Raw genomic sequence first — 72,089 nt, 5'->3', positions numbered from 1 at the left:
CTCACGTGATTTCAGCTGGGTACGTGTATTACTGGGGTGCGTGGGAAGTTTCACACGCGATTGGCCCTGTGCGAGCAGGGTACGTGTATTACTGGGGTGCGCGGGAAGTTTAACACGCGATTGGCCCTGTGTGAGCGGGATACGTGTATTACTGGGATGCGCGGGAAGTTTCACACGCGATTTCAGCTGGGTATGTGTAATACTGGGGTGCGCGGGAAGTTTCACACGCGATTTCAGCTGGGTACGTGTATTACTGGGGTGCGCGGGAAGTTTCACACGCGATTTCAGCTGGGTACGTGTATCACTGGGGTGCGCAGGAAGTTTCACACACAATTTCAGCTGGGTACGTGTATTACTGGGGTGCGCGGGAAGTTTCACAAGCGATTGGCCCTGTGCGAGCGGGGTACGTGTATTACTGGGGTGCGTGGGAAGTTTCGTGCGATTGGCCCTGTGCGAGTGGGGTACGGTATTACTGGGGTGCGTGGGAAGTTTCACACGCGATTTCAGCTGGGTACGTGTATTACTGGGGTGCGCAGGAAGTTTCACACGCGATTTCAGCTGGGGACCTGTATTACTGGGGTGCGCGGGAAGTTTCACACGCGATTTCAGCTGGGTACGTGTATTACTGGGGTGTGCGGGAAGTTTCACACGCGATTGGCCCTGTGCGAGCGGGGTACGTGTATTACTGGGGTGCGCGGGAAGTTTCACACGCGATTTCAGCTGGGTATGTGTATTACTGGGGTGCGCGGGAAGTTTCACACGCGATTGGCCCTGTGCGAGCGAGGTACGTGTGTTACTGGGGTGCGCGGGAAGTTTCACATGCAATTTCAGCTGGGTACGTGTATTACTGGGGTGCGCAGGAAGTTTCACATGCGATTGGCCCTGTGCGAGCGGGGTACGTGTATTACTGGGGTGTGCGGGAAGTTTCACACACGATTTCAGCTGGGTACGTGTATTACTGGGGTGCGCAGGAAGTTTCACACGCGATTGGCCCTGTGCGAGCGGGGTATGTGTATTACTGGGGTGAGCAGGAAGTTCCACACGTGATTGGCCCTGTGCGAGCGGGGTACGTGTATTACTGGGGAGCGCAGGAAGTTTCACACGCGATTTCAGCTGGGTACGTGTATTACTGGGGTGCGCGGGAAGTTTCACACGCGATTGGCCCTGTGCGAGCGGGGTACGTGTATTACTGGGGTGAGCAGGAAGTTCCACACGCGATTGGCCCTGTGCGAGTGGGGTACGTGTATTACTGGGGTGCACAGGAAGTTTCGCACGTGATTTCAGCTGGGTACGTGTATTACTGGGGTGCCGGGGAGTCCCACACGTGACTTGGCAGTGTGGGTCCTCCCAGGTGTTCCCTGTACACCCTCCACGGCCCCTGCAGGCAGCCCACACCACAGGGGACTACCCTGCATCCCTGGTCATGTCCCGCAGGCAGTCCACCCAACATGGCCATGCCCCCCAGCAAAGGCACATGTCTGCTTGCACTATTGAACCCCAACTCATGTCCCCTTGCACCCCCACCCCCCAGCATTGTGAGGCACCTGCCAGCAGGCCCCCACTCATGTCCCACTCATGTCCCCCTGCATCCCCACCGCCCAGCATTGCGAGGCACCTGCCAGCAGGCCCCCACTCATGTCCCCCTGCACCCCCACCCCCAAGCATTGCGAGGCACCTGCCAGCAGGCCCCCACTCATGTCCCACTCATGTCCCCCTGCACCCCCACCTCCGAGCATTACGAGGCACCTTCCAGCAGGCCCCCACTCATGTCCCACTCATGTCCCCCTGCACCCCCACCCCCCAGCATTGCGAGGCTCCTGCCAGCAGGCCCCCACTCATGTCCCCCTGCACCTCCACCCCCCAGCATTGCGAGGCACCTGCCAGCAGGCCCCCACTCATGTCCCAATCAAGTCCCCCTGCACCCCCACCCCCCAGCATTGTGAGGCACCTGCCAGCAGGCCCCCACTCATGTCCCAATCAAGTCCCCCTGCACTCCCACCACCCAGCATTGCGAGGCACCTGCCAGCAGGCCCCCACTCATGACCCACTCATGTCCCCCTGCACCCCCACCCCCTAGCATTGAGAGGCACCTGCCAGCAGGCCCCCACTGATGTCCCACTGATGTCCCCCTGCACCCCCACCCCCCAGCATTGCGAGGCACCTGCCAGCAGGCCCCCACTCATGTCCCACTCATGTCCCCCTGCACCCCCACCCCCCAGCATTGCGAGGCACCTGCCAGCAGGCACCCACTCACGTCCCACTCATGTCCCCCTGCACCCCCACCCCCAGCATTGCGAGGCACCTGTCAGCAGGCCCCCACTCATGTCCCCCTGCACCCCCACCCCCCAGCATTGCGAGGCACCTGCCAGCAGGCCCCCACTCATGTCCCAATCATGTCCCCCTGCATTCCCACCCCCCAGCATTGCGAGGCACCTGCCAGCAGGCCCCCACTCATGTCCCACTCATGTCCCCCTGCACCCCCACCCCCAAGCATTGCAAGGCACCTGCCAGCAGACCCCCACTCATGTCCCACTCATGTCCCCCTGCACCACCACCCCCAGCATTGTGGGGCACCTGCCAGCAGGCCCTGACACATGTCCCCCAGCCAACACGTCATCACAATCTAGATCCCTGGCCCTTATGGGCAGCCTCCACATGCTAAACACCCACCCAAGTATTGCATCCACCCACTCAGAATTGCCAATTACATGATACAACCCCAATGGCAAGTATGTAAATGAGCACATGTCCCTCACATGCACACAATGGGTGTAAGTGAATGTCAAAAACCATATCATGACATGCATGAAACCAATGATATGATACTACACATTGAAGTTTGATGAAAAAAATGTATTAAAAGCAACATAAATGGGATTAAAAATAAACGAACGACAATGGGAATTAAAAACAAAAAAGCAGCATGTCTGTAAAATAATGAAAAACCACAAATCATAATCCAAAGGAAAGGTGTCCAAAGTCACAGTTCAAAAAAGCACATTGAAGGGAAAAACAAAACCAAAAACCATTGCTCCATGGGTAAATCAAAAAAATAAATCATAATCCAACAGTCAACTATATACAGATAAACATTCCAGGGTCCATGATCCCAACTGAAGAAATGAAACCTATCTAAAAATACTACGTAATAAAAAAACTATATACAAAAATGTTGGCCATTGTCCAAAAGGTCCAAAATCAAGAAAAAAGCAAAGGAAACCTAACACTAACTACATAACTATTTACAAGGGCAGCAGGCTAGTCCAACGGCTCACTGGAGGTTGTCATGGGCCAGGGCATCATCGAACTTCTGTTCAATGGCTTGGAGGCGGGCATGTTCCCTGGCCCTGAGGTCTCGCAGGGATAAAGCAGTGTCTAGCTCCAACTCCCTGCGAAGACCCTCGAGGCACTCAGCCCGCCTCAGCTCCCTCCGCATGGAGTTCTCCGCCCTGACCATTGTGAGCCGTTCCTCCTCTGCCTGCTGCTGCTCCGCACCTATCTGCTGGCCCAACCGCTGCCACACGGAAGCCACTCCCATTCCTGGGTTCTCCTGCCCTCCGGCCGATGCCTGCACCCCTGATGTTGATGGCCCCGAGCCATGATGCCTCCCACGTCGAGCCTGCCGCTGCCTACGATGCAACTGCCTGTGCCAGCACGACGGCATCCAGGCTGATGGAATCCACCGACGCCGTCGTGCACGTGCCCTGCCCGATGATGCCGTCACATCCTCCATCTGCTGGGATCCAGTTGCTGGTGTGTCCACCCCTGCTGGACCTCCGACTCCCGACTGTGGCAGGGATGGGATCCCCACCTAGTTGGCTGCATTGGTCGGGGCAGGTCCACAGGGGGCCCTGGTGGCATCTGGGCCACAACACGGCATGGAGAACGACTGGCGCATAGCCTCCACAGAGGAGGAGAGGGTCGCCAAAGTGCCCGACACATGTACGAGACCCCCAACTATGACCGCTCCCAACTGGGCCACGTTGGCACGGTGCTCTTCGTGATGACATGCGTGCTCCCACCGGGAAGCACGCACCTCATCACGAATGACACCCGTGTGCAACGCAACACCAATCAGGACCTTCTCCATAGGGCCAGGGGGCATCCCTGCTGGTGCATGGTGGTGCAGTCACAGTGTCAGGGACAGTGACATGCACAGGCACCTCCACGGCGACCTGTGCTGCCTCCTGCCCCTGCCCCTGAACTGCACCACTTGCACCAGCAGGGATGCCCCCACCAGGCCCCATGTGCGGCTCAGTAGCGGCCTCCTCCTCCTCTGTGGAAACCACCAACCTGGATGGCTCCACACCATCTTCCGCCGTTGCAAACCCCTGTGTGGGCTCACCCACCCCTTCCGCTGCAGCTGTGGGGGCATCCCCGCCACTTTGCTCCACAGCGCCGTCTCCGCCCTCTTCTTCAATTTGCGCTGTGTAGAGGGAGACATAGAACACAAGCATCAGGGTACTGTACAATGGTCCCCTAGACAGGAAGCAATAGCAGATGAGTGGCACTGTCAAAGATCACTTCCATCATGTCCCTCCACAACACATGGGTCAGTGCAGGCAAAACACATGCAGTAACAGGCATGGCACATGCTATGGACATAAGAAAACATGTCCAAGGGACTCTTGAAACATACAATGTTGTTTTTGAACTCACTTGCATCATGGGTCATGCCTATCACATTCATACACTTCACCGTACTTTCATCGATCTGGACTCGTACACCCCAGACACAGTGGATGCAAGGATAGCTAGGCTGCATCAGTGGATCTGAACATTCACACAGACATGAGTCATGCATCCATGGCATTCACAAGTCACAGCCACGCAGGTCAGACACACAGACATGGAAACCATACATGTACATGGCATCATCACCCATCCCTCACCCCCACCCATGTCCAGGAACAGAGACTGGCATGCTCTCTCATGTGTCCATTCCGCATAGGGCTCCCCTTGTAGCATTTAAACACATACACCAACCGTGTGCTTCACACATTACTGGTCTCACATGCATGACCATGATGTCCCTGCACACACACATGCGTACATGGCCTATGTCACACATACAGGCAAGTATCAGACAACCAGCACACTGCAACATGCCCTGTCTCACACAGCAATGCCTGGCCACTTAACGCTCGACTCCAGACGGGTCTGCCTCTCAAGGACCTGGACGTGGAGCGCTGGGGATATGCGTTCCAGGACCCTCATATGATCTTCCGACAAGTGGCCCCGGTGCCCCTTAGCATCCGCTGCCTTCAAGAGGCGCCAGGCCTTGTTGAGGGTCCTGGACCTGAAGTCCTCCCAGTGCTTCTTGACATGATGTAATAGTCGGACTGCCACCCCCTCCGGGTTGATGGCAGTTACGATGTCTGTCCAGATCCTGTCCCGTCCATCCTTGTCGGCGCGTGATGATCCGAAGAGGGCATCATAATGCCTCAGGACATGCTCCACCAGGACACCATCTTCCTTCTGACTGAAGCAGATGGCCCTGTGCCCCTCTGGCTGGGGGTCGCCAGTGGTCTCGGATGGTGTTTGCCCCGACATGGCGACCCCCGAGGCAGACGTGGGTGGGCAACTGGGTCCTGGGGCTGGGCTGTGGAGCGATGGTATCCCAGTCGGGAGTCTTCTGTTCCAGCAGGGGTGGACACAGCAACTGGAACCCTGCAGATGGCTGATGTGCAGGCACCAAATGGCAGGGCACGGTGGCAGCAGGCAGGCAGGCAGCAGCAGATGGCTCGTGGGAGGCTGCTCGGGGCTCTGGGGGGCAGTAATTCGGCATTTTGGGCAGGAGCGTGGTCTTCCGTGTGCGTGGCCAGCTTGATACGGAGTGATTTGGCACGTGAAAATTCTGCACGTCAGTGTGTAATTCGAGGAAAGGCCCTTAGCGCGTAAGCGCGTCGCACGCATACGCAATTTCATTGGACAGAAGGCCCTTCAAGCGCAAGTGCCTCTGTGACGTGACATGCGCAGGCATGCATGGGCGTTTCAGCGTGCGTGAAAAACTGCACGTCCACGTGGGAATGCATGTAATCCGAGGAAAGGGCCCATGCGCGTAAGTGATGTGACGCGCGCGGGTGTGTCCCTCAGCACGGGTTAAAGGTGAGCGGGGCAGCAGTTCGCTGTACGTGCCTTTCGTGGAGACCGACGTATGTTGCTGCTTCCTGTTTTTTCACGCGCCATCACACCTTCACAGCTATCAAGGACGTATCTCTACTTTTGGCGGGGGTATTGGCTATGCGTGTTTTTCTGCATCGCGCTAGTCAGACGGTGAGTCGCACACGCTATTTTTCCCACTGCGGGTGGCCCTGTGTATCACACCCATTTTCGAGGTCATAGTAGCCTGCGTGTCCCACGCGTACGCGTTATTCGTGTTACTGGGTGCCACCGCGTACTGCGGGAGGTTGATTCCACGCACTTAGGCTGCAGGGTTGCGTGCACGGTTTTACTGCAGTTTTGGGGTGCCTGAGCATTTCGTGACCCGTCACTACATCACCGGGGTCACATACAGCCTTGCAGGTGCAGGGGTCTGTTAACATCTTGCTTCCCACCCCCTTCACCCCAATTGCCCAGGTCAATTGTGGTGTACACCTCCCATCGGCACTACTCCATCTGTGCCGGCACTACTACATCTGTGCCATGGTTGGGAGGACACCAAAGGTGAGGGGCGCCTCCGCTGGGCGTACTCCTCATGGCGGGCGTGGTTGGGGACGTGTCCGTGGTGGCCAGGGAGTTGGGGGACTCCAGGGTGTCCAGGGCGGCCACAGAGGGGGAAGAGGCAGGGGTGCGCCACTTGAGCACAATGTTGTGCCATGTGTCGGTGCAGTCATGCCACCACCCCCTGTGGTTCCGGGGGATGCAGCTTCTGCATCTGGCACTGGTGCCCGTGTGACCCGGCAGTCCGTTCCATCGACTGCCACAGGCCCAAGGGTAGTGGTAGCTGCAGGTGCAGCTGTGGACACTGCCACCCAGGCTCAGAGTCTGCCAGCGCAGGCTGCGTTGGCACTTGAGGAGCCCTTGGTAGATTTCCAACAGGCCAGCAGGGAAACCATAGGGGCAGGCAGTGCTGCTCAGACCAAGACACATGTCCCTTGGGCAGTTATGTCATCTGCTGCCCCGAACAGCCGGGTGTTGTCAAGTGCAGGGGCAGATGCACCCAACAACACCCCGGTTGTGAGTCTGCCAACCAGGACCGTTGCCGTCAATGACCCTGCCACAGCGGATGTTGCTGCGCAGGGTCCATTAGAGGAAACCCAGATGCCACTGACGCAAGTCAGGCCTTTGGTCATCTCTCCACCTGCCACACCCTTGGCTCAATCCACCGAACCCACTGGCCATACTGGTCAGGGCGGCATTAGCCAGCCAGGGTCTGCGCCATAGTCCAAGAGGAGGAAGGTTGCACCTGCAGCATTGGCTGGGACCCCACACACAGCCACGACCTCCCGCACGTCGAGGAAGAAGCCTTTCTGCAAGCAGGAGCTGGACTTCCTCGTGAACTACGTACGGGGCCACAGCCGTGACATGCTAGTGGGTGCCAATAGTCAGACTACGGCTGCCCACTGTGACACCCACTGGAAGCATGTTGCGGAACATGTCAGTTCATTCGGCCATGAGGTGCGCATGGCGCAAGAGTGCAAAAAGTGTTGGAATGACATCAAACGCAGCACTAAGACTAAGCGTGCCTCTAATTACAACTTGACTCTGGTGACTGGCGGTGGGCCTGCACCAGAGGAGGAAGAGCTCACTCCGCATGAGGCACTCGTTGCGGAGTTCATACCACCTGAATTGGTCGAAGGAGTGGGAGAGATGCTGGACTTTGATGCCCAGTCCAGTGAGTGTTGATGCGTGTTTGTTGAGGACGTGTGTGTTTCACTTGTGGGATGTGTTGTGCATGATTGCCACTACACGTGACGTGTACATGGTTCTGATGTGTAAGTAATGCAATGCTTATGTGATGCATGTCTGCTCTGCTGGATGGTGGACATGTGGAGCAGATGGGGACTGTCCGCATCACCACTATTGTACTCTACTGACATGCTGGTTACAAGTATGCCACTCCGGTCCATGTTCCAGCTCACTGGCCCTTCTGCATGCGGCGTGGGGTGACCTTCCTCTCAGCCCAGGCACAATGTCATTGCATGACTGACATGCATGTCTCCTCTGCCTGCATGCGGGGACTCCATGTAGGCATGCTCACTTGCCCCTCCTCCGCCACTCTGCACCCCAGTTCCACCTTTGCACTGGTCTGCTTCAATCTTGCCAATGTGTACTTTCCTGTTCATGCGTCCTGTGTAGATGCTAACTTCCAGCGTACAATCTGCCAGACATATGCCGTGTGGTACAGCCTTAGTACTTGATGCAGTGTATCTCACTTGTACTGTGCATAGGTCAGATGTCCCGCAGGGACATGAGTGCCCATTCATGCTCCATGTGCATTGCACGCATGCCCCTATGTGTCCTTGACTGGATGATCACTGTAATACAAGTCCTGGGTGACAACCATTGCATGGCATCTCATCAGCCTTCCCATGTCAACTGTGGGTCAGTACTGCGTTGCACACATGTTTAGGGTCTGACAATCTGTGTGGCTCACAGGCCTCAGCCTGTTTAATGGCCAATGACTCTGTCCAACTGTTGTAGTGTCTTCTTCACACGTGGGCTGCCTCCAGAGTTTTCATCATGTGTCCTGCTTACTGTCCCATCATCATTTGCAGTGTTGTCACTTGAATCACATTAAGCTGTTGATGCCAGTCAACACTGCCTGTCAATACACAGGTCAATGGTCAGCCTTTTGATACCATGCTAGGCATCCCTGCTTTTGTACTTGTGTGGAGGGGTGCTTGGCTTCTAGGTATGCTACACATTGAATGCACAATGCATGTGATGCCTGAATTTGACTTTGCACTGCCTTCACATTTCCTGACACACACCATTGAGTCCTTGTACATGTAGGTAGTGAGTGGCGTACACATTTTCTGCACTGCATAGACCCACTTCCATGGAAACTGCCACCTTTCAACAGGTCTGATCACAGAAGCAATTCAAAGTTGACCCAGCATGCATGCGAGGTTATATGTTGTGTGTCACATGTCTGCCTGATGTGTTTGTTGTTGGTGTGTGTGTGTGTTGTGTGCTTCTGACATGTGTAGTGACCTTTTTTCTCTCTATTTTTCAGGTGATGACGCAATGGAGGCGGAGGATGGTGTTGTCATGCCAGACACAGGGTTGTTACCACTACATCAACCCGGCACAAGTGGGGGTGGTGGGGTGGTAGGCCATGAAAACCCCCAAGTGCTACAGTCCATCAAGTCTCTGGCTGCCTATGAGTCCAGCCTTGAAGACGACTTTGACGTCCATGTCGAGTTGGATGAGCATCAAGTCCATGTGTCAGAGGTGAGTGATTCTGATGTGGACACTCCTCTGTCCGCGACACCTGCACTGAGGGATCAGACAGTCTTGGTTCCTCCTCCCGTGGTGGATCGGGACGCAGGGTCACCCTCCACACCAGTCACTGATGTGCCTGGGACATCACGTCGACGGGGGCATGTAGTCGTGCAGCCGCGGGTGGTGCCAACACAGCGAGGACACCCGGTCCTTGGGTCCCGCAGGGGTCAAGCCCAGCAACGCTGTCGCCGCACGCAACCGCAGTATACGGAGTGGGAGCAAGACATGACTGCCAATTCAGAATGGCAGGGGGCAGCAATGGAGAACATCGCTGAGAGCATGGAGCGTGTGGCCAGATCTGTGCTCCCCCCTGCTAGGCAGGTGCTTCTCCAGCAGCAGGCGGCACAGTCCACGGCCCGCTCGCTCAGGCTGGGCATGGCGGCCTCAGACAGGGCACGCCAGGCTGAAATGTCGTCTCTGCATAAAGCAATTGCTGCTCACGCAGAGGCGCACATGGATGCCCTGAGGGAGGAGTATGCTTCCCTCAAATCCACTCTGGGTGTCCTTATGATGTCCCAGAGGCAACGGGCAGAGGAGATGTTTGCACAGCTTGAGCGTACCATCTCGGCTGAGCTACAGGCTTGCCGGGAGGTGCAGCGGTTGTCCAGCCAGGCCTTGCAGGAGGAACTTTGTGTTACACATGCTACCTTGCAAGAGGAAGCACGTGTATCACGTGAGGTTCTGCATGCAGACCTACGTCACATCGCCACACAGAACCAGGCTCACCCGTCTGGCAGACTTGCTGCCGACGAGGGGCAAGCTGCGGCTAGGCGTGGCCAGGCTACTGTGCCACGTCCTCCTTTCCAGGATGAGCCAGACTCGGACGACCATCTATCTCCCATATAGGTCAGGCTGTGCAGGCGATGAGCCCAAGGAGGTTTTTTTTTTTGGCTCAGCATCATCGCATGTGGGTGTTGAGCAGCACCCTGTACCTCCCCCCTCCTGGGTGCCTCCCCTCCCCCCGGGTCGTATGTGGCCATTTTTGATTGGGCTTTGGACTGTCATATCTGTGGCATGTCTGGTGCTGTGTAACTTGTGTTGACACCCCAAGTGGGGATGATTGCAGTGTTATTGTCCACTGTTCAGCTTTTGCTAGATGGGGTGTTTCATGATTAATGTACACGTGCTTGTTGCAATTCATGCCGTAGATAGTGTGTTCCACACTTTGGATGTGAAAGACGGACTGATGGTGTGATTTCTGATGTAAGTCTCTCACATGGTCCAGTAATGAGATGCCTGAAGAGACACACACAGATGACTTTAAAGCATTAATCATGTGTTTCATGCCCTTTCTGCAGGGGGATGTGCCTCCAGACCACCTTTGCCAGCAGACATGGCCCATTGGATGTCTGAATTCTGGACACGTTTGTTGATGCCCACATACACATGTGTGCACAAGCAGAGGCACAGGGATTGCAGACCTACATCCTAGAACTGCTGACGTGTTCCAAGGAACTCCAGGCAAGGTGAGCAGCACAGGGGGGCCACAACACAGCAAAGCTTGCACTAGGCGAGTTGCACATTCAGGCTTAGTAACAGCACTGAGGGTGAGCTTGGACGAATATTGGTGTTGAAGCACACAATACAGCTCAGATGTGTTGGTGGACTGATGGCTGTTGATTGTAAGGTTGTCTGGGGCACCTGCAGCGGCAGTGGCACATACCCTCCGGTACAACAAGGTCCATTGAGGCACTTGTATCAACCATGTAGCCTTCCGAGACATGGAAAGGGGCTGCTCACAGGGACATACAGCAAGGGACATACTCGGGTGCAGTGCATTTCATTTCCATGTACATTTTGAAACATGCACTGCCTACTTTGTTTTGGTCATGGTGCAACACGACTTGTTCTGAAGTCATGCCTTGCTATATGGGTCTGTCTGCTTACCCAGGGAACATTGCATGTTGTGTGAATTGTGACACATTGGTGTTCCATTTGCCACGCACCCACCGGCGGCTGACTTACTGCATTGACTGTGTATGACCCATCACAGGGGTAATGTTACATATGGGTACGAAGCATCTACACCAGATTGTCTGTTTGTAGAGTAGTTTGTTGCTATGGGGCATATTTGGTGGTGTGTTTTTGTGTTATGGGCACAGACAGATTATTAACTGTGGCTCTCTTTGCAGCATTGACGTGCTCCTGTAACCGGACCTGAGAGTGCGCAGGCAGGAGGCCAGCACTCAAAACCAGAGCTAAGTGTCTTGTTGTTTTTCTTTCAAACTGCTCCGCATAGGCTTGCTGGGGGGTGCACTAATGCATGGATGAATGTGTAATTCTATTTGGTATGTTTGTATTCCCCTAATTACCCGGAGTCCTATCCAATTTTAAACCCTGTACCCTCTACCCGGTGTTCCTGCTTCCCGTACCTATCCAAGCAACGTTCCCTAACCTTCTTTCCCCGCTGGGGTTGCGGATGCCTGTGTAAGCCCCAAACTTGCAGACGCCAAAACCCTAGAGGGGGCGGTTGGTTCGTGCCACTCCTAAGCCTGGACAATGATGTCCAAGTTTGTTCGGATTGTGTATGTGTTCATGCAGGTAGTACATTTTCATGCATTCCCTACTTTCATGTGTCATTCCTCCTCCCCTCTCCTGCCACTCATTCCAGTTATCCAGTGTGCCAACACCTGTCCCGACTGCATATCCCTGACCCTCCTTCCCCACCAGGGTCTCAGAGGCCTGTGTGAGTTTGACCTTGCAGGCACCCGGGCCACGGTGGGGGTGGTTGTTTCGTGCCACTCCTGCGCCTGTACACGGAACCTGTGACAGTACACATCCGTTCATGGTGCTCAATTCTATGTTATGTACCACACATGGTTCACATCCTGTTGTGACATTGTTTTACTGTGCTACCTTGGTTGTTACATCATTGTGGTAGCACTTGGCCTTTGTGAGGTACTGCTACGTCAAGTCATCTACTGGAGGGTGTTCTGGTTCATTTTTCTGGCTTGGATTTTGTGATTTTGCAAATGAGGGTGGACTCTGAGGGTGCAGGCATCTTTTTACACACAAGGTGGGAGATGGTGACGAATGGTAAAGGTGATCCTGTGGCCAGGTAGAATTGAGGGTTGAAGGCTCCATGACCCAGGTGCAATTGTTCAGTGGGTCATGGTCATTTGTGAGGGAGGGGGGGTGTTTTGTTGTTGATAGTTGCCTTGCCCTGCAGTCTGATGGGAACCCTGACATTGTAATTGTGGTATCCTATGTACATGTTGTGTTCTGCTGATCAATGCCTGCTCATGTGTTGTGTTTACCTTTCAGGTGTGAGGGGATAGTTGTGGTTTGACATGCTGGGGTGTACACATGAGAATGTTCACATGTGATGTGTAGAGGACACTGATGGTCACTTGATTGCACATGCATATGTTGAGTGCATGTCCTCACTGACCCACACACTTGCACTATGATGCACTACATGTACAACCACCCTTGGCTATCCACGTGTACGCTCTGTTTGCCTTCTGGTGCCCGCTGTGTCCCTGTAGCACATGTTCTGTGAGCAATTATGGATCCTGTACATGCCTAATTTGCGTTTTGATGTGGTTTGTCGCTTAGATGTGATGCTCAGGGTGTGCATCACACACAATAGCTGTTCACTGTGCTGTGCCCTGAGCAGTGTGTTGCAGGAGTAGGACACAGCACAGAGAAGCTGCAGTGTTGATTTTGCAATGCACAATGTGCATGTAGACAGGCATTCATTGTTATGTTACGTCTACAACTTTAGTAATGCATTTGGGAATGACTTATTTTGGGTGGGAGGTTGTTGGTCAGTCATTTCATCTGATTCCATGTCAGGCATCATTGTCTGATGCCACTGTACACTTTTGACATGGCAATATGTACCTTATTGGTACTGTTTTGGTGTATGGCTATTGCTTGCCATGTCATGTTGTGGTTTGGGAGGGTTTGAGTGACATAACAGTGATGGTCATGGCCGGTTTTGCAGGTGTGTGTGATTCACACCTTGCATGTCAGGGTCATCCGCTTCTCAAAGCAACTAGCTGGGGGTAGATCTCTCTCCGCGGCAGGGGCCTCCCTCTGGAACAGCCTTCCTGCCTCACTGGAACTTGAGGAGAACCATCTCCGGTTCCAGAAGCACCTCAAGACCTTCCTCTGTGCTTCTGCTTTCTTTCTCCATCTCCCTTGCTAAATTCTTCACTGGAACTGCACTGGATCTGCAACTGGGCCACTCTCACCGACCTCGGTCCCTGGCCCAGCCATTCTCCACTTGCACTGCCTCCCTGGCAACCCCTGCACTGCGGGACTGTCTCTCTATACCTACAGCCCCCCCTTCACAGCACTTGTCTGCACTTACCTTTGCAGTTGCCACCAGCTGGCCTATTTATTTGTTTTTTATTCTACTTACCCTGTACTGCACTCCCCCCCCTCCCCTTCCCCTTGCACTTTTCCCTTCCCCCTACCCCTGCACTTGCGCAATCTAAATGACACCTGGCCTAGTAGTATCGTTGTCTGTCTTCCCTTGTCCCCCCCTCCCTGCCTCGTCGCACCTTGAAACACTTGTGTATAGGCACGTTACAAATGCCATATCATGTCATGTCATATGTCATATGTGTGCCTTTTGGTCACACAGGATAGCTTGTGTTTAAGTAGCTAGGGATGCAGACAATGTGGCACTTCCATGGCAACTATCTCAGGGTGGTAGGGTTGTGACAGTTGACTGTCTCTTTGTCATCATCGATTGTCACCTGGTATGTGCCAGGCCTGTGTGCACTCCACAGGGGTGGGAGTTTAGGTGAAAAATGTGGCCACAAGCTGGGTCCGGGCTTCCTCGCCATGTGCCATGTCCCCTCCCATGGGCAGCGCCTGTGCCTGTGGTTGGGGATGTGGGGGCACCACCATGTCCACCAGTACGCCCTGCCGTGTTGCAACATTGTGCAGGACACGTGCTGCCACAACGATCCTGCACACTACTGGGGGTGCATAGAATAGCTGCCCGCCAGAGCGGTCAAGGGAGCGGAAACGTGACTTGAGCACTCCGAATGTGCGATCCACTATGGCCCTGGTTGCAATATGGGCGGCGTTGTATCTTACCTGGGGTGGGGTGGTGGGGTTCCGGATTGGCGTCATCATGTGGTTGCTCAGAGGGTAGGCACTGTCCCCTGGGGAGGTGTAAATGGTTGTGATTATTGGGGTTTGTGTATTTGTGTGTGTGTGTGTGACATGCATGCATGTGCAAGGGCATTTGTACTCACCTAGGAGCCAGGTGTCGCCATGCTGCCCAGCTTCCAGGGCCCGGCTCAGGGCGGACATTCTGTATATGAAACTGTCATGGGTGGAGCCAGGGTAGTTTGCATAGACAGAGGTGATGATTCCCTTTGCATCGCATACCACCTGTACATTGATGGCATGCCAGTGCTTGCGGTTTCGGTAGATGTGCTCAGTGGCCCTAGGTGGACGTAGGGCCACATGGGTGCAATCTATGGCACCGAGCACTTTGGGGAGGTGTGCCACCCTGCAAAAATCCAGGACAACGGCCTGCCTTTCTGCGGGTGTTCTGGGCATGTATATGTGCCTGCGAACTGAGGGGCGCGCTGTCATGATTGCCATTACCTGGTGTAGGCAGCATGACTGCGTGGCCTGTGAGACCCCCCCCACTATGGCAGTAGTCCGCTGAAATGACCCAGTTGCCAAGAAATGCAGGACATTGAGCACCTTCTCCAAGAGGCTCAATGCTTGGGAGCAAAGGGTGGGGGATGTAAGGTCATCTTCCCACTCCCTGACCAGGTCTAGGATATGGGGTGGAAACCTATACCTGCCATAGACCTGGTCGTCAGGCATCCCAAAGTGGCTTGTCCATGGTGCGAAAATGCGTGCCCTGGCTATTCTCCTCCTCCTGCGGTGTCCCACGATCAGTGCTGCGACAAATTGGGCATTCATCGTAGCTGTATATACGTGTTTGTTGTTTGCGCGCACTTTTATACTGTGCGTGGGGACGCTTCCGCCTGCCTTCGTGTGGCGGACGCGTTGACGCCTGTGTGCGTCTTTTGTCGTGAGCGGGTTTCCCGTATTAGGATCCATGAATACGGGTTGTTTCCGTGCGTGTGGGCATTCCGTGTAGTTCCCTGCAGTACTTCCCCAGTTACGCCTTCTTTTTCACGCATTATTCCCCATTCCGCGTGTTACGCCCACTGTTCCGCCCACTTTGGTTGTGTGCGCCGCGCTACGTGCGCTTTTGCTGTGCACGTAGCACACGCCATGTGTGCCCGCGTGCGCCATGGCAGGATTTGGCTCACGGACAGCGGGAAACAAGAGCAGCGCCTTCCTTGAATCGCACGCGTGCGCATGTGCTGGGTTTCTCACGATTGCGCCACCTTGCGCCTGCTTGCGCTGGGATTTTTAGCGCACGTTTGCTCCATGAATCGACCCCTTAATAATCATTGCATCATTGTGAAATAAAATCCTTAGAGGATTACACAAACTCCATTATAATCATGTGAGTGTAAGTGTGATAGTATGTTTGTTTAGAGTATGTTATAATTAAGGACATGTTTAAAGTAGTTAGATACCTGTTGGTGTATTCTAACTATATTAGACTTTAGAAGAAGATTTGCAGTAACAAGAACTGTGATGTCGTATTTCAAGTGCAATGCTATGAAGGGTATTTTTGAAGTAGTTAGAAAGATACCTGTTTGCATATTCTAACTATCTTGACTTTTTAAAAGTACTATTGTAGTATTATGGATGTAGTCAGATACCTGTTGGTATATATAAATATGGTTTGAAAGAATATTAAGAAGGCATTTGTTAGATTTGCTGATAACCTATTTGGAGTACCTGAGGTGTCGTTACATTCAAACCAACCTTCTTTGTTTGACATATGCATTATTTTGGCCTGAAGTTGTTGTAGCACCAGTGTGGTAGATTATGGCCACTGTTGTGAAGGTTTTCTTGCCGAGAGATACTTGGCTGTGTGTGAAGCTAGTAAGAGTACAGTTGTTTTTGGTATCATCTGCATTGTACCTCAGAAGCATTAGTATGACATATTTGCTATGTGAGTTTATTTGCATGCGGAAACTATTTTCTGAATTGAAAAAAGGGGCATAGCATGCCATGATTTGCATTCTGCAGAAGCTGGTGAAATGGAATGATTCACAATTTGGTATAGATACATATACAAATCCTTCATTAAGAATGTGCTGTTCTGAAACATGGTAGCAGAGAGTGCATGCATGTTTCCACATGTATGAAATCTGGAAGGTTTCATTTATAGGGATGTTTTTGGTTTCCAGTACTTGTAGTAAGCACGCTAGGAATTCTTATGGATCTTCCTGTGTGTTTATGGTACATTTTGCCATTCCTGCACAGTAGTCCAAGTCTTCCCTTATACCTGAGAGTCCAGTAGGACTCAATGGGAATGGGGACCATGGAAACACCGGCACCATCTTGTTTCCACGTCGGCCTGCAGGCGGGCAGTGTTAAACCTGCTAGGTCAGACCTCGAGATCACCCAGTATGGAAACAACGGTGGCGGCGGGTTTAACGCCACCGTTATTTCCCTACCGGAAGACTCATAATGAGGCACACTGTAAGTGTTGTCCGGATTGTTTGTGGCATTTCCATGAAGGATGATCATTTACAAATACAACTGGCTTGAGCTGTTTAAGTAAATGTTGTGAGCAATTGGTGGCAATTGGAACAGAAGATTGATTGATTGGAGTGAATTATTCCGATTTTTGGAATCAGAAGTTTTCTATGTAAATAATTAAAATGCACTGAGAAAGTTTATGTGAAAAAGATGTACAGTGCAGATGACAACATTTGTAATTAGTTCTAGGAAATAAAAATCAGAAAATCAAAAAATAAAATCAAAACTGAAAAAGGTGACTCTTTTTAGACCCACCATTGTACAATACATTGTTTCTATTAAGTGTAAACCTCTCCAACCCCTTGAATTGAACAATCTGTCCACGGACACCAGAATAGTCCACAAATGGCATGTGCCACATCTGGTTCTTTTGAGGATGCCTGGCATCGAAAGGGGACTTTTGGAGACCATGGACAGTTGTGGATGTCTGCGGACATCGAGGAATCAGCCAATCAGGTTTCCTGGGTGTGGTGTGCAGGAAGACTGGGTAGTAAGAGTTGTATTTGTTGTGTGCAGTGAAGATGGCGATTGCTATGTCTTTGAGGAAGCAGACTGTCTGGATTGTGGGAGACTAGTGGAACCATTGTATGAAGGTGTATTCTGAGCACTGTGGATTGTCTGACAATCTTGGATTTGATGAATTTCAAGTGTCATGGTATGGAGTTCAAGAAATGAAGTCAGCGGAATTCCTCCCATTATGTGAGAATATGGTTAACTTGAAGCATCCGGACATCATTGTAGTGCACTGTGGAGGCAACAGTTTGGGCTATTTACTGAAATTGCATTACAATTTGCAATGAAGGATACATTTGGAAGGTTGATGGAACTGTTTCAATATTGAAAACATTTTTTTTCACTGACAGCTGAGAGACACATGTGGATGCATTCCAATGTATTGAAAAAGGAAGGCACAATGTGAATAAAGTTATATGTGCTTTGTTGTTGGATGTTCGGGTGACATCTGTCCATTATGAAAATATTAAATTTGATATTGTCAACATTTTGCGAAGAGATGAAGTGCACTGAACAATCAGATTTTTCTTGAACATTTTCAAAATGCATTGAAGCAGTTTTTGGATTCAAGTATTCTTTAGTAGTTGAAGTAAAGAAAAATGAAAAACAGAAACAAAATTAGAAGCACTTTTTGTGAAAGTTTGAAAAGATTATAACATTCAGTAGAATAATTGTTAGTTGAGTACATAAAACCAAATAATTCAAAACAATATAAAAAAGCTAAAAAGAGAAAAAAAGGTTTCTTTTAAGAGCCACCATTTTTTAACGAAAAACGATTAAAATGGTTTTGATTGATTCTCCCACGCAACGAGTGGATTTTTAATTCTCCCACTCCCAAGCAGGAACGCATGGGCCTTTGGTCTCACTGCACATTTTAAAACACTAGCAGACCATGGCCAGTCGGTATGGCCTTTGGCCATGCCCGCTCTATATTTGAAAACTCTTGCAACACATCACTGAAAGACATACATCAATCACAGAATGATTTTGACCTGTTTTGACATTGATATTTTATTTATACAAGATGGCTAGCATTGAGAACTTCACATTTTAGTACAATGCCAGACCACTCACCATGGCCTTCGGCCATGGTCTGGGCGCACAGCCTCTGTTTGTGCCCACTCCATATTTTAAAACACTTGCAACCCATTGTTCAGAGACATTCATCAAATACAGAAGGATGTTGACCTGTTTTGACAGTGGTATTGTTATGTCTAAAAGAATTCAGGTTTGAGAACTGTGCATTTTAAAACACTACCATTCCATTAGCCACAGCCTTCATCCGTGCCCACTGTATACTTTACAACACTACCAGAAAACTAGCCATGGCCGTTAGAATACTACCAGACCACTAGCCATGGAATTCGGCCATGCCCACTGTTCATTTTAAAACTCTACTAGACCACTAGTCATGGCTTTTTTGATTTTGATTTGATTTTGAAAGATTTGTTACGTGCACCAGGCAGAAAACTGCATTCGGGCGCAGATGTTAACTAGTATTGTATAATTTAGCTGTGATGACTTATACTCGCCCTGCGTAGTTAAATTCATTTAAATAGGAAGGTTTTTAGTTCTTTTCCGTACCTTGCTAATGTAGTACATGAGTGTATACCAATGGGAAGCTTTTCCACAACTTAGAACCAAACACAGAGAACCTCCTATCTCCTTTAGAGGTGTGTTTTGTCCAGGGGGCGCATACCAAGAGTTTATCTCCTGATCGGAGGTCTCTGGTTGGGTAATACTTGTGGATTCTCGTATTTAGGTAGCTGGGTGCAAGTTTATGATAGCACTTGTACACAAGACACGCCACCTTAAATGTAATACGATCCTCCACCATCAGCCAGTGGAATGCTTTCCGGGATGTGGAGACGTGATCTCTTTTACCCAGGTGGGCAGTTAGCCTAACTGCAGCATTCTGGGCCTTTTGTACTCTCGAAATTTGTTTCACAGGGATCCCTGTCATAAGACTGTTACAATAGTCGAGATGGACATTTACCAAAGCTCCCACAACCACTGGATGATCTTGAAGAGTTAAAAAAGGGAGTACGTTCCTAAGCAGGTGCAAGGAGTAATACACTGCTTTTACTTTTGCCCCTACCTGAGCTTCACTGGCCAGATTTTCTTGCGAGATGCACCCGAGATTTTTCACTCTCCTTGAAGACAAGATGTTTACACCTAGAAGCTGAGGAATTATGTTAGTTCCTTCCACTATGTTTTTATTATCTGATCTGAATAGAATTACTTCTGTTTTGGCTGCATTAAGCTGTAACTGGTTGCAGGCCATCAATTTTTTGAAGTCTTGCATACACTGGTCTATCCCTTGAAATGCTTCTGGCAGATTATCTGTCTCGACATAAATCTGTGTAATCGTCAGCATATGAATGGAAACGTAGGTCGTGTTTCATCAAGACATCAAACAGTGGTCGAATGTATAGTTTAAAAATCACAGGTGAGAGCGCTGAACCTTGGGGGACGCCACATCTCAGTTGTATTAACTCTGAGAGGAATGCTCCCAATGTCACCTGCTGAGTTCTTTCCTGTAGAAAGGAGCCAAACCAATCCACCACTACTTTAGCTGCTCTGCCTATGCACCAATTTGTTGAAGTATGATCTTATGGTTGATTGTGTCAAATGCCGCCAACAGGTCGAGCATCAGCAATATTGTATTGCTTCCTCTGTCTGCGGCTTCCAATAAATCATCCTGGACTGCCAATAGGGCAGTCTCTGTCCCATGGTTGGGCGAAACCCTGATTGATGTTCATCTAGGATATCTCTACTATCAACAAACTGCTGGAATTGATTGCAAACAAGTTTTTCCAGGATTTTAGTGGGCAGCATGGGTTAGCCACAGGGCGGTAGTTTTTAAGTACCGTAGGGTCCAGATTGTTTTTTTTTAGTAGGGGTTTTACCAACGCTCCCTTAAGTGAGCGTGGGATATAGCCCTCTGTTAGGGGTGGGACATAGCCCTCTGTTAGGGATTTATTCACAAAGTTTGAATAAACCATTTTACCACTTTATTCACAAAGGTTGAATGGCCAGTGGGCATCGCCGGTACATAGCATGCATTGAGCACTCACCATTTCTTTGGGCAAAGCACAGTGAGATTCAATTATTTGCCAAGGATTACACACTTTGGTTAACAAGCGTGCTACCAGCCCCTTGTTTTATGGCTTGTCTCTTGGTGACTGCTGTGACCACACAACCCCAACTAATCACATTTAAACAAAACTGAAAATGGAAAGAAATGATCAGCTGCAAGTATAACATATGGCCAGGTACTCTTGCTCCACAGCAAAAATCAAAAGCTGGCATTCATCAATTTGCGCACAGAAAGTGAACATATATCGTAAAGTGAAATATACAAATGTAGTTCAATTGACTTTCCCCTTTGAAGACAACTTAGCTTTAGAAAAGTAATGAACACCGGAAAAATAACCTGAGAGACAAAATGTTCCAATAAATATGCTGGCAAAGTATAAAAGGTGATCACCTTTTAAACCCAGCAATCTGTAGTGAAATATTCCCAGGAAAAAAAGAATTCCAATATGACACAACTGCTTGTGGTCTTGTGAGTAAGCATCTGCAATGGGCTCATGACAACATGAGTACAATCCTGGTAGCCAAATACTTGAGCAAGCTTGCCAACCTCAAATCAACCAAGGGGTAGTGTAAGCCCTATGTAAGAAACATTATGCTTTCCACCCACATTTGTCCTGTAGTTGTGCCCAGAAAAGCAGCCACAATTGGGAAAATAACTGCACCAGTGTCAGGAAGTCAACCTCTCTTTCCAGATCCTTTCAAATACGAATGACTTGCATCATTTCCCCACCACACCGCCGTGTCTGGCTTTCAACAATTCTCTGATTCATAAAGATAACTTTAAAGGTACACATTACATAGTGTCACTCAAATATATGAATCCTTATAGAACTATGTTAGGCAAACAAGTCTACAATTGTGGCATTATTCCCCCCATCTTGACTAGGAGACTACAAATACCATACTGCAATTTAACAAACGGAAAAAGAATTGTCTCTCAGATCTCTTTGAGAGCACTGGGAACATATGAGACCTTACAACAGTATTGGGGCATATTAAGCTAGATTTGTATTTCTCCATGTACTTGCAACTCCTTACCCAGAGGTACCTTCTCTTTTCATGTGGACCTCATGGCAGCTTGAACTTTAGTGTGCAATAAAATAATGTGGATGCTGTATGTTTTATTAGTGTGATTTGAGATATTTAAAACTAAGAAAACACAAGGCATCTGGGACTGTGGACTGTCTCACATCCATGCAGAGACCAGGGTGGTCCCTACTTCGCTTCAAAGCAAGGAAGGGCCAGACCCTCAGACTATGTTGTTCTAAATGGTCTTGTAACTTGTGCTCATTTATTAGGCAACATGGCCTGAGTGGGCTGGTCGCTTCCTTGCTTTGAAGTTAAGCAGGATAGGACCCGGTAACTGCATGGATGGCCAGTGATTTTTCACCCGATTTCACTGTAGCTGAAATTATATCAATTTCTTAAAAAACAAAAATCTATAGCCGAGGGTACATAACTACATATACCCTAGGCTATCTGTAGTCATAGCAGTGAATATAAGAAAAATGGCAGAAAAAAATGCTCCTTGCCTCCCAGGCCCGCACCATGTGCCCCACCCTTAGTTCCTGACCAACACACCATCATGACTTCCCCTGACGCCTCCCTTTCCCCCACAACACACCCTGTTTCCGTGACAGAGTTTGCTTTGAGATGTCGGCTATTTGCGGCTATTCTGCCTAATAGCCGAGGTTACAGAAAAGCTTTGTGTTGCAAACTCAGTCCCTAGACTTTGGTGACTTCTCACCCCCTCACTCCCCAGCTCAAGCCAAATGGTATTTGCATGCTTTTTAACCTGCGAAAACCTTTTTTCTGTGTTTGATTTTCCCATACCCTTGGCTTTAGCTGCAGCTATCTCTTGCATCAAGAAAAATAAAAGATGGCTGTTGTTTTATTCATAAACACCCAGTTTTTCTGCAATTTGGGCAGATATAGCTATCTATTTTGGGGAATGGACAACCCCTCTTCCATCAAATATTTATAAGACGACTGGACACAATCACCCCAAACCACAGATGGATCGTGAGTCACACTTCATGCACAAGTTGTTTTGGACCTGGCCCAAATCCGTCCAGCATTTTGGTCTGTGTGGCAGAGCAAACATTGACCTTTTTTGTCTCCAAAAATGCAATTGCTAAATACTTTTGAGATGTGGGATGGATTAGGCTGAAATAGTGAAGTTTGTTAGGGATCCGTAGGCCCCTCCAGGTAGGCAAAATTTTGTAAAGATTCATAAAAGGTTATTGAAAATGCCCAAAATAATGCTGGATGGATTTGGACCGAAAGTCCGAAACAACTTGGGAATGAAGCGTTTAAAAGAGCCCTTTCTGTGGTTTGAGGTTATTCCGTGCAGTAGTTTTGAAATATTTGATGGAGACGGTGCTGCCCCCTTCTCCAAAACAGATAACTCTCTCAGGTAAATTGCCAAAACCGGGGGTTTTTAGAAAAGAACAGCCGCAATCTTTGTTTTTTGCTGGATGTGAGAGATAGCCGAAGATACAGCGGAGGTTATTGGAAAATGAAACGCAGGAAAAAGGCATTTGCAGGTCAGACATCATGCAAGGTCATTGTCTGGCGGTGGGGACAGTGGCTAGAGGGCACCAAGTGAAATGTGTGAGCTGGAGGGGATCTAGGGACTGGGTTTGCAACACAAAGCTTTTCTGTAACCTCAACTATTTCCTTGAATAGCCGACATCTCAAAGTAAACTGCGTCACAGAAACAACGTGTGTTGTGGAGGCAAAGGGAGAGGGCAGGGGAGTTGATGAGACCATCTGTGGAGTGAAGGGAGCTGACAAAGATGATCGGGGCACTTGGTGAGGGTTTGGGGGGCAAGAACACATTTTCTTCTGAACATTTTCCTGATATTTGCAGGTTTGAAAACTACAGATAACCATGGGTATCTGTAGTCCATACATAAAATGACTACAGATAGCCAAGGTTATCTCTAGTTCTGTACCGTGGCTATAGCAACAAAAGTGTTTAAAAAAATAGATATCTCTATAGCTACACTGACGTTGTGGGGGAAAATTCTAGGCAGGGCCAGTGACACAACAGGCATCAGGGACTCCCATCCTTGCAATTACCTAGGCTGACCCTGCCTAGCTTCAAAGCACGGTAGCAGCTGCCACCCTCAGGCCATGTTGCCTAATAAATTAGCACACGTTAAAAGACCACTTCGAGCAACATAGCCTAAGTCAACAGGCCCCTTCTTCACTTTACAAATAATCAGGGTTGATACTCGTTACTGCATGGAAGGAAAACACACAGCATTCACATTCATATTTCTTTAAACAGGCTAATGTAAGTCGTTGAATGTATTGCATTTAGAGACCGCTGTTATGCCTTTTGCTGAATTGCATTCTTGTACTTGTAGTCTCCCAGTCAAGATGGAGGGAATAACGCCACAATTGCACACTTTTTGCCCAACATAGATATGGGGGTGAGTAGGGGAAATGATGAGAGGGCAAGTAAGGCATGAGTATTTGCCCACAACGTGGCAAGAGGGTTTGTAATCCTGGAGACTGGTGCAATTATTCTCCCCTGATTGTGGCTGCTTTTCAGGGCACAAGTAAAGGACACATGTGGGTGAAGAGCATAACTCTTTTTCAGATGACATAGCAAACCCTTTGATTATTTTGAGGTTAACAGCCTTGCTGAAGTATTTGGCTAACAGGACTTTACTCATGTTGTCATGTGCCCAGTGCAGACCACAAGCACTTTTTCGTATTGGGATTTTGTTTACCAGGGAATATTTCACAGCAGATAGATTAGTTTAATAGTGAGCACCTTTTATACTTTGCCAGCATTTCTATTGGAATATTTCCTCTCTGATGCTGTTTTCTCTTGCACACTTTCTTGTAAGGGGAAGATGAAATTAACTACATTTCTATAGTTTACTTTAATATATATGTTCACTTACTGTGGATATATTCATGGGTGCCAGCTTGTGATGTTCGCTATGGGGGCAAATATACCTGGGCATATGTTATCCTTGTAGCCGGTAATTTTTTTCCCTTTTCCTTGCTGCTTAAATGTGGTTAATCAGGGTTGTACGATGCATCACAACAGTCAGCAAGAGACCGGCAATACAACAAGGGGATTGTAGCACTCTGCTTAACTTAAGTGTGTGACCCATGGCAAAACATTTAATCTCACTGCACATTGGCTAAAAACATAGTGAGTTGTCAAAACCTGCAAGCTTTTATACATAACAATACCACTGTTAAAACAGGTAAAATCAGTCTGTGATTGATGAACATCTTTGAGCAATTTGTTTTCAGTGTTTGAAAATATAAAATGGACATGCCCATCATGGTTTGGTAGTGTTTGGCACTGCACTTGGACCAAGCCCATGTCTAGTGGTCTGGTAGTGTTCTAAAAATCTATGGAATAATAAAACCATTGAAATTTAAGGAAACAACTTTATTTGCAGGGACAATGGTGACATCAAAGATGCCATCACTGATTAAATCACTGGTGACATCACTGATGACATCATATAAGACATGCCTGATTGCATCACTGATTTCATCACTGTGGTTATAGGCTGTGTAACAGGGGGCAAAACGTTAAGTTGGCATTAGCTGAATTTCAGGGGTTTTGTTGCTTTAAGTTCTCACCTTAACGCACCTTCAACTAGTTTTGTCCTTGAAAAAAAAAAATATATATATATACACATTGTTAAAGGGATGTTATGGTTAAGTAGCACTGATAAAATCCTATGAAAATCAGTGAAAAAAACGTTTTTTAAGGGATCTTGTGATTTCAAGTAAAATAAAAAATAAAAACATTGTCAGTTATGGTAAACTATGCAACCATAAGACTAACACTGAGACATCAAAGATGATATCACAGTGGCATCATTGATGATATCATTGATGACGTCAAGGCCTCTAAATGCACAGTATCTTGTTATATTAATGTCAAAGGCCACTATGAATCATACAGCAGTTGCTGCTACTAAAATGGATGTCACCTTATCATGACCAAAACCGATTCCCAGAGCTTCCCAGCCACCCGATGCAATTGGCTGCCTGAATTTTCAATACCCAATAGGGTGGACCAGCAGGCTTAAGCCGGAACCCCCACTGAAGGCACCTCACTAAAGGCACCTGTCCCGAGCTGCCCATTTACTCTACTGTCTGAGCCTAGGAAGGATCCCCGCAGTAGGCATGCTGCTGGAGCAGCGTACCACAACCGCATCGGCTGATCTGCTTTCTCAAGTTAAGCCCATCGGGGCATTTCCGAATCTTGTGCAGTGTCTACCACATCCTGATGATCTTGACTGAATGCCTTTCTATTTTTTAACATAAAGTGGCACTGCAAGGGATCCAATATCCTGTGCCCCTAAATTACATCAAAGGCCACTATGAATCATACAGCAGTTGCTGCTACTAAGATGGCCACCACCTTATCGTGATGATGACCGATTCCCAGGGCTTCCCAGCCACCCTGATACAATTTACAATATCCAAAAGGGTCGACCGGCAGGCGTAAGATGGCACCCCCACCAAAGGCACCTCACTAAAGGCTCATGTCCCGAGCCTGTCCTGAATCACCAGTCGCCCAATCCAGTTACTCTGCCTCATGTTAATACTGAACGCTCATCTCATTGAGCGCACCTTAAGCAGGTTTGCCCCTCTAACTAACAATAGACTCTTGGCTGCCATCTCATCTAAACGAACATCGCCAACGGGTAAGCGCTCCAACACTGCAGTAAATCCAGTTGCTTAGATGCATGTCAGTACCTGTGCCAGTCATCAAGAAAGTATGGGCCTACACCATTACTATACTTGTGCAACTTTACTCAGGTCAACTGCATTATCAAAGACTACTACCAATCACATTGTGCCATATAACTGTCCTGCGCCATGCAAGGTTTTTGATTCTATCCATATGTGGCACGGACTCTGTACCAGACGTATTTTTAATTGCCTAACTTACTACTATGCTGCCTAGCTTTGCTACCTAAGTGCCGTGATTCCGGTCTGACGTGGCAAGGCGCATGTACATCTGCCTATTGTTTATGTTCTTACTACCATGCTGACCAATTGTGCTGACATCGCCCATTTGTATATGCAAGATCTAAGTGTGGCGATTCCGCTTTAATGTGGCACGACATGTGTACACCTGTCAATGTCTTCATTTATACCACTAGCCAATTGAGCCCCATAACCGCTCTGCACTGTTCCTTTCCTGTACATCTGCCACTTGCTTGTTACAATATTCTAGTGCAGTGTCTCCGCCACAACGAGGTACGCCTCATGTACGTTGCCTAATGTCTATGATCAATCCGTTATGTTGACAAATCGTGCCTTATATCTGCTTTCTGTTTCTGTTATTCCTGTACCAGAGAGCTGAATTTTGTATCTGATCTGTTATTATGATAACATTTTGTGTCTTATTATTACTGCCTTGTTATTACTGGGTGCAACACGAGACTCCATCCAAACTTGGCCTAGTATGCACCTTGCATCACTACTGTTGGCGTTTTTTTCTGCCCTCTGCGAGTCGGCAACGTTATTGCCCATTCCACTTACTCATTGTCTAGTACCACCAGCTGTTTGGTATTGTGGGCCTTGCACTTCCGAAGATTGTCATTTTAAAATGATAGTGTCACAGTCAACTACTGCGGTACGCTACTAGCTCCATGCACGTTACTGCCTAACTGCTGTCAAAACTACTGTGTGCCCTATTGGCTGTAGGCCTACAGGCTAAAGTAGTAGGCTCCAACTACCTTAACTATCAGTAACTCACTATGGCAAATAAAACCTTTCCACTATTGGAAATCAAACCTACTACATTCCTCCCACGGCTTAAGTTTGACAGTCAGTTTTTAACAATCAAACCCACTAGATTCTTACCTATGTTGAACTTCGATACCAAACCTACTCAATCAGAATTTACCAGTGATGTGAGCCTTAACTCCCTGCCACCCACCAGTCTAAAGACTATTTGCTTCCCCAGATATACCTTGTTCTACTACAGTCAAAAATAATAGACTTTATGCTAGATTAACTAGAGACCATGAACCACCGACCAATACTCTAGCCAAAACAGGTCTTCCTAAAATGGGGAACAACAGCCATAATACCAAAATGAATGACAGAAAGAAAAATAATGCCAGAGCCACTAATCAAAGTTACAACAATAAAGTAAGTCAGGGCAAACCTATTGCCTCCCTCACCAACATTAATACCCCAAATATCAAGGGCGCGCTAATCAATGCTAGATCAGTGGTGGCACATTGTACTGAGATTGCAGACTTGATAATGGCTGATAACCTTGACTTCCCAGCAATAACTGAGTCATGGCAACATGCAGCCGCAGGCCCTGCCCTCTTACCTGCAGTACCTGACAATTACAATATCATAAGAGCAGACAGAGTCCACTCCAGAGGCGGAGGAATTGCCCTTATTGCAAAGTCTAACTTAGCTATGAGAATAGCCCCTTCACCAGTTGTCAATTCTTGTGAACTACTCACAGTTAAATTACCCAGCTCCAACTCCGGTACTCTAACAGCCCACTTAATATACAGTCCGCCAGGACCAATTGGTTCCTTCAAAAGAAGACATCTCCATAATACTATCTGATAACACTAAAGCTTCCTCCTAAATATTACTGCTTGGGGAATTCAACTTGGGTTTCAATGATACTAACGACCAACATGCCTTAGTAATATCTAATGCTCTCACCGAACTTGGATTCACCCAAAGAGTGTGCCAGGCTAAGCATAACAAAGGTAGAACCTTAGATTGGGTAGTGGACTTCAATTGTGAAGCATCAATCACCTCTATTACACCCCAAACATGGACAGATCACTTCCTTCTTTCCTTTACCCTCTTAGCTAACATCCCCACTACTAAGGTCAATCAAATAGCACCCCCCCTCCTCATGAGAAACTAAAAGAATATCACAGTGGGCAAGATCATTCCACTCATAACTCACTGCCAGACTCATCTAAACCAGACTTCCTAGTAGATGCATACAGCGCCACCATGACTAAAGCACTAGATGCAATTGCCCCAGTAAGCCCACCTGAACTCATGGTTCACTCCCCAACAAAAATTCTTGAGAGCAGAAAAAAGGAAACTAGAAGTCCTTTGGAGACATCTACCCACCGAGGAAAATAATACTTACCTGATCAATTTAGCTGCCATTTATAAAAAAGAAATAATACCCACTAAACATGAAACCTACAATAATAGGATTAAGAAAGCTAATTCAAGTACTAAGGAAGTCTTTACCATTTTTTAAAAATGTTTTTATTGTAAAACTTCAACCATGATATATTATATCATGTTTTTGTTACATTTCATCGATCAATCTCTTCCCTAAACTTGTCAAAGTTAGAAAAAAAGAAGAATAGAAGAAGAAGAAACTTTAAAGGCACCATCAACATGATTACATAGCCTTCAGTTGATAAGTGCACCGATCAGGTAGAGGCTGTCTTTAACACTTCATCAAAGAAGTTAATTAAGTTACAAGACAGCTTGATGTTATGCCCTGCCACAGCGTAATTCCACCAATTATCTGAGTCACTAGATATTGGTTTGAATTCCTTCAAGTGCTTTTCGCGAAGTGTGGTTAGCATATGGCATTCTGCAGCCAGATGTTTTAGAGACTCAACAGCTTCTGTTTTACAGAACCTGCATTTATTGTCAACTGTGTCTTTGTTCTTTCGCATCCAGAGCATCTCGTTGGTGTTTAGGGCATTCAATCGCAGCCTTAAAAATTGTGCCCTATGATGGCGCGATGGACAATCCGTTAAGAGTTTTGGTTGATGATGTAATTTGATCATATTACCAAAAAAAGGCAGGGTGGATTTAAGGGCTGAATGACAATTATAGGTTGAAATCCAGTCCCATTTTGCGAGCTTCTTTTTGGCCAATTGTGGACGTTGGATTAGTTCTTCGTTTGATATGCCCGCTTCCACCATGATCAGTTTTAATTTAGATTTCCAGACTTCGATCAAGGCATTTTCCTTTGATTCTTTGTTTATCTTGAAAATGTTGTACGCCGTGGTGGAAGTCCCTAGGTGGATCTTACGCAGGGTAGCTAACGATTTGCAAACTATTGTCATATATATAGAGCTCAGCGCCAGCTCATATATCACTGCTGATATTGAAATGTAATTCGGGAGGTTCAGAACACGTCGCCAGAATTTTCCTTCCAAACGACTCCAAACATTATTATTGATGTTCAAAGCAGCTTCACCTCCGAAGGTGATTGTTGGAATTACCTTTTGGAGGTAGAACAGTATGACAGGCGTTATAGAAAATTTCCCATAGTCAGTGTTGATTTTAGCCGCTTGTAGACTTAGGATCTTTATTTTAGACAGTAGGTCGTCGATCCAGGTGGCTTCACGTATTGAATCGTTGACCAGTACGCCTAGATAGCGGATTGATTTGACAACTTGTAGTATTTTTTCCTCAATTTGCCATCTGAAAGATTTATCTTTCCTTGACATAGATCGTCCAATGCACATAATTTTTGTTTTCATGCATAGCTCGTTGGCAGATAGAAACTCTTGTAGACGTGAAAGAAGATGTTGAAGGCCGATCTGAGTCTGGTCGACCAATACTATGTCATCGGCATAGGCTAGATGTTTTACGGTATGACCATTAAGCTTAGGAGGAAAACAATGGACAGACTTCAGCCATTCTGGTAAATCGGCTAGAAAGATCTTGAAAAGGTCAGCTACAAGAGGCCTTGTTTGACTCCCTTGAAAGTTCTTATTGGGTCTGTAAGATCGCCTTGTGAATTAACTCTGATTTGAATCGAGGTATTGGAGTGCAGGGCAATGATAGGTTCTAGCAAATGATCTGGGCACTCCCATGAGCGTAGTTTTGCCCATAATTTGGACCGATTAATGGTATCAAAGGCTTGTCGAAGGTCAACAATGCAACAAATATTTTGTTTTTTGTCATCAATGCTGATAAATTAAAAAATGACAAAAGAGTAAGATTTGCGTCTGTTCCCACATCCTTTGTGAATCCTGATTGCCGGATATCAAAGGATCCCGATGAAGTGGCCCATATTGCCAGCTGTTGTCGTAAAAAAGATCCAAAAATCTTGCCGATGGTGTCAGAAAGGGCGATCGGGCGATAATTTACAGGATCTGCCCGACAGCCCTTCTTGTATATGGGAACCACGATTGCCGTAACCCATGAGGAGGGAAGCCTCTTACTGGTTGCAATTTGGGAGAACAGCTCATGAATGAATTTGGCCCAATGTGTCTTGTGCTTTTTAAGCATAAGGTTTGATACTTGGTCAGGGCCAGCAGCTCGTGAGTTTTTTAATTTTGCAATTAAAGATTCAATCTCTTCGCACGAGGGTGTTATGGTCCAACTTGATTTTGACATTATAGGCGGTAGAGGAACTTCAGTCACTGGTTTTTCATAGATTGAAGTGAAATGATCGCGCCATTTGTTGCTTGAGATTTCATTTGAGATCGATGGGGTTGCTTTCGTGCGGTTTTTGTATAAAATGGCACAAATTTCTCGTGTATTTTTCTGCACAGAAGTTTTAACATTGTTTCTGCACGTCCCTGATCAATTATTATTTGATGCGATCTAAGCCAATTTCGATATACTTGCTGTCGGTTCTTCGTTTCTGAGGCTCTTCGAGTTGGATCACAGAAAACTCTCTTTATTCGTTTGAGATCTCTCCTTAATAATTTTTTTGCCTCTGCTATTTCAGAGCTATATAGGTGCTTTGGTATTGTCCCAAGCACTTTAGAATTAAGCGTTGTCTGAGTGTGGTCTGTTAGCAGCGGTAAATATTCAACCGTCTGAAGTTCGTTCAGGTTTAGTTTTAAATTGGCAATAGAAGAATCATTTACTCTCAGTCGATTGCCAGCTGCGTTTGTTTGTAATGGGTACAAGTATTTGTATTGTATGTGACGTGGCTCCTCACGCCAAACTAGTTGCAGCATATCGTGGTCACTGGCAGTCATTGGTTGCACATTTAAGGATATAGATTTTTCAAGAAAATCAGACGAAGCCCAGATGTAGTCGAGTGTGTTTGTCCGAGTCATGTTGTGCCACGTGGGATTTGCAGGAGAGATGCCTTGGATAGATCCATTTAGCATGTGACAGTTATGATCCAAAAGGTCTTTTCCCCAGCGTTGACCTCTCAAGATAACTTTGGACTCCGACAAACGCACATTTGATTTATTGAATTGATCATATTTAAACCAACTACAGTTCAAGTCTCCGCAGATGAGGACAGAAACATTTTCATGCTTTAAGAAGGTGAGATCAATGTCATTCATTACTGACTGGATAAAAGATTCAGATGAAATCATAGCCGGATTCCAATATCCATTTATTATCAGGAGATTGAGATCCATGAGATCCATGTCTCTCAGTGACAGTCTAATCAAAGTGCTTTGCACAAATGGATTTGGGTTCGTAGAAGTCACCAGCGTCCACCAATTCCAGATTTTCAATAAAGTTATTAAGCCTGAAAAGGGCCGGCCCTTCAGATTTTTCCCAGCAGGATTTAACTGAATCGAAAAGCCATCGCATGTAGGAGGATCTCTTAGCCATGTTTCCTGTAAGCATATGATGAAAACTTTCTCCAATGAGACTGGAAATGTGTTAAATAAATGTGTGAATCCTCTTGTGTTGCATGACAGCAAAATTAGCTCTTGCTGTTTCGATTGCATTCATTGTTATTTACGATGTCCATTGATAAGTCTTTTCGCGTTAATGGCTCTTCTTTCAAATGACTGGTGCATGGCGGCGTCAAGGATGTCAGGAGAGGAGGCTAAAGACTGACGCAGAGCAGAGCGCTTAACGGTTCTAGGTCTTGCCTCATGCTCAAGATTTGTTTTAGAAGATAAAGATTTTAAAGCGGTTGACTCAATGGTAAGATCAAAGCCATAGACCAAAAGGTCTTCATTTGCAAGTAGCAGATTTTTTACAGCCACCGAGGAAATGTGTAGGAGAACCTGATCAGAGGACCTTTCAGACACATATTCCACGATTTTGATATCATTCGATGAAATCGCTCGTAGTGATGGAATACAAGCAAATAATTTTAAGATGTTTCCTCTGTTTAAGTTAACTTCATTTTCATCAGAAAGAATATTCTGAAGCCGAAGTTTCCACTTGCATGTTTGAGTCTCAGAGCTTCCGGGACCAGAATTTTGCCGAGCTAAACGCGAGCGTGAGGTTAGCTGGTTCGATGTTTGTTTAGGGTTTAACCTCGAGCTTAGCGCTAGCTGAGAGATTCTTTTGGCCGCAGAAGCAGATTGACCGTCAATGGATTTTGCTTGCGAGGAATTCAGTAATTTAGTGGCCTCTTGGGTTTTCCTCCAGGGAAGCCTAGTTTGTCTGATTGCTTGGTCTTCTGGAGAAGCTGAGATGGAATTTTCTGGATTAGCTGAGTAAGTTGATAGATTGCACAGGTCTATCGAGGAGTCTGAAGCCCCGTAGTTAGATAGAGATGTATTTGAGGCAACTCGCCGGCGTTTTACTGAGATCTTCGGTATGCTCGCGTTAGTGTCTGATGAACTTCTTGGGCCATTGTCAAAAGTGCTCTTTTCGTTGGTTGTATGAACTGGTCGAGTAAACAGGCTTGTCTTCTTTGGAGTTGTAATATTCCTTATGAACTTTTTAACCTTTTGCTGTGATCCTTTCACTGGAATATCTTTTTTTATTTTGTGTTGCTGGGTTTGCTTCACAGGAAGTCTTTTCGAACTTTTATCATTTGCTTTAAGAATTGTCTTCGCTGGACCTTTGAAAATGTTAAATGAGTTTACTGCCTTGGGTGTTTGGGTTAATGCGATTTCTTTGGTTGGGGTCGCATTCAGGACGAGAGAATTAGCATTGGAACCCAAACCATGTGAAGTCTGGCTCAAATCTTGAACGTCATGATTTGGAGCTGACGAGCTCGATGGTAATCCAGACTGTGAGGGTTTGTTAGGCATTGACGCAGAGGCAGTTGTCGATGAAGGTTGAGGAGATCCAGACACTCCGTTTCGTGTCGGCAGGGCGCCAGCATTGAGGCTGATAGTGTTTTTACGCATCCATTTCACCGAGTCTAGAGACCTTCCATTAAGGCATCATTTTGGCAGTGATGCTGTGCGGCTAAATCGCTCAGCCTTTCCTGCTATCTCGTTGCGATTTCTGCATTGCTTGTCATTTGATCTTGTAAGAAGCTTGAGAAGAGTTCCAGCTTGTTGATCTTAGTCGTTAGGTTGGATATGGCGGCGCCTTGATCAGTTATTGTTCCTATCAGTGACTCTAGGATTTTTGTGAATGGTGCTAGAGCAACGGCTGACGCAGCCAACACATTGTTATGAATCTGCAGGAGTGCTTCAGGTGACATTCCGAGAGATTGAGGTTGAAAGTCCTGGAATGCCGAAGAACAAGTCGAGTTGTCCAAGTTGTATTGTGGATTGAATAAAGAGCTTTTTTTACGCCATTCATTGAATTGTCTTTGTCTCCTGATTGAGACTGCATGGGGTGAGGTGTGCTAACATTCATCATTGGATTTTCATGCAGAGAGTGCATGGTGGAAATACGTTTTGCCTTAAGCTCGGCTACTCTTTGAAGACGGCCAGCGCAAGCAATCACACTCCGATCAAGATGTGTGGAGACTGAGTTTGCTTTTAATGTTGAGACTTGCGGAGTGCTTGTAAAGTTGGACTCAGTAAGCGGTTCGTTTGTACTTGATATGGAAGACCGCCTAACCTCGGGTGCTTGGCAAGCTAAGGCACTGTCATTATCAAACTCAGTTCCATCAAGAGAGGTACCCAAAGTCACTTGGCCTACAGATTTTAATGGCATTAAATCAATTCGAGGGCCAGGTAAGTTGGTCGCATGTGGAGGACATAAAATGTTTACAGGGAGCCTCTAAGCAGTTTTTGAATTGACCAAGCTGATTTGAGAACCGCAGGACTTGCCCAAGGCATTGCTCGATATATTTTGGTGTAAAGAAGTTTTTATGCCAATACAGTGAGAAATTAGTGCCTGAGGGGGTGTGATTGATCGTTTGGCATTCGTGGCTTGCTTGAATTTCGAGTTGTTCAGTTGAAAGTTTTCTATTTCTGAGTTCGCAATTTTTAATAGTTCTTCATCAGTCACTGTTTGTTGTATATAACTTTTATCTTTCTGGACGTTAACGTCATTCTGAGAAGATCTGTTTTTATAGAGCATATTAGCTGACAAGACTGAATTTGTCGTATATAGTGTGTCTGACGCTCTCGCGTCAGAGAAGGGCGCCAATGTTAGTACCAAAGCATTTAGTGACTTATGCCGGTCCACAATGGCTGCTTGAGAAGCCTGAACATCAGATACGATAGGAGACACGTTTGCAGGGGATTTGCCGTTGAAGGGTGAATTGTTTTTAGGATTGGAGATACACATAGCTGCCGAGCATTGGGTAATTGAGTTGGATGCGAAAGCATCCGATGGAACACTTTGTTGCGCCGAAGCCTTTGTAACATCATCCAGAGCAGAACATTTGTCAGCGGTTGTTATAAGTGAAGATGTCAAAGAGTTCATATGACCGATTGTTAAAAGGCAAATTGGATCAGGTGACTTGATTTCGGCTATAAGCGCGCGGCCGGCAGTTTTGCTTACCTTTGACCCAGCAGCGGGTTTCATCGTTGCCCAAGGATTGGTCATACGCCGTTGCTGTGAAGCTCTTTTCCTAGTTTGAGGGCCGTCAGCTGATAAGGTCAATGTGCCAAAGTCTAGAAAGTCTGCCCTATATCGGGTGAGCGGGTGAAGTGGATGCCCTATATCGGGTGAGTATGTGGATGGAACGGGTGAAGTATGTGGTTGGAACAGATGAAGTATGTGGATGGAACGGGTGAAGTATGTCGATGGAACGGGTGAAGTATGAGGATGGAACGGATGAACTGATGTAGAATGGGTGAAGTGGGTGGAACAGGTGAAATGGTAGAACAGATAAAGTAGGTGAATGAACGGGTCATGTGCTTGGAACCGGCGAAGTGGGTGGAACTAATGAAGTGCATGGAACGAGTGAAATGGTTGCAATTAGTTAAGTGAATGGAACTTGTGAAGATGACGCATGTGGATGGATGATGCTTGGAGTAAGGATAATATGGGTAGAACGAATGAAACGAGCAGTGTGAAGATGATGTATGTGTATGGATGATGAATGAAGAAAGGATAACGTGGGTAGAACGAATGAAAGGAGTAGTGCATAAAATGGTGGAGTGCATAAAATCGTTGAAGGAAATGGAATGGATGGGAGTGCATAGAACGGATGGGAGTGCATGGAACGGATGGGAGTGCATGGAACGGATGGGAGTGCATAGAACGGGTTGGAGTGCACAGAATGGCGAGATGTACATGGAATGGCTTGGAAGGCATGAAACATCTGAAAGAGCATTGAAAGGAACAGTCTGAGTGTTTGAAATGGTCGTAATACACGGAACAGTCGGAGTACATGGAACAGATGAAGTTCATAGAACTATTGGAGTGGATGCAATCTCAAGCACCTACATTAAACCACCATATTCACTTCTCCACGCTTACTCTCTTCTTTACACCACCACTCAAATAGAACACAGCGATACTATGACACCATTCGGTATAACTGTTCTCATACCAACATCTGCCTCAAACACCCCATCACTCTAACTAAACACTGCTGGTTGCACACCCCCCAGCCAGGCGTTCTCCTCAGGCCCAACGCAGCCACAATCGGTCTGGATAAATCCTGCCAGAACGAACACATACTATTGACCTCTCAACCACCACACCTACCGCTAAGAAGCAGCTATTTCACGAATGCCACACCAGCTGCACACATATCCGGTGCTCACACGCACCTTTGACTCTCTATACTCTCTCTACTGACTTGAACTTCGGTTCCCAAGGGCGTTCAACCTACCAGCGCCTTCAGACCATACCAATGGTACATAAGGCGCTATATAAATGCAAAGTAACATAACATAACATAACATTAGTGTTTCCACAGCTGAAAAGGACACAGACAATACGGCAGAATATTGAGAATGGGCACAAGGATTGCTCCCTTGCGTTCCGTCTTGCTGTGCTTCCTGTTATGCGAAGTTTTGGGAGAATGTCTTGATGGACAGACGGCAGTAAAGCAGCAAACAGCCAAACAGCAGGAGTCTCTGCAGTCGCCATTTACGCGACCGGGCTTCACGCCGCAAGGGTTGCTGGGATCTGGTTTTGTGGCCTCACTTCCTGGAATGGGCGGAGCCAAAAGATAGGCGGGGCTTTCCACCCGCTTCGTCGTGTTGCAGCGGTTCACTCGCTCGCACACAGTCGACCTCACAGAGTGCAAGGGACGTGAGGGGAAACACGCTGTTGAAGGTAGGTTGGAGATCGGCAGTTCAATAGTAAATATTGAAACAAGTAGCAGGAAGTAGCGCTTCTGCAGCGCAGCACAGCCAAACAGCAGGAGTCTCTGCGGTCGCCCATTACGCGGCCAGGCTTCACGCCGCAAGGGTTGCTGGGATCTGGTTTTGTGGCCTCACTTCCTGGAATGGGCGGAGCCAAAAGATGGGCGGGGCTTTCCACCCGCTTCGTCGCGTTGCAGCGGTTCACTCGCTCGCACACAGTCGACCTCACAGAGTGCAAGGGACGCGAGGGGAAACACGCTGTTGAAGGTATGTTGGAGATCGGCAGTTCAATATTAAATATTGAAACAAGTAGCAGGAAGTAGTGCTTCTGCAGCGCAGCACAGCCAAACAGCAGGAGTCTCTGCAGTCGCCCTTTACGCGGCCGTGCTTCACAAGATCATTCCACTCATAACTCACTGCCAGACTCATCTAAACCAGACTTCCTAGTAGATGCATACAGCGCCACCATGATTAAAGCACTAGATGCAATTGCCCCACTTAAAATGTGGAAAAGTAAACCCACCTGAACTCATGGTTCACTCCCCAACAAAAATTCTTGAGAGCAGAAAAAAGGAAACTAGAAGTCCTTTGGAGACATCTACCCACCGAGGAAAATAAAACGTACCTGATCAATATAGCTGCCATTTATAAAAAAATAAATAATACCCACTAAACGTGAAACCTACAATAATAGGATTAAGAAAGCTAGTTCAAGTACTAAGGAAGTCTTCACCATTTTAAGAGAAATACCTCAGACAGATGAATCCATGAAGGACAAACTTTGGTGTACTAATATCCAGAATGCCCTAACAAATAAAATGTCCCTCCTCCAAAATAAGATTGCTGACAAAAGAGCTAACCTACCTAACATAGTCAAGTACGCCACTACCCCGGCTCCCTCCACTAAACCGCCTCATCATTTCAGATTCTCACAAGTCTTGTTAATGACTCCAATCAAGCATTCACACTAAGTCAGTGCCTTGTCTGGGATTGCTCAAGGGAAGCCCTTATTTATATATATTTATGACAAGTTATAATCTGGATGATGAACCCTTGCATAACGCCCCTCTCTCTGACCCCACTGAGCCAAGAAGTAGGTTTGTTTTGCAAATTAAAAAGGTTTATTTGAAAAATTAAACGATATATATATATATATCACACTTTTATAATAAATGAATATTTGATATCACACTTAGACATATGACAGTGATCAACAATGGATGATGTTATACTAGCACACTGGTTTAATTACTTAGGAGTAGTATAGAGGATAAGGTAGCTGAGAATGCTTTATGGTTTCAAGGAGATGCAAAGATGAATAAAAGGCAGTACAGAAATAAACTTGATATGATTTCAGCAAAAGATAATATGATCACTTTTTCTCTGACAATTCACTCCCCCCCTATGCAATGTAAGGAGATGGAAGTAACACACACAGTCTTCAGGAATACAATCACAGTACAATACAAATTCAGTTCCCTCCTAGCAAGCTTATAGTGGAGGGATGATTTTGAAACACAGGCGAAAGACTTTCAGGTGATTTGCAAGAGAGTGAAATATGTTTGAGGGTGAGTGAGAGATACTTTAAATCAGTTCAGGTCCACACTAACAATGATTAAAGAGGGATTATCAGGTTGAAAACGGATTTCAGTAATGGAAGCAAAGGACAGACCTTTCTACACATGGTTGAAATGAAGCTAAATGTGAAATCGCGGTACTTTTTTTCGAGTGCGTCGAGCGCAATTACGGAGGCGCTATAAGGAGTAGCTAGTCGGTTTAGAGCTTGTTAGAAAGCTGGGAATCTTAGCTTTACAATAAAAATGTAGTTCCTAGGATGCACGGTTCCAAAGATACGGACAATTTTGTAAAGGTAGTTTTTCAGAAATGAAATTACAGTTTCGGAATGACAGATGCGCTTTGAAAGGTTTGAATCAACAGCAGGAACACACAATTTCTTATGATGCAGTTCTAAACAGGTTCAAATGTTTTGAATCAGATTATTTTAAGCTAAGAGATGGGTTCTGCACAGTTCGAGCTGGGTACTCACACTATAAATTTGAAAGGAATGGCCTCGTCACAGATCTGGTCAACAAGATTAGCTGCGGTTCTCTCTGCTCGGCGGGTCAATCAGGCACCAGTTCTGTTCACAGCGGTCTGGTCTGGGTCTCTGGTTCTGCTGGTCTGGATCAAGTGGATTCTGGATACCGCACTGCTTTCTGGGTACTGGTACTGGATACACAGGACTCTTAGCAAGCAGCAAACCGCACAGCCTGGCGGTTGAATAGTTGGCAAAAGATTTTGAGGCCTGCTGAAGAGTTCAGCTCTTTGGAGTTTGTTCTGGAGTTAGTCTGGATCTCTGGAGTTCTCCGTCAGCATGCTGCACAGGAATTCAGTTGAAGGTTGGAAAATCAATGTCCCTAGCTGGCTTCCAGTGGCTCTTTTTATGTGTTTTGAAAGTGAGTGGGTCAGCTCATTCTGCATGCCCAACCCTCTCATGATTTGATAGGTCAAGGATTCTCTGTGACCTGATTTGAGAAGGGATAGTGTGTCAGAGTGAGTCAAAGTCTTACAGTCTATTGAAGAAACGCCCCTTTGCTTTTACTTTAGAAAATCATTTTCATAACTAAACATATTTCCCAAATACACAAGTGGTTGACATTACATGTACATATCATATATTACTTCGGGTAGGTCTCTGTTCCAACTCTGATGTTTCTAAGAGCTAGGGTTCAAAAATGGCAACTTATTTTCGTTTTTAGTTGGTTTACCAATATTGGATTTTTACCAAAGATTGCACAGATGTACACCGCCTTTCTACACATATTACAGTAAATTTTCATTTTTCTAGCGTGAACCCTGTGTCTGCAATCTCCATAATTTATGGGGTTTTGCCTCAGAACATGGTACAGAGTCCTAACACCTCTTCAAATGTGCACAGACAAATCACAGGAATAAGGATATTAATTATATAATTTTGACAAGTCTGTACTATGAATTATCCATCTTTTTAAAATTATGCTCTGGCCCAGAGGGGTGTGGTTTCCCAAAGCACATGGTGGAATTTCTGGTTTGTCCACTTCCTCCAACTCAAGTTGCTCACAAAGGCACTGCCCCTCCCAGTTTCTCTAAAGAGGAAGCCATTTATGACCCCCCCTAATTTAACATTTGCCTGAGCCAAGGAAGGCTCATTGTTCAGTTTCCTGCTGTCCCCAGCTGCTCCTCCCCTAATCAAGTTAGTTAGGTGTCATCTCCCTTTGGTGAGGGCAGGAGAATGCAGGCCAGGCCTGGGAACATTTGTTGAGCAAGTTTCAACTCCTGTCGGGGGTGGTTGTCAGGCAGAATTCAATCTCTTTAAGCTAGGCTTCAGCTAAATGTCACTTTTGTTTCCAGTTTTTCTTCATCCAAATCAAACTTACAATTTTTACACATGCAGCTAGAATGCTGATTCTAAGTTCAAAACTATGATCTTTAAACAGTTGCAACCTATGTGACACTCAAAGTAGATCACTCATTTATTTTAAACATTTCGATTTTAGTGGCTTTAAGTCCAATTTCACTTCGGCTGCTAACATCCACAGCTCAGCCAGTTTTGTTATAAACATTGTTTTGGGCTCTTCATCTTTCCAGATTTTGTACGCACACAAGACTAGATTCTGCCAAATGTCTGCTGGTGTTCATTGAGATTTTTGAATATCTTGCAATGTTTAAAATAGGTATTTTTAGCTTGCATTTCAGAGAAACAAAGGTGATTTCAAAGTGCTTTTTGAGGTAACAGGCACTGCTGTTTTTCCTTTGGCACACATTCCACTCATGGCACTCCTGGCCCATCACGCTCGCACTGGTGGGTGGTAGGTCAGGTGACCATTTTGGTGTGCGTGGTTTTCCTGGATCCTGGCGCAAATGTGGGCTTTTCCGCCATCTTGGATTTCATAAGCACACAGCACCAAATGTTGCAGCATAATAGTCAAAACGTGGGTCAGGACACCCAACAAGCCCCTCCGCCCGACTGCACTTTGATTTCGAGTCGAGGGGGAGTCGGGTGCAAAGGATGTTTTGATCCACGCGTTGGGATGTCCGCATCATCTTCTTCCGATTCCGCAGATGACAAAGTACAGCATCTTTTCCTCCATCAGGGTGGATCGATCGGTTCTCCTCGCTGGTCCTGATGGGAGTATTGGGTGGTACCCTGGGCCCCTCGGATCTTTGCTCCTGGTCCCCAGGTCGTCTTCTGTGGTCAGCCTCCAGGTTTTCTTTCTCTTAGGATGACAAAGCAAAGCGGCAATACCTATTCGTAAACATTTCTCCCTCACTATTGATATAGTGGGGCGGCATATACATTTTATAAATCAATAGACATTTACATTCTGATTTTACAAAAAACAAGATATAATCAAGAATTATTTTCATTCAAGAATCATAATATTTTAGAGACTATATGTGGGATATTTTAGGGTTGGAACTGAATTACTCTGGAGAGGCCCCCTCTGGTATTTGCAGAGGGCTCCTCCAGTTGCTGCAGAGTGTGCCTGGATGGCAACACTTTAACTGATTTATATGGTCTCACTTGTCTTCCCCTTCCGCCAAACTACCTTTGGGGAGGCGGATCTTGTAGGCAACTGGGGAGATCTTATCTACAATTTCAAACGGTCCCTTCCATGTAGGCAAACATTTTCCCTGTTTGGCCTGGTTTCTTTGGAAATTGTATAGATAGACCCGGTCTCCCACATCATATACTTTCTTGGAAGTTTTCAAATCGTAATGGGTCTTCATGCTATCAGCTGATCTTTCTAGATTTCGCTGAGTATAGGCAAAAGCATGTTGGAGGTGTTTCCTTAAATTCTCCACATACTCATGAGTTGTGGAGGCATTTATCAATGTCTGCTCTTGGGTCCTGTAGAGAAAATGCTGGGGAAGCACCATCTTGCGTCCAGTCATCAGCTCAAATGGTGACACTTAAGTTGCAGATGAAGAGGTAGATCTGATGGCCATTAGGACCAGAGGTAATCGGATATCCCAACTTGGCCTAGAATCTTCCACAAACTTTTTTAATATGCTCACTATGGTTCTGTTGTATCTCTCCACTGCACCAGAAGAGGCAGGTTGGTAAGCAATATGTAGCTTCCTTTTAACCCCCAGTATCTCCCACATCTTAGTCATTACTTCGCCGGTAAAATGGCTACCTCTGTCTGACTCAATCCTTTGGGGTAGACCAAAACGCGAAAAGATGTGGTTGATCATCAGGTTAGCTGCTGTTTCTGCCTTGAAGTTTGGGGCCGGGAGACATTCCACCCATTTGGTAAATAAGCATGTGACCGTCAACATGTACTTATTCCCCCTAGACGAGCGAATCACGGGGCCTATGAAGTCGATTTGCAAATCGGACCATGGCAGTGTCATCCCCCACTTTGGAGAGGCGCCCGGTGTGTGACGGATGTTGGCTGAAATTGTGCACACACAAGACACCCCTTCAAGTATTGGTCGAGGTCCTGCCCCATGTGTGGCCAGTATGCAACCTCTCTTAAGATTTCAAGTGTTGTATGAAACCCCCTATGACCGGCGGTGGCCGCATCATGGGCGTGACTTTACATCAGGCTTCGGAATGAGGTAGGGACCACCCACTGATCATGGCCAGCTTGGGATTTCCTTACCAACAAACTGTCTTGGATTCGGAACATCTTTGTACATTTCATCAACACTCTAAGGTCCTCTTTCCCAATGTAATCGGTATCCGTCAGGGGAAAGTTCCCAGGGTCCTCAATGTGTTGGTAAAACTTACCAATTATTGGATCCCCCTTTTGAGCCATAGTCAAATCAGCATCTGGGGTCTCCTTACTCCATTGTGCAGTTGAAAGATCATTGTGAGCATTTGTCTGGGACCTAGTGATAGCAGTGACCTGGCGTTCCCCAACAGGGACTCTCTTTCTATTAGATCCCGTTGGATGGCCCTGGTTTTGGCCAGCTGATCAGCGAAGTCATTTCCAGTTTTATCTGGTCCCTCTACTTTGGAATGACCCTTGATCTTCTTCCAGTAGATGGTCATCCCATTCGAGGTGACCAGATCATCAATGTTTTCAATTAACTTGCCATATTTCAAGGGTTTGTTATTAGCACATAACATGCCTCTGGTTTTCCAATTAACCAGGTGCTCCACGAACCCGTTCCGTACATAATCTGAATCTGTGATTATGACCAGTTTGTGGAGTTGATGTTGGACAGCAGTGAGGATGGCCTGATGCACAGCCATCAATACTGCCATCTGACTACTTCGGGGACCAATTTTGTACCCAGTGAGGGTTCTGGGGACTCATTCACCCATGCACTCCCTACGCCGGCCACCAGTTCTTTCTCCCCATTGTTGTCAACATGGTAAGAGCATCCATCCACATAGACAGTGGGCATTCCCTCACACTTGTCTTCGTCAAATACTTTGTGTGGGGAATTAAGGTATGCCTCCATGTTGTCCTTGATTTTCAGACTTTTGTCCTCGAGACAGTTTTCTCTGGCACAATCATGCAAGTCAGCCAGACCTTGCGCGAGGGGACTCTTCTTGTTTTGGCCATATCTGACCTCCAAAGGAAAGCCTTGCATGGACAGAATCCAGGAAGTAATTCAGGAATTACTCACATTTCCGGCTCGGATTCTGTCACTTTGGAGATATTGCAGAGGCTGGTGTGGAGTCTCCACTATGATGTGTTCCCCCTGGATGAACGGGTGGTAATTCTTCAATGCCCACACCGTTGCCAGGAGTGCCTTCTCACAATTGTTGAATTTTTCCTCCCCAGAGGATAAAGTTTTGTTCGCATAAGAGATTACTTTATTGACCTTGTCATGCTTTTGGAATAATACTGCTGTCAAGCAGGCATTAGAGAACCCTGTCTCCAGGAAAAACTCCATGTTTCTGACAGGGTAAGCTAGGCAGGGCGATTGTGAGAGGCTTCTTTTGAGCTGTCTTACTGCCTTGGCTTGTTCCCACTTGACCACCCCTTCAAGAGATGAATCAGGGGTCTGGTGATCTCTGCGTAGCCCTCAATGAACTTTCTGCTGTAATTAGTCAGTCCAAGGAGGCTCCTTAGTTCCCTCAGAGTTGTGGGGTCTTTCAGTTTCTGAAGTGCTTCCACTTTCTTTTCCTGGGGACAGAGACCCTGAGGAGTAATCTCATGCCCCAAGACATTGACACGGGTTCTAAACCACTGTGCTTTCTGAAAGGAAAGCTTTGCTCCGGCGGCCCTCAACTGGGTCAGAACATAACGGATTTTCCGCTATGTGTTCCTCCACAGTTGAACTTTTGATGAGGACATCATCTACATAAGCCAGGTTCCCCCTCGCACCTTGGTCGGGTATGGCCTTGTGTAGGAAAATGTTGAATTAATTGCCGGAGATGAGGCCATCGGCAAGTATGGACCCGTTTGTTGAGCTCCCTAAGGTCGGCGCAGAGTCTCCACTGACCGTTTGGCTTAAATATTCCCAGCAACGGATTATTGAAGGTGCTGTGGACTGGACGGATTATTCCCTGGGACTCAAGGTTCTTAATTATTTCAGTAAGGGACTCCATGGATGCGAGAGGCAAGCGATATTGCTTCACAAACACTGGAGTCATGCCAGGGTCCGTGGGAATTGTTGTGTGGATGTCGGTGCGACTACAGTCATATGAGTCTACCGCAAAGAGATCTTGGAAATCCAAGAAAACTTGTTTCATCTTTTGCTTCTGTTCCAGAGTCACACAAGCATCGGCAAGGTTGACTCTCTCTTCCACCATCTGCCTGAAGCCTTGAAAGACTTCTGGTTTTGCTAACTCAGCGAAATCCTCCAGCTGGGTGGAGAAGTCCCTGGTCAGGGTGCTGATTTGGACTGGAGGCTTCAGGTGGGAAAGGCAGCCCTCATGGCCCTGGAAAATCACCTCATCCCTTCTGAAGTCACAAGTCACATCTTCCTTACCATAAGGGCAGCAAGTGTACACCCAGAAGTTCCCCTCATCCCGGGTAAAGATCCTGTCTGGTGTTGTATTGTCATCACTGTCACTGTCAAAACAGTCCTTGGGGATTGGTCCTAACAGTTCATTTCCTAAATCAATGGAGAAATGTCGGTCATCGACCGCCATTCCAATAATGGTGCCCGCGGCTAGAGTAATACTCTTTAAATAGCTGTTATCCACCTCTATCGGAATGGTGTCATGTTCTAGATTGACTAGTGGAGTTGGGTTTACCCCCAACCCTTGCTGTTGGAGAGAAGCATTTAGATACATATAAGCATCAGGGTTTTTCATTTTTTGTCCTCTTTTAACTTTCACTTCCAGGGAGAATTGACAGGTTCTTTCTGGGATGGTGACTTCCTCTTTAACCTGAATTTCAACTGCATAAGGTAGCAATTGGGCTGACCTAAATGCTTTTTCTGGATCATCAAAGCCCATGGGAGTAACCGCTAATCAGGACCAAGCTTTGAAGTTTATTAGGTCCAAACTAATGGCAAAGCGATTGAGAATATCACTGCCTAAGTAAAAGGCGGCAGTGACGTCTCGCACAACCCAACAATTATGGACTATGCTCTTGTTGCCAATGGAGATTTGGAGCATACACCTGCTTGGCAGGAGATGTTTGGAATTGGGTGCTTCCAGGTCCTTTTCCCATGTGTCTATCAGTTTGAATGTTGGAATGGCTGGCTCTTTTGGGAGTTGGCGGAACATTGCTTCGCTGATGAAGCTCTTACCGTTGTTCACACACACTCGGGCGAGAACAGAGTCCTTCCCTTCATTTAACTGAACAGGGATGAACAACTGCTCTCCAATTTGCTGAACATCAGCCGGGCTCTGAGCTGATTTCACATCTTTCCGGACTATCAGAATGGGAATATCTGATTGTGGATTAGTAAAGAACTTCAGAGTGTTTCCTTCCAGTGTGGAATACCACCTTAAACTGGAAGGAAGGTTGATTTTCAGAAATAGAGAGGACCCCCCATCACCAGTCTGGTGTCCTACTGCTATTACTGTCATGTCTGGAATTTGGTTGTTCTGGAAGTGAAATTCTACTTGGTCAGATTTTTGTTCAACCATGTGGTACATGCCGTTTAAACTAACATGGTTGACACTCTGCTTTAATTTTATTGGTCGGCTAGTCTGAGTCCAGAGGACCTTGTTTACGCAATCTATTAGGGGTGACAACCTTCTCAGGAGGTCATTCCCTAGTAAACAAGGGGTGCCCTCTGGAGTCACTACTATGACCGGGTGTTTCACCTTGTGTCGTCCAATTTTAATGTCCAAATCTGCAGTGCCCTTGACGGGAATTTCCTTCCTGTCAAAATTCTGCAATTGTCCAGGAAGAGAGGTGAGAGGAATATGGTAATTCTCCCCCCTTCCTGCATTTAGTTCATCAAAGGCCCCTTTGGACAGAAGGGTCGCTTGGAATCCAGTGTCCACCAGTGCCAAAATTGTACCCTGCCCCTGTACTTGAACCGGGGCATAGTATCTTCCCTCCTTCTCTGTAAGGGGGCACAGATAATGCACATTTTTGGACAACTGGTGGGCTAACTTTCTGGTTTTGGACATTTAGACAGAAGAGATTTGGGCAAAATTCTGTGGAGAGTCTCGTGAATCTGAAAGAAAAGTTGGCAACTATTCGAGTTCTCCTGGTTCTGGACCTGGGCCGCCCCCCCCCCTTTTTGGAGGCAGTCACCAGAATGGGTTTGAACCCTGGGTTTTTGGTATTGTTGGTTCTGGGATAGGATGATGGGCGGCGACAGCTCGATCCCCACATCTACCCAGTCTATTGATTCGGTTTTAGGTACCCCTGGTTCCGGTTCTAGGCCGCCCCCCCCCTTTTGGAGGCAGTCACCAGGATGGGTTTGAACCAGGGGTTTTCGGTCTTGTTGGTTCTGGGATAGAATGATGGGCGGCTACAGCTCAATCCCCACATCTACCCAGTCTGGAATGGAATCCCTTGGGACCCATTTTTCCTTGGGAGGAGTTCCCCCATCTCTGAAGGAGAAGATCCTTTTCCCAGGATCCTCTGAGGATCCCTCTCCCCCAAATTGGAAGACCTGTACCTCCTCCACAAAATGGGTCTGTTTGGGTCCTTTTTTTCTCCTACCTCCTCTCTGCTCCTTGGGTGGCAGACTTCCAGGGGTAGGAGATTTTGTTTCCGGTTCCTGGTTTTCCAGGGGCTGTTTGCAAGTTGGGAAGGAAGCTTCCTCCAAGGCTTTACACCGCCCTTCCCTTTGTGCCTCCTCCCTGGGAACGGGTGGGTTATCGGGGTGCTGCCCCCGTCATTGTTCTGGAGCACCAGGCCCAGATTTTGGGGCATTCTGCGGTGGCATGCTCATCTGAGGGTTCTGTTGAGCCCTCAGTATGTGAACCAGATCCCGTGCCATATTTTGGACCTGGTGCTCTAACTGTGAAACCCGCTCAGGCTGATACAGGGTTCTATTTTCTCCCCGGGGCTGATCCCGGGAAGGGTAGCTATCCCTTCTCTGGTAGTACCCTGGGTTGGGAAGATTTGGGTACCCTTCCACCCTTGGCTTCCCCTCTCCCGGATTCGGTTGTCTGGGCTCAGGGAATTGGGGAAAGAAGGATGGATGATTTTGGGGCTGGAAGTTGGGTGGATACCTGGGGAACAAGTTCTGCAGAGGATTTGGTGAATCTCTGCCCTCCTGGAGGAAGTGTGGAGGGAAGTTCCCTGGTTTGGGCGCTTGGTTGGATCTCCCCCCTTGGGCCGGAGGAGTCCACACATAACCCAGGATTGGACTGTTTCCCTTAAATCGGGGACTTACATAATCAAGGAGCGAGGGACCCCATTTGTGGGACTACCTCCTTGATTCCCTGTCTGTGACTGGCCAGAGGGCCTTCTGGGCTTAGAATCAGTTTGTGCAGGTGGGTTTTTAGGTCCCCCATCTCCAAATCTAAAACGGGGGCAACCTTTACCTCTGCCACCAGCAGGGGTGCTGTTGGTTTTGGGGTTTTTGGGCTGATTCTTATTTTTCACCGGTTTCTGCACCTCATAGATGCGGGTGGCTTGCTCAATGACCCAGTCTAAAGATCTTTTCTCGTAAAAATCTCTCACGAGCTGGGTCGTTATGTACTTGGGTAAGGCATGGAAAAACGTATTAACAAATTCCTTACTGTCGGTGCGCACCCTTTTGGTAGTCTGCGCAAAAACACACTTTAACTCCTGCACAAATTCCTGTGGGGACTGATCCCCCCACATTGCAAATTGTAGGCTGCCTTGCAAGCCTCTTGAGGATTTCTATGAACAGAAAAATGTTTCAAGATGGCCGCCCTATAGGTGGACCATCTTGAATGATTTTGTCCTCCAGCCCCGCAAAGAAACTGGAGTATTCTGGGGAGAATGTCCATTTGATGTACTGGATGCATCTACTGCTGTCCTTCAAATGTAAAGTCTCCATCATTTGCTCAAAGAGCTCCAAGTGTTCCCAAATAGAATACTTGGAGTTCTTGTGATAAGGCGTAATGACACTCCTGATTGCCTTAATCTGGTCCTTAAGCAAGGCCCTTTTGCCTTATTGGCCTTTTTGGTTCTGGTAACCCTGGTCCATTCATCCTCTGACTCAGAAGCACTGCTCCCAGAGGTGCCTGTCTGATCTTCCAGGTTTTCCTGGATTCTGCGAGCCTGGGAATGGTGGCAGAATGTGGGGACCTGGTTTCCTGTGTCCTGTGACGCTCAGAGGAGTCTTCAGATCCCTCCTTGCTACCAGGATTTGATGGGGACCCCCCCCACTGACCTAACTGGGCAGAGGTTTTCAGGATGCGCTTAGTGGGCCTACTCGCCTGGCGTTCCCCACTAAATTGCACTGTGCTTGGGTGCCCATACCCGGATGCCCGCCCCTCCATTCCTGGGTGGTACTGGCCTATGAGCCCCATACGTTTGGCTGGATAGTAATCTGTCATCCCTGTGGCCCTGTGCTCATGTGCGCCAGGGGACATGGGGGTGGTAGAGTCCAGGAACTGGGAGAGATGAAGGCATCTGGTACTAGGGCTCCTGAGGTTATGCTCAGGGGTTTCCCTTTCCCAGCGAACTTCATCTCTATCAGCCCCTGCTCCCTGTTGCAATGCAAGAGCCTGGGCTTTCAGTTCCTCAACCAAGGCCTTACTAGACTCTATCGGTCTCTCCTGTATGGCTACCTGTTGGAGCCTATCATTGTGTTGACAGAGAGCCTCATTTTCCCTCTGTGCTTCCTGATTGGTCCTGGCTTGGATTTCCTAAGCCCACAGCACCAAATGTTGCAGCATAATAGTCCAAACGTGGGTCAGGACACCCAACAGTCTCTATCCATGAGGTACAAAAACAAATTGCCTCCCTCCAACCTTCAAGGTGTCAAGGTGACAGTTGCCCAGCTCAGATAATTAAAGATGCAGCATGTATCACTGAATTAATTAATGCCTCTTTCTCATCCGGTACTGTCCTTAGCAATTTAAAGGAGTCATGGGTCTTACTCCTCCTAAAAGAATAATCTCTAGGCCCATTCATTCCTACTATTTACAGGGAAATTACCACCGTACCATTCCTACTTAAGATACTAGACAAAGTGGCACACATTCAGATACAGGAGTCCGTAGAGACCAATCACCTCCTGGGAGTCTGCCAATCTGGATTTAGGCCACAACATGGTACTGAAACGGCACTGATAGATCTAAAGACCCAGATCGATGAACTCAAAGATGAAGGAAAAATGGCCTTGCTACTTCTCCTCGATTTTTCCGCTGCCTTGAAATTGGTGGATCACAAAGTATTATGTAAACACCTCGCCTCAGTGGCTCACTTTTCACAGGATGCTATCATTTGGATCAAATCCTGGTTGAACAATAGAACCATGAGAGTCTTCTCTACCTTAGCTGCCGCTGACCATATTCCAAGGTTCCTGTGTTTCACCAACAATGTATAATATATTTACAAAGCCATTTTTGGACGACTTGGACCATCTGGGTGTCACCTACACAAATTATGCAGGTGACACTCAGATCATCATACCTCTTATCAGAGATTACGTCAAGGACATGGCCCTAGTAAATAAAATGTACCTAATCATCCAGGCAATGTCCTAGCAACATTATAAACAGAACCCCATATGGGGAATAATCATCACAATATAATATGGATGTGTCCTGGATGTTCGTTTAGCAGTGCATGGTGGTGGTGTGAGTTATGGTTGCATAGCTTTCCATAACTGCCATATTATTTGGGTTTTCTGATTTGACTTGTAACCATAATGTCACTTTAACAAGGTTTTTTCAGTGAATTTCATAGATTTTATATTAGTGCAACTTAACCATAACATCCCTTTAACAAGGTTTTTTCACTGACTTTCATAGGCTTTTATAAATATACATATTTCATAATGTCACACTACTGTATGGAAGTTATTAATAATTCCTTTCCAGACATATATAACACTACTATAAACATCATTTACATTAAATCATTATTCTGCAACCATGCAGCTGTTTAAAAGTCTACAGACTATACCGTGCGTCCGTGGACATACCTCGAAGCAGGTGGCAACAACCAAAACCAAACGCACAGGGGACAATACAATTTTCATGTTTTCTTTTCACACAAACAATACACATACACCAACATTACAAACAATTATTACATCTCAAACACACATTTACACACCCTTGTATGTCTCCAAATGTAAAAAACATGTTTTACACATTCCACAATGTTATGTATTATACCAAATAGTAAACATAACTGTACATCTTATATGCACTTTTCAGGAACTCAAGCACAACAACGCAGCATAAGAAAACAAATTCTCTGAACCTAGTAGGCAAATATTACCTTCCTCTTTATTGTAAATTATTTCCATAGGAGCTAAACCCTTTTATAATAATATTTTAATAACCAAAATTAGTCATTCCATAATTCTACAGCAATGGCAAACACACTAGAATGGTTGGAGGAGGACATCCCTAAACATGACATGAGTGATGAACAATTGATAAAGGGTAAATGCACAAATATATGTTAAAATGAACTGAAATAATACATGTTGATAATCAGTTATTACATTACATCTTTTTAATATATGTTATTCTCCACAAAGTCCAAGAAGAAAGACATCAAGACAGTAATCATGAGGAGGCCATAGCAACAAGGGAAAAATACAAACTTCTGAAACCAAAATTTATAATTTATGCACTCAGATATCAGCATTAAAAATAAAGTTGCTGAAATGTCAAATTACGTATTGAAGCATGTGATCCATAATATCGGTTTTCATTTCCCCATTTGTATCTGTGACCCTTTTCCTCAACAGCCCTTTTGCAATTTCAAACACTGTCTTGTTGTGTAAGCGCCTTATAAATATCCAATAAATAAAATAAAATAAGCAATCACCCCAATCATTGCAAGAACATTATCATAATACATGTTTTGATAACATTTCTAACCCCAAATCTCCCAATCATAAAAACTCTCAACCTCCAAATTCCACTATTTTTATTTGCTACTCTGCTTACACATCCCTTTCTTAAAATTAATAATTATAAATGTAATCTGTTTATGTTAGCCGCACAAATCTTTTCCTTGTAAATATAAAATATAATATAAAAATGTGATGTAGTAATGTACATTTTTTTAAAAAAGAAACATGATTTTGATGTCTGTGGTCTATAATTATGGGTGTGTCTGCATATTTACATACCAGTGACACAGTACGGAAGTTTCGGTGTCTTCAAATGTACCACCTAGTCCGATGAGAAAGCTATACAGCTTTAATTTGTTTGTGCACGTCATTGTCCCGGTGCAGACGTCACACCATGTATCTGCTACGTTATAGGTCACATGGTGGTTTGCGGATACCAGAGTATGCCTGCAGACGTACCTGGACACCATAATGTGACCATGCCCATTTTAACCTATGGTAACATTAAAAACAAATTAGAACTGGTCTGCTTACTAAAGATGCCAAATTCAACTTAAAACTAGAGTAATCAATGAGCTGTATGAACAAAAGTCATCTGCCCCTGATGTCATAGAGCAATTAACTCAGCAAAATCTAAAATGCATGTGCTTAATGCTAACACTTGCAAGCTGTAGCCAGTTCAACGAAACAATGTCAAAAAAGAAATGCAACCCATAGTGCATATCACCTCCACAGACAGACTAGTAGTGCACGGCATTGCACTCCGTATAAGTCAATACGCAACAGCACGATTTATAGGCCTATTCATGGAAAAAACGTACGCCGAAAAAAGTGGCGCAAGTTGGCCCAAGGCGGTGCAAGCGTGAAAAAGGAAGCGCACGCGCATGCCTGCGATTCAAGGTAGTCCCTGCGCGTGTTTTTCCCGAAATGTGCGCCAAACCCATGCGTGGCGTACACAGGCGCACACATCATTGCAACATCCCGAACGCCGTGCGCGACGCACACAGGGAAAGCGCACAATGTCCGCGCACACACCCAAAAGGGGGCGGGACACGGGGCCTAACATGCGGAATGGGGAACAACGCGTGAAAAAGAAGGCATAACTGGGGAAGTACTGCAGGGAAATACACAGAACACCCACACGCACGCGAACAACCCGTATTCAAGGATTCGAATAGGGGAAACCCGCGCACAGCAAAAGACGCGCATAGGCGTCAATGCGTCTGCCACACGAAGGCAGGTAGAAGCGTCCCCGTGCACAGTATAAAAGTACGCGCAAACAACAAACACGTATATACAGCTACGATGAATGCCCCATTTGTCACAGCACTGCTTGTGGGACACCGCAGGAGGAGGAGAATAGCCAGGGCCCACATTTTTTCCCCCCCGGACAAGCCTTTTTGGGATGCCTGACAACCAGGTCTATGGCAGGTATAGGCTTCCACCTCGTATCATCCTAGACCTGGAAAGGGAGTGGGAAAATGACCTTACATCCCCCACCCTCTGCTCCCAAGCATTGAGCCCCTTGGAGAAGGTGCTCAATGTCCTGCATGTTTTGGCCACTGGGTCATTTCAGCGGACTACTGCCATAGTGGGGGGGTCTCACAGGCCACGCAGTCACGCTGCCTACACCAGGTCTTGGCAATCATGACAGCGCGCCCCTCAGTCCGCAGGAACATATACATGCCCAGAACACCCGCAGAAAGGCAGGCCGTTGTCCAGGACTTTTACAGGGTGGCGCACTTCCTCAAAGTGCTTGGTGCCATAGATTGCACCCATGTGGCCCTACGTCCACCTAGGGCCACTGAGCACATCTACCGAAACCGCAAGCACTGGCAATGTTGCAACACGCCAGGGCGTACTGGTGGACATGGTGGTGCCCCCACATCCCCAACCACAGGCACAGGCGCTGCCCATGGGAGGGGGTAGGTCACGTGGCGAGGCAGCCTGGACCCAGCTTGTGGCCACAATTTTCACCTAAACTCCCACCCCTGTGGAGTGCACACATGCCTGGAACATACCAGATGACAATCAATGATGACAAAGAGACAGTCAACTGTCACAACCTTACCACCCTGAGAATGTTGCCATGGAAGTGCCACATTGTGTAAATCCCTAGCTACTCAAACCAACCTATCCAGTGTGACCAAAAGGCACACATGCAAGGTGTGAATCACACAGACCTGCAAAACAGGCCATGACTATCACTAGTATGTCACCCAAACCCGCCCAACCACAACATGACATGGCAAGCAATAGCAGAACACCAACACAGTACCAATAATGTACACATTGACATGTGAAAAATGTAAAGTGGCATCAGACAATGATGCCTGACATGGAATCAGATAAAATGACTGACCAACAACCTCCCAACCAAAATAAGTGATTCCCAAATGCATTCCAACAGTTGTATTTCAAACATAACAATGAATGCCTGTTTACATGCACATTGTGCATTGCAAAATCAACACTGCAGAATCCGTGTGCTGTGTCCATCTCCTGCAACACACTGCTCAGCACACAGCATAGTGACAAGTCATTGTGTGTGACGCACACCCTGAGCATCACATCAAAATGACAAACTACATCAAAGAGCAAATTACGCATGTACAGGATCCACGAATGGTCATAGATCATGTGTTTCAGGGACACAGTGGGCCCCAGAAGGCACACTGAGTGTACATGTGGACATGGAAGGGTGGTTGTGGATCATAGTGTGAGTGTGTGTGTCAGTAGGGACCTGCACTCAATACATGCATGTGCAATCAAGTGACCGTCAGTGTCCTCTACACATCACATGTGAACATTGACCATGTGTACACCCCAGCATGTCAAACAAGAACTATGCCCTCACACCTGAAAGGTAAACACAACACATGAACAGGCATTGATCAGCAGAATACATCATGTAAATAGGATACCACAATTACAATGTCAGGGTGCCCATCACACTGTAGGGCAAGGCAACTGTCAACAACACAATACCCCCTCTCCCTCACAAATCACCATGACCCACTGATCAACAGCACCTGGGTTATGTAGCCTTCTTCCTTGAAGCCTACCTGGCCACAGGATCACCCTTCCCCTTTGTCTCCATCTTCCACCTTGCATGTAAAAAGTGTCCAGCACCCTCAGAGTCCACCTTGACATGCACAAATACCAAATCAAAGAGAACTCAAAGTAAGCAAACACACAAGCAAAGCAAAAAGCCTGCAGGCAGCAAAATACACCAGAAGAGTCTCCAGTAGATGACTTGAAGTAGGAGTACATCACAAAGCACAAGGTCTTGCACAATGATGGAACAACCAAGGTAGCACAGTAAAACAATGTCACAACAGGATGTGTACCATGTTTGGTACATGATATACAATGATGCACCACAAACTGATGTGTACTGTCACAGCTCATGTGTACAGGCGCAGGAGTGGCACAAACCAACCACACCCACCGTGGTCTGGGTGCCTGCAAGGTCAAACTTACACAGGCCTCTGTGACCCTGGTGGGGAAGGAGGGTCAGGGATATGTAGTCGGGACAGGCATTGGTAATCTGGATAACCGGAAAGAGGGGCAGGAGAGGGAAGTAGGATTGACAAGGGAAAGTAGGGAATGCAAAAAAAATGTACTACTCACATTAACACATACACAATCAGACCAAACTTGTTCATCATGCACATAATACCAAATTACTCAAATGGAACTCAAAGAGAAATTTAACTCTGGGTGAGTGCTGGCCTCCTGCCTGCGCACTCTCAGGTCCAGTAACAGGAGCAGTTCAATGCTGCAAAGAGAGCCACAGTTACTAATCTGTGTGTGCCCATAACACACAAACACACCACCATACATGCCCCAAAGTAACAAACTACTCTACAAAGAAACAAATATGGTGTGGTGCTTTGTACCCATATGTAACATTCACCCTGTGATGGTTCATGCACAGTCAATACAGTAAGTCAGGCGCCGGTGGGTGCGTGGCAAATGGAAGACCAATGTGTCATGATTCATAAAACATGCAATGTTCCCTAGGTAAGCAGCCAGACTCATATAGCAAGGTATGACTTCAAACAAGTCGTGTTCCACCATAACCAAAATAAAGTAGGTAGTGCATGTGTCAAATTCTACATGGAAATAAAATGCACTGCACACGAGTCTGTCCCTCGCTGTCTGTCCCTGCTTCTTTCCATGTCTTGGAACGCTACATGGCTAATACAACTGCCTCAATGGACCATGGTTGACCAGAGTGGATGTGCCACTGCCCCTGCAGGTGCTCCAGATAACTTTCCCATCAACTAGCCATTAGTCCACCAACGCATCTCAGCTGTATTGTATGCTTCAACACCAATATTTGTCCAAGCTCACCGTCAGTGCAGCTACTAAGCATGCATGTGCAACTGGCCTGGTGGAAAGTTGGCTGCGGTGTGGCCCCCCTGTGCTGCTCACCTTGCCTGGAGTCACTTGAAAGACGTCAGCTTTTTTTGGATTTATGAGCGCAATCCCTGTGGCTCTGCTTGCGCACACACGCGCATGTTGGCACCACCAAACGTGTCCAGCTTCCAAACATCCAATGGGCCACGTCTGCTGGCAAAGATGGTCTGGAGGCTCATCCCCCTGCAGAAAGGGCATGAAACACATGATTAATGCTTTGAAATCACCTGTGCGTGTCGCTTCAGGCATTTCATGACTGGACCATGTCAGAGACGTACATCAGAAATCACACCATCAGTGAGACTTTCACAGGCAAAGTGTGGTAGACACTATCTACTGCATGAATTACAACAAGCACATGTACAGTAAAGATAAGAAACATACTACACAATGTATAGCAATTAATGTACACACGAATCATGAAACCCCCCATCTAGCAAAAGAAGAACAGTGGTCAATAACACCCCTATTATCCACACTAGGGCTGTTAACACAAGTAGGACAGCAGCAGACATGCCACAGATATAACAGTCCAAAGCCTTTGTGTAATAGGCTGTTACACTGAACCATCCGTGCAAGCCCATGGATAAGGAAAGAGGAGTGGCATATGTGAGTCAGGACCCCAAGCTGCAAACACATACACAAGACAAGCCTGAAGGGCCCAGATGGAACAGACTGTGGATGCTTTCAAAAGCCACAAAGCACCACACCGTCACATGAAAGCACAATAGACAAGCAATTTTAAACTATATTGACTAATTACACTAACTATGAAAAACCTACATTACCTAATTAAACTAACTATCAAATAGAAACTTAACTAACTAACTAAAAGACAACCCTGGGGGGGGGCACCCAGAAGGGGAGAGGTACAGGATGCTGTTCAACACCCACATGCGCTGATGTTGAGGAAAAAAAAAACTCCATGGGCTCAACGCCTGCAAGCCCGACCTATGTGGGAGATACCTCGTCGTCCGAGTCTGGCTCTTCCTGGAAAGGAGGACGTGGCACAGGTGCCTGACCACGCCTAGCCGCAGCTTGCCCATCTTCGGCAGCAAGTCTGCCGACGGGTGAGCCTGGTTCTATGCGGCGATGACACGTAGGTCTTCATGCAGGACCTCACGTGATACGCATGCTTCCTCTTGCAAAGTAACACGTGTAACACGGAGTTCCTCCCGCAAGGCCTGGCTGGACAACTGATGCACCTCCCGGCAAGCATGTAGCTCAGCCGAGATGGTACGCTCAAGCTGCACAAACCTCTCCTCTGACCGCTCCCTCTGGGACATCAGAAGGACACCCAGAGTGAATCTGAGGAAAGCATACTCCTACCTCACGGCCTCCATGTGTGCCTCTGCGTGAGCAGCAATTGCTCGACGCAAAGACACCATTTCAGCCTGGCGTGCCCTGCCTGAGGCCGCCATGCCCTGCCTGAGCGAGCGGGCCGTAGACTGTGCCGCCTGCTGCTGGAGAAGCACCTGCCTAGCAGGGGGGAGCATGGATTGGGCCACACGCTCCATGCTCACAGCGATGTTCTCCATTGCTGCCCCCTGGCGTTCAGAATTGGCAGTCATGTCTTGCTCCCACTCAGTATACAGCGGTTGCGCGCGGGCAACCGCGTTGCTGGGCTTGACACCTGGGGACCCAAGGACTGGGTGTCCTCGTTGTGTTGGCACCGCCTGCGGCTGCACGACTACATGCCCCCGTCGACGTGATGGCCCAGGCACATCAGTGACTGGTGTGGAGGGTGACCCTGCATCCTGGTCCACCACAGACAGAGGTTCCAAGACTGTCTGACACCTCAGTGCAGGTGTCGCAGACAGAGGAGTGCCCACATCAGAATCACTCACCCCTGACATATGGATCTGATGCTCATCCAACGCAACATGGAAGTCAAAGTGATCATCAGGGCTGGACTCATTGCCAGCCAGAGACAAGATGGACTGTAGCACATGTGGGTTTTCGTGGCCTACCACCCCACGACCCCCACTAGTGATAACAACCCTGTGCCTGGCATGACAACACCATCCTCAGGCTCCATTGCGTCATCATCTGAAAAGTAGAGAGAAAAAAGGTCACTACACATGTTAGAAGCACACAACACACACACACACATAGACAGCACACAGACACCAGACACATGAAGCAGACATGCCACACACAAATGAGAACCTGCCATGCATGCTGGGTCAACTTGACATTGCTTCTGTGACTAGGCATGTAGAAGGGTGTTATATCGCTCTGAAGTGGATCGATGCAGTGGAGCACTTTTGTACGTTACTCACTATCCACATGTACAAGTACTTCATGATGTGTATCAGGAAATGTGAAGGCAGTGCAAGGTCAACTTCAGCCATAATGTGCAATGTGCATGCAATGGGTAGTATAGCTACAAGCAAACCACCCCTACCCCCAAGTGCAAATGCAGGGATGCCTTGCATGGTATGAAAAGGATGACCATAGACCTGTGTATTGGCAGACAGTGTTGACAAGCATCACCTGCATCATGTGATTCAAGTGACAACACAGCAGATGATAATGGGACCATAAGCAGGACACATGATGAAACCTCCGGAGTACACACACGTGTGAAGAAGACACTACACCAGTTGGACAGAGTCATTGGCCATGAAACAGACTGAGGCCTGTGAGCCACACAGACTGTCACACCCTAAACATGAGTGTGACGCAGGAGTGAGCCACAGTGGCCATGGGAAGGCTGATGAAATGCCATGCGATGTAGGTCACCCTGGACAGGTACTACAATGATCATCCAGGCAAGGACACATAGGGGAATGCATGGAATTGGGGTGCAGAGGGGTGGTGGAGGGGCAAGGGAGCATGCCTACGTGGAGTACCCGCATGCAGGCAGAGGACACATGCACATCAGTCATGCTATGACATAGTCCCAGGGCTGAGAGCAAGGTCACCCCACGCTACATGTAGAAGGTCCAGTGAGCTGGAACATGGACCGCAGGGGCATCTTGGTGACCAGCATGTGAGTAGGGTGCAATAGTGGTGATGCGGTCCCCGTCCGCTCCACATGTCCACCATACAGTAGAGAAGACATGCATCAGTGAAGCATTGCATTACTTGCACATCAGAACCATGTACACGTGACATGTAGTGGCAATCATGCACAACACATCACATAAGTAAAAGAAATATGTCCTCAGCAAACACGCAGCAACACTCACTGGACTGGGCATCAAAGCCCGGCATCTCTCCCCCTCCTTCAACCGATTCAGGTGGTATGAACTCTGCAACGAGTGACTTGCGGAGGTATTTCTCCTCATGTGCAGGCCAACTGCCAGTCACCATAATCAAGTTGTCATTTGAGGCACGCTTAGCCTTAGCGATGCGTTTGAGGGCATTCCAACGCTTTTTGCACTCTTGCGCCATGCGCACCTCATGGCCGAATGCACTCACATGTTCTGCAACTTGCTTCCAGTGGGTATCATGGTGGGCAGCCGTAGTCTGACAATTAGGCCCCACTAGCATGTCACGGCACGCACGTAGTCCAAGAGGAAGTCTCGTTCCTGGTTTCAGAAAGGCTTCTTCCTCGACATGCAGGAGATCGTGGCTGTGTGTGGGGCCTCAGCATGTGCTGCAGGTGCAACCTTCCTCCTCTTGGATTGTGGCGCAGACCCTGGCTGGCAAATGCCGCCCTGCTCAGTATGGCCAGTGGCACCGGTGGATTGAGCCAAGGGAGTGGCAGGTGGAGGGACGACCAAAGGCCTGACTTGCGTCAGTGGAAGCTGGGTGCCCTCTGATGGACCCTGCGCAGCAACATCTGCTGTGCCAGGGTAATTGACCGCGACTGTCCTGGTTGGCAGACTCACAACTGGTGTGTTGTTGGCTGCATCTGCCTCTGCACTTGCCAAAACCAGGCTGGTTGGGGCAGCAGATAACATTACTGCCCCAGGGACACGTGTCTCGTTCAAGGCAACCCTGCGTGCACCTACGGTTTCCCTCCTGCCCTGTTGGAAATCTTCCAAGGACTCTTCAAGTGCCAACACAGCCTGCGATGGCAGACCCTGAGCCTGGGTGGTGGTGTCCACAGCTGCACCGGCAGCTACCACTACCCTTGGGCCCGTGGCAGTCGATGAAACGGACTGCTGGGTCACACGGGCGCCAGTGCCAGATGCAGAAGCTGCATCTCCCGGAACCACAGGGTGTGGTGGCATGACGGCACGACGGCATGACGGCACTGACACATGGCACAACATCGTGCACAAGTGGCGCACCCCTGTCTCTTCCCCCTCTGCGGCCACCCAGGACACCATAGAGTCCTCCTACAGCCTGGTCACCCTGGCCATGTTCCTGACCACGCCCGCCACGAGGAGGATGCCCAGCTGAGGCGCCCCTCACCTTTGGTGGCCTCCCAACCATGGCACAGAAGGAGTAGTGCCAGCACAGATGGAAGAGTGCCAATGGGAGGTGTACACCACAATTGTCCTGGGCAATTGGGGTAAAGGGGGTGGGATGCAAGATGTTAACAGCACCCCTGCACCTGCAAGGCTGTATGTGACCCCGGTGATGTAGTGACGGGTCACGCAACGCTCAGGCACCCCAAAACTGCAGTAAAACCGTGCACGCACCCCTGCAGCCTACGTGCGTGGAATTAACCTCCCGCAGTACCCGGTGGCACCCAGTAACACGAAAAACATGTACGCGTGGGACACGCAGGCTACTATGATAATGAGTGCGATACACAGGGGCACCCACAGTGGGAAAAATGGCGTACGCGACTCACCGTCAGACTAGCGCGATGATGAAAAACATGTGTAGCCAATACCCACACCAAAAGAAGAGATATGTCCTTGATCCGCTGTGATGGCGCGCGAAACAACACGAAGTAGCAACACATAAATCGGTCTCCACGAAAGGCAAGTACAGCGAACTGCTTGGCCCCGCTCACCTTTAACCCGTGCTGAAGGAAACGCCCGCGCGCGTCACGTCACTTACGCGCTTAGGCCCTTTCCTTGAATTACACGCATTCCCACATGGACGTGTGGTTTTTTCACATGCTGATCCACTATGCCCCCGTGTTGTTGAAAACACCCGCGTGCATAACGTCACAGACGCGCTTAAGTGCTAAGGGCCTTTCCTTGATTTTCACGCTGATGTGCAATTTTTTCACATGCCAAATCACTCCGTATCAAGCTGGCCATGCAACAACACACGGAAGACAAAGCTCCTGCCCAGAATGCCATATTCCTGCCCTCCAGAGCCCCGAGCACGCTCCCACATGCCATCTGCTGCTGCCTGCATTCCTGCTGCCCACGTGCCCTGCTATTTGGTGCCTGCACGTCAGCCAAGGGTGCAGTTGCTGTGACCACCCCTGCTGGAACTGAAGACTCCCGACTGGGATACCATTGCTCCACAGCCCAGCCCCAGGACCCAGTTGCCCACCCACACCTGCCTCTGGGGTTGTGATGTCTATACCATCTGGCACCACTGGCAACCCCCAGCCAGAGAGGCAGAGGACCACCAGCTTCATTGCCATTACAGTTGTTGTCCTGGTGGAGCATGTCCTGGGGCAGTATGATGCCCTCTTTGGAGGTTTGTACGCTGACAATGAAGGATGGAAGAGGATCTGGATGGACATTGTGACTGCCATCAACGCGGAGGAGGTGGCAGTCTGCGACATTCAACACGTCAGGCAGCGCTGGGAGGACTTCAGGTGCAGGACTCTCAGCAAGGTCCGGCGTCTCTTGAAGCCAGTGGATGGCAAGGGGTGCCGGGTCCGCCTTATCACCATCCAAATGAGGGTCCTGGAACGTATACACCCAGCGCTCCATGTCCAGGTCCTTGAGAGGCAGACCCGTCTGGAGTCGAGCGGTAAGTGTACATGCCTACCGATTGTAGGCTGTGCGTGTTGTGGTGTGCCAGGAGTGTGCAGGTTCAACATATGTCTTTGTAGGGCCATGTATGGATGCGTATGTACACATGGATTTAGGTTCCTGCTGCATGTATCTGCACTGTGTACATGTGGATGTGTGTATGTGACAAGTGTGCAACTGTGATGCAACATGGATGCATGTGACACTGACATGTAGAAGGCTGAATGCGAGATGTGACATGGATGGCGATCTCATCACTGCGACAGTTGGTGAAGAGAGGTACACATTCATGTAAGTCTGGTGGCGTGTGTGCATGTGTTGTGCACTCCCCGTGTTTCATGTGACGTCAGGCTCACCTTCGGCTACTCGTGCTGTTGTTTGTGTATGGACGGTGCTGCCTGGTGCAAGATTCCTGTTGATTTGCGCATGTGTGTGAGTTGAAATGACATGTGTGTTGGGGAGTGTGATGTCATGTCTGTAGTTTTACACTGCCACTCATGGGCAACTGTCATGTGTGTATTAGTCCAGTGTACAGTGCCCTGATGCCTGTGTTCTATCTCTCCCTGTCTGCAGCATCAACTGATAAAGAGGGCGGAGAGGGTGCTTCGGGGCAAAGCGGCAGGGATCGCACCATCACCCGGAGACGCAAGGCCTGGCTCCCCTCCCAGGTTGTCATCTCGTCGGGGAGTGAGGAGTATGGTGCCGCGTACCAAGCCGCAGCTGCCGAAGGTTTGTCCAAGAGGTGGAGGTCAGAGGTGGACTCCTCGGCAGCAGAAGGGGCAGCTGAGACCCCACAGGGTCCGACGGAGGTAGATGGCATGGAGTCATCCAGGTTGATGGGGGTTTTGGTGGAGGAGGAAGCCGTGGAAGGGACACACATGGGGGCTGGAGGTGGGGATTCCACTGGTGTTAGTGGTGCAGTGCAGGGGCAGGGACAGGAGGCAGCACAGGCTGCTGCGGAGGTGCCTGTGTATAATCCTGTCCCTGATCCTGTGACTGCATCATCCTGCACCAGCAGGGATGCCTACGTCCCGACCCATTTTCAGGGAGGGGATGAGTGCACAACAACTGGCCTTCCTCACCCTGCGGACGTGGCAATCCGGGACCGGGTTGAGCCTGTCCTGGCTGGGATGGTGTTGCGTCAACGGGGCATGCAAGGTGACCTGCAGTGTTTTCGTGAAGACACTGCACGTAATCTTGGATGCCTCGTTGACCGCGTTGACCTACTGGGACGAGTCACCAGGGCTGGATTCCTCCATATTCTGGACCTTATTCCGCCCCCCTCCTCACCTGAACCCCCTATGCGCCAGTCGTCCTCCATGCCATCTTCCCACCCATGTATCACCTGGGAACCCTGTGGAGCTGCCTCTGACCCTGCGGCCAGACTGGTGGAGGACACATCCCTGCCACAGTCGGGAGTCGGATGTCCAGCAGGGGTGGCCACCACAACAACTGCACCCCAGCCGAAGGAGGATGTGCAGGCAGCAAGAGCCAGGGCACAGGCACAGCAGCAGCAGCAACAAGGTGGGAGTCATGATGGTTCGGGGGCCCTCAACATCCGAGGGGCATTCATTGGCCAGAGGGCAGGAGGACCCAGGATTGGAAGTGTCTTCCGTGTGGCAGCAGTTGGACCAGGCCATAGATGCGGTGCGGCGGCAGGCGGAAGAGGCACGCTCACAATCGTCAGGACGGAGAACTTCATGGGGAGGGCACTGCGGCGGGCCGAGTGCCTCGAGGCAATTCGCAGGGAGTCGGAGGTCAACATGGCATCGTCCCTGCGAACCCTCATGGCCATGGAAGAGGACCGCCTCCAGGACATTAGCAGGAGTTTGATGATGCCCTGGCCCGGGAAATCAGAAAGTGAGCCGTCGGTCTAGCCCGCCGCCATTGTATATAGTTTTTAGTGTTAGGTTTCATTTTCATTTTTCTTTGATTTGGGGTGTTTGAACTATGCCCTACTCATTTGTATATAGTTCTTTTGGATAGGTTTCATTTCTTTCGTTGGGCTCATGGACCCTGGATGAACTCTGTGTACATAGTTGAACAGTGGATCATGTGAGGATTTCATCCTTTGGATTTCATTTGGTGTACCGTGAGATTGGACACATTTTTTTTTCATCACTTTGGATTGGTTCTTCATATGTTTTTTTTATTATGTTTCAGACATACATTTCATTTCATCGTTTGAAATATGTTTTATGCTTTCCTTTCATTTCATTCATTTTGTTCCTAATACATTTCTGTTTCTTACTTCCATACTTCCATGTGTGGTATTTGCTCATTGGGTTACTGCATTTTAAAAAGTAGATTTAGACAATCACTTGCACCCAGGGTGTGTGTGTGTGTGTGAAGGACATGTTTTGATGTACATAGTTGACTTTCGGTTTGTGTCATGGAAAAGCCATTTCAGTGTGGGCTGGATTGGGGACTTGATTTCCTCTCAAGACTGGGGTAGGGTGCTGTGGGAACGTGGTGCAAATGAGGCCCATGATTGTGCATCTTTATGACGAGTCGGGGCCTGCTGGCAGGTGGTCCTCAATGCTGGGTGGGTGGGGGTGCTGTCGGACATGAGTGGGGGCCTGCTGGCAGGTGCCCCTCAATGCTGGGTGGGTGGGGTGCTGAGGGACATGAGTCGGGGCCTGCTGGCAGGTGGCCCTCAACGCTGGGTGGGTGTGGGTGCTGAGGGACATGAGTCAGGGCCTGCTGGCAGGTGCCCCTCAATGCTGGGTGGGTGGGGGTGCCGAGGGACATGAGTCTGGGCCTGCTGGCAGGTGGCCCTCAATGCTGGGTGGGTGGGGGTGAAGAGCGACATGAGTCGGTGCCTGCCGGCAAGGGCACCTCAATGCTGGGTGGGTGGGGGTGCTGAGGGAAATGAGTCGGGGCCTGCTGGCAGGTGGCCCTCAATTCTGGGCGGGTGGGGGTGCTGTGGGACATGAGTCGGGGGCCTGCTGGCAGGAGCCCCTCAATGCTGGGTGGGTGGGGTGCTGAGGGACATGAGTCGGGGCCTGCTGCTCGGTGGCCCTCAATGCTGGGTGGGTGTGGGTGCTGAGGGACATGAGTCTGGGCCTGCTGGCAGGTGGCCCTCAATGCTGGGTGGGTGGGGGTGAAGAGCGACATGAGTCGGTGCCTGCTGGCAAGGGCACCTCAATGCTGGGTGGGTGGGGGTGCTGAGGGAAATGAGTCGGGGCCTGCTGGCAGGTGGCCCTCAATGCTGGGTGGGTGGGGGTGCTGATGGACATGAGTCGGGGCCTGCTGGCAGGTGCCCCTCAATGCTGGGTGGGTGGGGGTGCTGAGGGACATGAGTCAGGGCCTGCTGGCAGGTGCCACTCAATGCTGGGTGGGTGGGGGTGCTGAGGGACATGAGTCAGTGATCACTAGTGCAAGGTGACATGTGGGCTGGCTGGGGGGCATGCCCATGGTGGATGGGCTGCCTGCGAGACATGACCAGGGGTGCAGGGTAGTCTCCTGTGGTGTGGGCTACCTGCATGGGCTGGGGAGGGGGTTGAGGGCACACCTGGGAGTACCCGCACTGGCAATTCACGTGTGTAACACCCCACGCAACCCTCAGAATACACGTACACCGCTCAGACAGCGAAATTGCATGTGATAGTTCCCGCGCACCCCTCAGAATACACCTACCCCGCTCGCCCAAGGCCTATAGCGTGTGAAAGTCCCCACGCACCCCTCAGAATACACGTACCCCACTCGCCCAAGGCCAATCACGTGTAAAACTTCCCGCGCACCCCCAAAATACACGTTCCCCACTCGCCCAAGGCCTATCGCGTGTGAAACTCCCTGCGCACCCCTCGGAATACACGTACCCCGCTTGCCCAAGGCCTATTGCATGTGAAACTCCCCGCGCACCCCTCAGAATACACGTACCCCGCTCGCCCGAGGCCTATTGCGTGGGAAACTCCCCACGCACCCCTCAGAATACACGTACCCCGCTCGCCCAAGGCCTATCATGTGTGAAACTCCCCACGCATCCCTCAGAATACATGTACCCCACTCGCCCAAGGCCAATCACGTGTAAAACTTCCCGCACACCCCTGAAATACACGTCCCCGCTCGCCCAAGGCCTATCGCATGTCAAACTCCCCGCGCACCCCTCAGAATACACATACCCCATTCGCCCAAGGCCAATCGCATGTAAAACTTCCCACGCACCCCCGAAATACACGTACCCCACTCGCACAGGGCCAATCGCGTGTAAAACTTCCCACGTACCCCAGAAATACATGTACCCAGCTCGCACAGGGCCAATCGCGTGTAACACTTCCCACGCAGTGGGGTACATGTATTCGGAGGGGTGCGCAGGGATTTTTACAGACGTTTTTCATTGTTCGGGGGCTGTATGCTGGTCCACTGGCCTGTGCGCCATATACGGGATTTGTGTGCTGTTCATGGCGCACGGGGAGGGGTTGGGGGCATAACTGGTGCAGCTGCAGGGTCGCTGCGCCACTCTGCGCCATGGCTGGTTATGGATGTTAAAATCCATGAATACGCTGTGCGCAGAAATGGATTTTGGCACACGCGGCTCGCGCAGACTGCCGCACGTGCACACTGAGCACCAGCCGCATGCACCACTTGTGCACCAGCTGCGTGCGCCACTTGTGCACTGAATTCTATGAATTACCCCTAAATAGCTTAGACAAATGTATCTGCAAAACAGCTAGATTAGAAAAACTATTAACTATGTGTCTAAACGGCAGAATCATTCTAAAACGTAACCTTGAGGTAGAACAAGGTTTATTCAAAGATTGATATGTACAGTTGTTGGCTTCCAAACATCCACTTTGACAAACTTGCAGAAGTTAAATCATGCATCCCGAATACAACAGGCTAGGTATACTGTACACCCCCCCATCTAGTTATGTTCCCTGTACCTCAAAAAGCAAAGCCTTTAAAACTAAAAATAATACAAACAGAAGATATACCAGATCTCTCTGCAATGCCACTAAAAAGAAAAGTACAACTGATGGTCTACCAAATTATACAAGCACAAAACTCTCTAGCCCAAAAACAACTGCACATCTATCGACAGACAAAGAGACACATCTCTCTTCTCGAAAAACAACTGCAGGCCCATCTATCCTTTGGCACAACTTTCTGCAGCATTTAAATTCACTGGAGAAAATTGCTTTGCAAATGTAGCAATCAATCAGCACTTCCAATTGCCACAAATTGTTCACAACCCTTACCTAAACCGCTCAAACCTGTTGTTTTTGCAATTGCTTGTAATCCATACAAATGCCACACATATTCCTGACAGCACCTACAGTGTCTCAGGGTTAAGGCATTGATTGGACTACTGTGCAGGAGTTGTACAATTCTCCATAAACTCACAGGAAGATACACAAGAATTCTTAATGTACGTACTACAAGTACTAGAAACAAAACACATCCCAATCAAGGAAATCATCCAGATTTCATACATGTGGAAACATTCATGCACTCTCTGTGCCCATGTTTCACAAGAGCACATCCATAATGAACGATATGTGTATGATCCATACTGAATTCTGACCGCATTACATTTCACCAGTTTCTGCAGAATTCATATGATCGCATAGTATGCCCTTTTTGCAATTAAGACAATCATTACAGCATACAAATAAACTCACATAGCTAATACTTCTAAGGTACAATGCAGATGGTACCAAAAATAACTGTAAGCTTACAAGCTTTACACACGGCAAAGTATCTCTTCGGAAATAAAAAAAACCTTCACAACAGTAGGCATAATATATCTCACTGGTGCCACAACCAATTCAGGGCACTATACTACATATGTCCAAAAAGTATTGGTTGTTATCAATGTACGACGCCTCTGTTACTCCAAAGCATAGGTTACCAGCAAACCTAACAAATGCCTACTTAATATTCCTTCAAGTAAAATGTACCCACTAAACTGTAGAACAATCGACAGTAAGAATACAACTGGTATCTAACTACATCCAATATATTAATTAGAATACGCCAATAGGTATCTAACAACTTCAAAAATGTCCTTCATTACAATACACTTCAAATACGCCATCATAATTCTTGTTACTACAAAACCTTTTCTAAGGGATAGTAGTTAAAATAAACCAACAGGTATCTAACTACTTTAAACATTCCCTTAATGGCAACATAATTCAAACAAACATACTATCATACTTACACTCACATAATTGCAATAGGGATTTTTAATCCTTTATGGATTTTTGGATTTTTCCAAAGAACCAATTATTATTTAATGTCAATACAACAACTGTGTTTCATACCAATGTTGTACCAAACATAGTACATTGAATGTATTGTTTGTGAGATTCAAAAAGGGTACATTTATATGTAAAATGGACTATCCTTCTTAACACATTATAAAACTTTTTTCCACATATAATGAACCAACGATTCCAACTTCATTACTGTGTGCAACTAAGATACCATAAAACGTATAAACCAATACATATTCCATAAGCAGTATCCTCAATTGTAATACAATAATAAATACCAAATACAGTTCAATCATATCATTCCACCATATTACAAACACTTAATACTCCCACTACATAAGCTATAATTACTATACACATATCATTACTGTGGTGGTTGTGGCTAGTGGCAGGTGGCCAGAATCGTGAAGCCAGGGTCTTCCGCCATGATCCCAAAAATCAGGACTGCACTTCTTGTTTGCGCACTAGCACAATCTCACTTTTATTTTATTTTATATTGTTTTGTAACTCGCTGGTAACTCTACAAGCATCAGGGCATGGATCACATATGCATTCAGAACACAGAAGCATTACCAAGACAAGGGGAGCATCCTGATAGAGATGAGACAACTTTAAGTGCATTTATTCAAAATAGATGAGTTTTCAACGCCTTTCTAAAAAGAAAAAACATTGTTTTCTAAATGCAATTCTAGTGGAAGAGTGTTCCACGCCACTGAGGCTGTGTGAGAAAATGATTTTCCATTTCCTTTAATTTTCTTCACACAAGAGCATATTAGTAGCATGGTGTTACTTGATCTACATTTTCCATTTGGCTGATATAAGGTAATTTTCCCTTTTAAGTAACCAGGAGCATTCCTATATATTATTTTGTATACAAAATAAAGCATGTTGAAGAGTATTCTAGCTCTGATTGGCAAACAATGGAGGGATTTTCTATGTTCCATAATGTGCTCTCCTTATGGCACTTGTTTTATGATACGAACCATATAATTCTGCACAGTTTGGAAAGCATGCAGATCATTCCCTGATGCCACACCGAGCAAAGCATTACCATAATCCATACTAAATACAATGGTAGCTCTTTCCAATGTTTCACAGTTTCGAACAGATGTCAGAGTTCTGATTTTTCTTAAAGGTTTTAGGTAATAATGGGTATTTTGTATTTCCCCATTTACTTGAGCCTCTGAAATAACGGAGCAATCCAAATAGGTATCCAATGTTTTTACTTTAGGCAACGTTTTTATTAAACAACTTCCATTTAGCTGGAAGTTATCATACCTATTATTGAATTTACAATAACACAATGCCTGTTATAGGTTCTGATTGTATTTGTTTTCTTTTTAAAGGTTTTCTTTTTTGATGTACAGGGTTCATTTCTAGATTGGGCGTTTACAGTGCATGTAGCCTGTTGTATTCTAGGATGCAAAGGATGTCAAGGTTGACTTTGTTTGCATCAACGTTGACTAGGAATAGACCATTGAGTGTACGGAGACATAAAAGTGCTACATAACTCAATCCTTCCTTAAAGACAGTGCTGCCAATGTCAATCAATGCATGATCTAGAGTTAGACCTTGCGGTTTGTGAATAGTGGCAGCATATGCAAGAGACAGAGAGAATTGTTCTCTGCATACGTACATGCTTTTGAAAAAAGGAAATGTGCTATTGCATGGCCAATTTGTTTAACTTCTGCAAGTTTGTCAAAGTGGATGTTGACAAATTGAATGATGTTGTCATGTGGATATGTTTGGAAGCCAATAACTGTACCAATTGGTCCCTTGACTAAACCTTGTTCTATGTCAAGGTTACATTTTAGAATAACTCTGCAGTTAAGGTGCAACATTTATTTTTTCTCCAATTTAGCTGTGTTGGGGATAATTTTTTCTAAACTAATTAGTATAGCTTTTGCTTGTTGACACATAGGGAGTGTCATGCCGTGCACTTCTAGTTTATCTGTGGAGCTGATATGCAATATATGTTGCATGTCTTCTTTTAACATTTTCTTGTTGAATTGAATACAGCTTGCAAAGGTTGGCATTAAGGACACGCAATTTATATTTTGTTGAGTTAAGTGTTCCATGACATCAGAAGCAGATGTATTTCGGCCATATAGCTCATGGATGAGTCTCCTAGTCAAGATGGGTTTTGTATCTTTAGTAAGTAGACCAGTTCTAATGCATTTTAAATTGTTAGCCAAGGTGTGTCATGACCCACAGAACGCACCCCTTCTGGACTTCCTGGTCCTTGTCACGGCAGGGCTTACATTCATTGTTTCTCCCAACATGGCTGTATCACGTGACATGCCTCGCACCAGCCTTCACGGCGGACGTAGTACGTTCCATAAATATGCCATGCCCCCGCGGTCCTGCGCATCTCAATGCTATTGTGAAGTAGTGACCAGACGTGTGCTCCGTAGCTTGCGGTATTGTTTCCCTTGCTTCTTCCACTATAACCCAATTCTAGTCCCTTTCCTTCCCTTTCTTGATTCCTGGACTCGTGTGCTAGTTGCGCACCCTGTTATTTCATGGATTCCCGGATCCCTGCATCCTGGTACTTGAACGCATGCTGGAGTCGGAAGAGACTTGTGCAGCCTTATTCAAGACTCGAGCAGTACGCAAGAAGGCATTGATCAAGAAATCCAGCAAAGACCGAACTCAGGTGAGAAGGGTGGAACTCCTTGACAAGGTGAGGTTTACAGACTGATGCATGTATTGAGTTATTTTTAGTGTACATTTTGGCAAATGTGTTGTGGCATTCTTTGCGTCCTAATGTTTTGAAAATAGGTTGCCCTTTTACTGGTTTTAACTGTAGGAGGTTTCTGAAAACAATAACATGTTTTCGTCCAAACAGTTTTTCCAAGTTGGTTATTAGGACTTCTTGCATTCTGAGATGAATTAAAACTGACATGAGGTTGGAAACCATGCTTACTTCATCTATCAGGAACACTTTCATTTGTTTTAGAATTATGTGTACTTCAGTAGCAGCTTCTGTTGATAATTTGTAGTATTCTAATTTATTTGGTGTTCTATGGGGAAGAGAAGTAGTCAGTGTAAAGTTACACCTCCTATGTTCTAGGCAGCCAAACCTGTGTGGACTGTTACTACAGCTGAAAGGTTGTTGTTTGTTTAGTTTTGTAGACATTTGCTGATTATTTTAATTAAGAATGTTTTACCAGAACCAGCTTCACAAATTACATACAGAAGCAGAAGTTTATAATTTGGACATCTACAGGTTTTAGTTTCATATTTAAACCCATGTTCAATTTCTTGAGTGATTTCTAGATAAATGGTGAGTTATTCATCATTTAGCTATCATTACAGAACTGACAATTCTTCCCCAGATGTTTTATATTGATTTGTGGTATTTTGTACCTCAGTCATGGCTATGTCTGCTTCATTTCCAATGAGTAGTTCTCCAACTGTATCTTGGCTACCTGTAAGGGAAGGTTGACTGCCTTCAGGGGTGTCTTTGTCTAGTTGAGCTTCTATTTCTTCCTTTTGTTGGCGTTCATTGTCAAACATTTGTTTGTATTGTTTGGAATTGTCATTTGTTATATTGCTTTCATTTGCTTTGAATGCAGCTTCAAGTGAATCATAGTCACCTAATAATTATTTTTCTTTTCTCCAAAGTTTAAAAAGTTGGGGTAGGGCCATGTAATACAGTTTTCTATGTTGTGGATATTTAAATGATAACTGTATATGATTAATTGGACTAGATTTGGTAAGTTTCACTAGGCTTCCTTCAGAAGTTGAGACTTGTTTGCTGGATGTCTCATTTGGTGTCATATTGTTTTTGTAGGTGTAATTTTGGGCAATGCCATGAAGACACAGTAAAGCAGTACTTTGGTTTGGGTAGTATGTGTTAATTAATTAGTTTTTTTTAAAAGTCTTGGCTGTTGGGATCATTCGTGACTATGCTTTCTATCTCTTGGTAGGATTTTAGTAATCTTTTTTGGGATGAAGCTGGTCCAAATTTCAGCCAGACAATGTGCTCAGATTAGCAATATATTGATGTACCTGTTAAATAGACTGCAGCTTCATAGCACCTGCATTCTCTATGGGAAAGCATTTGAATACCGAATCTGTTCATTTTCAGTGATAGTGTTTTGTTAGATGATATGTCATTCGAGAGGTCCTCTGGCTCTGTTTTCTCATCTTTGGTGAGATAGGAGGTGACATATCTTGCAACTGCAGTGGAATTG

Source organism: Ambystoma mexicanum, chromosome 2p (assembly GCF_040938575.1).
Source record: "Ambystoma mexicanum isolate Mex_15411 chromosome 2p, UKY_AmexF1_1, whole genome shotgun sequence".
NCBI lineage: Eukaryota > Metazoa > Chordata > Amphibia > Caudata > Ambystomatidae > Ambystoma > Ambystoma mexicanum.
Note: the sequence above shows the minus strand (reverse complement) of the source record.